The 72,089-nt window shown below is 36.5% G+C and overlaps 1 protein-coding gene, 3 long non-coding RNA genes and 1 other non-coding gene across 5 annotated transcripts; 3 read left to right on the top strand and 2 right to left on the bottom strand.

The window, feature by feature from the left end:
* The first annotated feature begins 12,393 nt into the window (after positions 1 to 12,393).
* LOC121988841 lies at positions 12,394 to 20,092 on the top strand. The gene is made up of 6 exons (XR_006114111.1): positions 12,394 to 12,701; positions 13,106 to 13,200; positions 14,156 to 14,343; positions 14,848 to 15,000; positions 15,849 to 15,931; positions 19,995 to 20,092. It is a non-coding gene; the product is annotated as an uncharacterized LOC121988841 (long non-coding RNA).
* LOC121988842 lies at positions 16,545 to 18,703 on the bottom strand. Its single transcript, XR_006114112.1, has 3 exons — positions 18,140 to 18,703; positions 18,004 to 18,063; positions 16,545 to 16,557 (listed from the first exon to the last, which is right to left on the bottom strand). It is a non-coding gene; the product is annotated as an uncharacterized LOC121988842 (long non-coding RNA).
* Positions 20,093 to 29,934: 9,842 nt separating the features above from the next.
* On the bottom strand, positions 29,935 to 30,666 carry LOC121991357 (ERBB-3 BINDING PROTEIN 1-like). Its single transcript, XM_042545366.1, has 4 exons — positions 30,595 to 30,666; positions 30,427 to 30,515; positions 30,192 to 30,341; positions 29,935 to 30,106 (listed from the first exon to the last, which is right to left on the bottom strand). Exons 1-4 carry the CDS (start codon positions 30,664 to 30,666, stop codon positions 29,935 to 29,937), a joined length of 483 nt encoding a protein of 160 aa, XP_042401300.1.
* A 9,928-nt stretch (positions 30,667 to 40,594) lies between these two features.
* Positions 40,595 to 46,305, top strand: LOC121988843. The gene is made up of 2 exons (XR_006114113.1): positions 40,595 to 44,102; positions 46,048 to 46,305. It is a non-coding gene; the product is annotated as an uncharacterized LOC121988843 (long non-coding RNA).
* Positions 46,306 to 54,773: 8,468 nt separating this feature from the next.
* TRNAQ-UUG lies at positions 54,774 to 54,845 on the top strand. Its single transcript has one exon. It is a non-coding gene; the product is annotated as a tRNA-Gln (tRNA).
* Positions 54,846 to 72,089: the final 17,244 nt, after the last annotated feature.

Consider the following 72,089-nt stretch of genomic DNA (forward strand, 5'->3'; position numbering starts at 1 on the left):
TGAATCAACAAACTCCCTTTCCTATAGTAGAAATATTTATTCCACGAATTTTTGGAATTTGTCATTGTTGTGAGTTTCTATTTATTTTTAACTTCCTTTTTTTAGCATTATTATTGTTCGCGTATATAGCTGTTTCTTCTTTTAGGTTTTGATTACTTAGATGAAATATACAAGGGAGAAAAAGTGAATGGTTCACAAAGATATTCATAAATAGTTGATAAACCTGAGTTTGTAATTTTGTGATTTTTTTTAAAACAATCCTATGTATTCTATATTAGTAAATAGGAACATTAGAATTAAGATCTGCATTCTATTTGCAAGAATTGTCTTGATCAGCCTGATCACTATTACAAACCAAAAAATTCTTAAGCAAGATTAAATCAGTTGATTACAAACTCAAACCCAATTAGGAGGATAAATCCATCATCCATCAGTCGATCATCCAACATGAAACTGACATTGTAGCACCTACTAGACAGTAGCTACTACAACATGAAACCGACGTTATAGCAGCTACTATCGAGCAACTATAGCAACAACATGAAATTGATGTTGTAGTAACTATTATGTAGCATCCACCGTGGATTTCCTTTCATGAAGATCTCTTGCCTAATCTGTATCTGTGTAGCCTTTGAAACTCATATTGAATCTTTGGAAATAGAGATAATCATCTACTGTCCCTTTGAGATATTTGAATATCTTTTCATCGCTTTCTAGTGTCTCAATTCATGGTTTGACTGAAACAGCTGACTAAACCAACAACATAACTTATATCATGACAAGTATATAACATAGTGTACATTAAACTACCAATGCCACTGGTATATGATTTTTTCTTCATTTCAGCTATTTCATCAGGAGTCTTGGAATATATACTTTTGTTCATAATAGTACCTCTCATTGTAGGTGTTTATTTAATGTTGCAATTTGATATGTTAAAATGTTATAGCATCTTAGTGATATAGCCTTCTTGAGACAAAATCAAAAATCTTTTGATTAATCTATAATGATTTTTACTCCTAAGATGTACTCAGCGTCTTCCACATCTATTATATCAAATTGTGATGAAAGCCATGATTTGACTTCTTTCATAAATTTTATATCACTTCCAACTATTAGTATATCATCAACATATAACAATAAGATGACAAACTTTCTTTTTTTTTCTTTCTTAGGTAAACACAATGATCCTCATTGATCATTTAAAATCATAAGATAAAATGACTTTATTAAATCTTATATTTCATTATTTTGACGCTTACTTTAGCCCATATATAGACATTTTAGAGCATTCACATTGTAGGACCGTTGGGCCGGCTAGAAGGGTTGGTAAATAACCTGTCAATTAAAAACAAACAACCCTTCCTCGAACGATTAAGCTAACACTTGTAAAATGAATTAAGCAGATAAATAAAAAGCATAAAAGAAAAGACGAGGCACCAGATGTTTACTTGGTTACAACCGATGTGGTTGTTAATCCAAGGAAGATTAAGCTCAAAAACTCCTTTAGGCGGAGAAGCCTCTTACAGCGTTTAGGCACAGAAAACAGAAGCTTAACTACAACTAAAGCATACAAGTGTTTGGAAATAGAATGATCGTAATTGTTGAAAAGCTTCTAGACCAAGGCTATATTTATAGCCTTGGTCGGGGCGCCTGGAAGGGTTCCGGGCGCCCTGGGGGGATAAAATTTATCCCCCAACGGTTGGATCGAGTCAAAGCTCGATCCTGTGAAAAAGTCACTTCCGGGCGCCCCGGACAGTTCCGGGTGCCCCGGACAGCTCCGGGCGCCCCGGACAGTTCCGGGCGCCCCAGAGCCATGCTCTCTTCTCCGGTTCAACTCGTCTCTGGTCCGGGTCTTTCTGCTCCGGCTACGCTTGCTTGGGTGATCTCTGACATCCGGAATAGGGCTCACCCGAACCCATCTTCCGGTCTTCTCGAGCGTGCTTCCCTCCGGCTTCTCGTCCCTCGGAATTGCCGCGTGTCCCTTCTCGTCCACCAGCGTACTCATCCGCAGACTTCGTCCCTCGGTCGCACCCCATGTCGACCTTCGCGCTAGCTGCGTCTCTTGCTCCCCGAGCAATCTTCCGCTCCGGCTTTCGTACCTCGGAACCACCGCGCGCACTTCCTTCTCGTCCGCCGGTGTACTCTTCCGCAGCACCTCGTCCCTCGGACGCATCGCGTGCCGTCTTTCTCGCTAGCTGCGTCTTCCGCTCGAGTACCTGTGCTCCTAAGCTCCTGCACACTTAGACACAAGGTTAGAAACAACGCAGGACCTAACTTAACTTGTTGATCACACCAAAACAACCTTGGGGTTCCAACAATCTCCCCCTTTTTGGTGTGATCAACCCAAGTTAAGCTAGGGTCAAAAATAGATATGGAATTAAACAATTTATTGCAATAATGTGCAACAAGATAGAAAAAATTAAATTTCAAAAATTTTTTAATTTTCAATTTGTACCTCCCCCTAGACTTATACTTTCCTTCTCCCCCTTTGATCACAATAAAATGGGGTTTAAAATTCTAAGGGTTTAAAGACTTAGGAAATTTTGAAAAGTTATCTGTTGAAATATTTCTAAGTCAACAATAGCTTTTTGAAAAGTTTCTAAGTTAAAAAAACTTTCTAAGCCAAAAAAGACTTTTATGCAAGAAAATTTAAACATTAAAAAAAATTTCTATGCATTTATTTAGTTCTTAATTCTATTTATCAGAAAGTTTTAAATTTCCATTTTAACTTATCATAATTTCATAAATCAATCTTTTTCAGATTTAAAACCGCAAGTATTAAACATGTAAAAATTTGTATTATGTTAATTTCTATTTTTTGAATTTTTTACTTCACAAAAATATTTGAATAACATAAATTTTAACTTGAAATTTTTTTTTGACAATATAAGAAGTTCTTTCGAAAAGGTGCAAAATTCGTTCGAAAGACTATTTTGTGATTTGCAAGAATTTGACGACAAAAATTCTAACTTGCAAAAATCTTTTAACAGTCGATCTCTTAATCCGAAAAATTCTTTCGATAACATATTTGGAAATAAATCTTTTGATAAAGTACTTAATTCGCAAGAATCTAGTTTGCAAGATTTGTTATACAAAAGTTTTTCTGAACCAAAAATCTCTTTTGATGAATCAATTTCTAATTCGAAAAAATCTTTAGGCAGCTTTTCGACTGGTTTAACCAATTGATTAGAAGATGGAGACCATACCTGACTTACCTTTTTGGCTGTAGGTTCTCCCCCTGTTGAATTAATTTCTTCCGAAGATTCTCCCCCTTCATTGATCTCGGGATGTACTTCGGCTGTTGGGGCTGTCTTGGTAATTTCTTCCGTCTCGGATTCTTCTGATGACGGCTCGATGTCTATTGAGGAGACGACTTCAACCGGTTCTTCATAGAGCATTAAGAACTTTTCCCAAAGTTCTTTCGCGCTTTTGTACTCTCCGACTCTGTCGAAATCTTTAGTTGGTATTGCACTTAGAATGTGAATCTCTGCCCGAACATTTGCCATGGACTCTTCACGTTGCTTCTCGTTCCAGAGGCGTATGCCGATTTTCTCTCCGTTCGTGTCTTTCGGTGCTTCATAACCTGTTTTCATTATTAGAGAAATACCAATATCAGAGTTAAGGAATACCTTCATTTGATGCTTCCATGAAGAAAGCTCCCCCTCGAATGCTGGTGGGTAGTCGCTAGCTCCGGCCATTGTTGCTTCAGACGGCGGTTAGTCCTTCTGAGGCGTCTCGGCTCTGATACCACTTGTAGGACCGTTGGGCCGGCTAGAAGGGTTGGTAAATAACCTGTCAATTAAAAACAAACAACCCTTCCTCGAATGATTAAGCTAATACTTGTAAAATGAATTAAGCAGATAAATAAAAAGCATAAAAGAAAAGACGAGGCACCAGATGTTTACTTGGTTACAACCGATGTGGTTGTTAATCCAAGGAAGATTAAGCTCAAAACTCCTTTAGGCGGAGAAGCCTCTTACAGCGTTTAGGCACAGAAAACAGAAGCTTAACTACAACTAAAGCATACAAGTGTTTGAAAATAGAATGATCGTAATTGTTGGAAAGCTTCTGGACCAAGGCTATATTTATAGCCTTGGTCGGGGCACCTGGAAGGGTTCCGGGCGCCCTGGGGGGGGGGGGATAAAATTTATCCCCTAACGGTTGGATCGAGTCAAAGCTCGATCCTGTGAAAAAGTCACTTCCGGGCGCCCCGGACAGTTCCGGGTGCCCAGGACAGCTCCGGGCGCCCCGGACAGCTCCGGGCGCCCCGGACAGTTCCGGGCGCCCCGGAGCCAAAAGTCAACCTAGTTGACTTTTGGTCCGTGCTCTCTTCTCCGGATCAGCTCGCCTCTGGTCCGGGTCTTTCTGCTCCAGCTCTGCTTGCTTGGGTGATCTCTGACATCCGGAATAGGGCTCACCCGAACCCATCTTCCGGTCTTCTCGAGCGTGCTTCCCTCCGGCTTCTCGTCCCTCGGAATTGCCGCGTGTCCCTTCTCGTCCACCAGCGTACTCATCTGCAGACTTTGTCCCTCGGTCGCACCCCATGCCTGTTGGAGTGTATACTAAAAGCCTAAGCTTTTGTAAACATTTGTTTTGAATAAAGAATCACATTTGGTCAAATTGTCTACATTTGTTTGTAGTTGTTCATATAATTTATATTGTAGATAACATAGTATGTGGTGTCACATGCAGAAGATGATGTTATCAGTACCTTATAAATTATAAACAGTAGCTCACGACTAAAATGGAAAGGAACAAACCATTAGAACGTCGTAGTGTAATTAGGTATTAGTTTATCTTGACTATATAATTACACTAGTACACTCAGAGTGTATTGAGTAGGACCATTAGAGGCCGTTTCTTTTATACTGACTTTATAAAGGAACAAAGACCTCAGTTATTATGGAAGTGTGTGCTCTTAATCCTAATATAATAACAAGAACATATGTTTCATATTTATTTCTTTAATTTATCTATGGGTGAGATTTAGTTCGATGAATCAATAAACCCGATAAGTTGGGAAATGATATCACTTATAGTGCGTGTTGTTGATTATAGAAGGAAATTGTGTCCTAGAGATACTAGGTTGATAATGTCCTCAAGAGGAGCTCATAAAGATTATCATGTTAAACCCTGCAGGTGGACTTAGTCCGACATGATAATAAGGTTGAGTGATACTACTCTTGGACTTAGATATTAATTAAATGAGTTGTCATTAACTCACTTAATTAGTGGACATTCGATATCTTAAACACAGGGAGACGAGACTAACACACTCATAATAAGAAGGAGCCCAAAAATGTAATTTGGGATTGGTGCGGTAGTTCAATGATAGTTCTCTAGTGGAATGAATTATCATTGATAAAATTAAATTGTGTGTTCGGGGCGAACACGGGATGCTTAATTTTATCGGGAGACCAAAACCAATTCCTCCTCTCGGTCCCTATCGTAGCCTCTTATTTGTAGAGTTCTATACCCACCTATACCCACCTTCTATACCCACCCAATAGCTTGGGAACAAGCTAGGGCCGGCCTAGGTATGAATTTGGGTGGCCGGCCCTTGCTTGAACCCAAGCTAGTGGGGGCCGGCCAAATTAAATTAAAAAGGAATTTTAATTTTAATTTTTATTATGTGGAAGAAATAATTTATTAAAGAGAATTTAAATTAAAATATCTTTCTTATAAAAGACCTACAAAAGATTAAAAAAAGAGATTAGATCTCTTTCCTTATTTGTAGATTGATGAGATATTTTATTTTCTCTTTAAAATTATTCACATGTTGATAAAATTAAAATTATATAAATTTCCTTTTGTCAACCATGAAGAGATTTTTAAAGAGAAATTTTATTTTTTAAAATTTCCGGAAACAAATTAGGAAGTTTTAATTGTTGATTGAAACTTGTCCAATTTGTTCTCCAATGATGTGGCCGGCCATTAGAGATTAATTGGGGAAATATTATTTTATTTTTCTCAATTAAATCATGTCAAGGGAATTAAGGAAATTTTATTGTAATTAAATTTCCTAATTTGCCTAGGCCAAGGAATATAAAAGAAGGGGTGAGGGTGCCTTCACAAGACACAACATCTATTATTTCTCTCCCTCTTTTGTTCCTTGGTGTGGCCGGCCATCCTCTCCCTCTCTTCCTCTTGTGGTGGCCGAATCTCCTTCTTCCATTGGAGCTCTTGTGGTGGCCGGATACTACTCGGAGAAGAAGAAGAAGAAGGAGAGAAAGCTAGCATCTCTTGGAGCTTGGTTAGTGTTTTGATTTTCTTCCTTGGTGAAGCTTCCTCTTTGTTGGCCGAACCTAGCTAGGAGGAGAAGAAGGTGATTGGTGGTTTCTCGTCTCGGAAGATCGTTGCCCACACAACGTCCGAGGTTAGAAGAGGAATACGGTAGAAGATCAAGAGGTTTTTCTACAAAGTATAACTAGTAATTTTTCTTTCCGCATCATGCTAGTTATTTATGGAAATAATACCAAATACAAGAGGCTTACGTTCTAGAATTTTGAATATGTTTTTCGATGTTGTGTTCTTTTGTTTTTTCTTTTCCTTGTGATTTGATTGTTCTCTTTGGTTAACCTAAAGTTATTTTAGGAAATTAAATATTAGCTTTCTATAAAATGTTTTGTCTAGTCGGTGGTGGTTGCTCCCATATCCAAGAAGGCCATGTGCCTCGCTACGTCAGTACTGGGAACCAATTATGGAAATTAATATTTAATGGAATTAATAACTTAAGGAGGCTTGGGTCGAACGTGTTAAGTTCCGCAGGAGATCCAAGTCAAAACCTAAAAGAACAAATAGATTAAGTTTTGGATCAAACGTGTTAAGTTCCGCAGGCGATCCAAAATTTAATTTAAAAGAACACATGGTAGCTAGGAAAAGGTTCAGACCTTTGTACAAAATTTTTGTACAGTGGAACCTATAGGTTTTCCGAGTAGCAACCAACAATGCCGACCTTCACGCTAGCTGCGTCTCTTGCTCCCCGAGCAATCTTCCGCTCCGGCTTTCGTACCTCGGAACCACCGCGCGCACTTCCTTCTCGTCCGCCGGTGTACTCTTCCGCAGCACCTCGTCCCTCAGACGCATCGCGTGCCGTCCTTCTCGCTAGCTGCGTCTTCCGCTCGAGTACCTGTGCTCCTAAGCTCCTGCACACTTAGACACAAGGTTAGAAACAACGCAGGACCTAACTTAACTTGTTGATCACACCAAAACAACCTTGGGGTTCCAACACACATCAATTACCCTATCCAAAGATTTTACCTTAAATTTTATATAGAATAGCTTTAAAAACCTTTGCATCAACTATCCTATCAATTTCTTGAATTTTGCATTTATGAATAGTACTTCTCTAAATTTAGGGAATGAGTTCCATTCTCTAAACATTATAGAGGAGAGAGAAAAAAATAGGGAAGTTGATATATGGTATAGTGAAAAGTGGATATCTAAATTTAATAAAGTAACTTTTTTACCCTATATTATGTATTTTAGATAGGAAAGTTGATGTGGATGCTAAGTCTATATACTCTATTCTCTTAGCCTTTAGCAATGTAGCCTTCAGCAATGTAATCTTCTACCGTGTCATATAGATTTTCTTATCAAGATTACCATTAAGAAAAATCATTTTTACATCCATCTAATGTAATTCCATGTTATAATGTGCTATTATAGATAGGATAACATGTATTGACACAAACTTCACAATTGGAGAGAATATCTCTTTAAAATCAATACCCTCTATTTGGGTATATCATTTTGCAACTACTCAAACTTTGTATTGATTAATCGATCCATCTGCTTTCCTTTTAATTTTGAGAATCCATTTATTCCCAATAGCCGTTCGGTTTGGAGGAAGATCAACTAAATCTCAAATTTGATTATTTCTCATAGGCTCCATTTCCTCATATGTTGCAACTTTCCAATTTTTTCTAACTAATCATCTCAATACTTTCTCAACCATCTAAGGTTCCTCATCGTCAACTGAGAGAATCATTAATACCTCATTCTTAATGTCAAATCTTCTTTGAGGAATAATCTAATGACTACTTCTTTGTAGGTTATACTGTTGAGAAACTAACTCCATCAACAAATCAGTCCCATTGGTTGACTAGATTTAGGAATCTCTCGTGATAGCTGATTTATTAATAAATGAACATTATCCTCATCTATCTCAAATAACATAATTATCTTATCAACTTCACCTCTTATTGGAAACTTAGTTTCGAGAAAAGTAGCCCTAAATTGACGTCCAAGTCAATTCATAAATGTCATATAGTTACAAAGACCATGTAAGAATACTCAATTCATACTTCAGAGAAAATAGTTCGTATGACAACAAGTACACTGAGCAATTACTGTCAATAAAGTTGTTACACTTAACTTAACCACTCTATCAAATGAATAAGAGACATCAATATCTTACCTTTACTTCGTATTAAATCATTTAGATTAATATAAACATCTTTAATCTCTTATAATGACTATTATATTGAGAGCATGTTCAACATCTCCAATTAATACAATTATTCACAATTACATTAAAGTACTTAACAAAAAAATATAACTAGCCGACCAATGAATAAATGTTAAAAATTTAAATCAATTTTAATCTTTCTTTTTAATTAGAATATATTCATTTTAATCAGTTATTTTCATAATTATACTCCATAAACTAAATTATCCATAGCCAATAGGATACATGTTAAAGCAGACACTGATTAGAATTTTAAATAGACAAATACATAATCACTTAGGATAAAATTGAGATTAACTTATAATCTCAAGGGTATCACATAGTAGAGAAGCAGAGATTCATTCTCCTGTTACCCTTATTGTCGTCATACGACATGTGTTATGAATCATATGATACGATGTTTTTCTCTTAATCAATAAAGAATGCATGTTTTTCTCAAAATTTAACATCGCATAGATTTTGATCTAGGTATACCTAATGTTTAATTCTGAATACAATTTATGAATTCCCATCTAGCCTTTAGTAAATTCAATAAATGTTGGATTAATTTACTTCGATCATTATTAATACATAAATGATCTCATTTTGACACAATTATCAAAGCAACCTCAATTTATGAGTAAGCCTCTATCCACAGCTACATAAGTTACCCATAAGTAATTGTCTTACCTCTATTTATACTTAACAAATAGAGATAATTATTCATGTGAGCGGACCAATCTTAGCCTGCCAACATACTCACCGAGACTTTTATCCAAAATGTAACAATGACATATATATATACACTGAATAGATCATGATATTTTATAATGTGTTACATTTTACGAAGTCCTAAAGACTTCACATATCCTTGAAATAACTCTTTAATCAATGACTTAGTAAAAAGATCTATAAGCATAGCACGTGTAGAGGTATACTCAAGAATTATCTTTTTCTTGTTAATAATATCCTTACAAAATTATACTTAATTTTTATATGCTTATTTTTACTATGATATTTGGGATTCTTAGGAAAAACTATAGTAGCTTGATTGTCATAGAACATTGGAATAAGACTCCCATTGTCCTTAGAAATTTTCAAATAATTTAGGAACCTTCTCAATCAGACAGCTTTTTGCACAGCCACTATACAAGCCGTATACTCAGATTCCATTATCGACAACGCACACTAAAATAAAAATGCTAAAATATAACACCACAAAGACAACGATTTTAGGAGAAACCATTGTGATTTTGATAAAAGACAATAATTTTTGATAAAATTGTTATCTTGGAGCCCCAATATAACACAAAAGACAACAGTTTTACATTTTTCGTTGTCGTTGAGCATATTTTTTTTTTAATCAAGAACATATTTTACAACAGTTTTCCAAAACTATTATCTTTAAACTTTTTTTTTTATCTTAATAGTAGTTGGGATTATGATGCAATGAATTGTTGTCAATGAGAATATTTTCACAATGCTTAGAACAACGATACATAAGTCGTTATCGTTGTAACAATAATACAACCATTATAAACTGTTATTAATGAAATTATAACCGTTATATTTTTTCCGCCTCAAAACTCATGCAAAAAATTGGGACACGTGTGCCACTTTCATTAGCAATCACAAAAAAAAAAATTAAATGAAAAATCTTAACCCTAAGAGTGTGTTTGGTTGGGGTTATCCTTGATAACCTTAAGGGTGCGTTTGGTTCGGGGTTATTCTTGATAACCTTGGTTATCCATCCAAGGTTATTAATAAAAACCTTGTTTGGTTTAGGTATTCGATGATTCCCAAGTAATGTTCCATGCCCGACACGTCAGCAAAAGGGTCATGCAACCCGGAATCGGAAAACCTCAGAAAACTAAGGTTTTTGTTGATTCCGGGGTTAACGAATTTTTTTTACCAAAAATACCCTCCGATAAGAAAAAATATGAAAAAAAGAAAAAAAATGTAAAAAAATATTTAAAAAATGTAAAAAAATAAAAAAAATGTTTTAAAAAATTTGAAAATTTAATTTTTTTTTAAAAATAAATAATTTTAAAAAATAAAAATTTTAAAAATAAAAAATAAAAAAATAAAAAATAAAAAATAAAAAATAAAAAATAAAAAATAAAAATTTTAAAAATGTTGAAAAATTTTAAAAAAAATTTAAAATTTAAAAAAAAATTAAAATGTAAAAAATAAAAAAAATAAATATAAATAATATAAAAATATAAAAAATAAAAAAATACATAAAAAAATAAAAAAATATACAGGAAAAAGAAAAGTAAAAAAACATTAAAAAATAAATAAATAATAATAATAATAATATTATTATTATGTATAGTTGGTTTTGTAACTGAGGGTAATACGGTAAAATATTAAACTAGGGTATTCATTAAAACCTTCAAACAAATAAGTTTTTGTTGCATTACCTAAGTTGAACCAAACAACATTTGGTTATGTTTTATTCCCTATAACCTTGGTTATGTGATTACCTGGTAATCACATAACCAAGGTTATACATGATGACTTGAACCAAACACACCCTAAGGGCGCATTTGGTTCGGAGTTATACTTGATAACTTTGGTTATCCATCCAAGGTTATCAAGGACAACCTTGTTTGGTTTAAGTAATTGATGATTCCTAAGTCATGATGCATGCCTGACACATCAACAACTTAGGCATATAACCCGGAATCACAAAACCTAAGAAAAGTGGGGTTTTCCTTGATTCCGGGGTTAACAAAAATTTTAAGACAAAATTACCCTTCATTATTTATCGTTTGAGACAAAAATAACCCTAAAGATCTATCAAATTTCAATCTACCGTTTGGACAACATCCTCTCCGATTTTCCTATTGCACCGCCTCCGCGCAAGCTAACAGCGCGTGGACGAGCTGGATCCCAGCCTCCTGCATGTCGACTACTACCATCGACAGAGGGGACGCAACCGAGGTCGCCGCATCCGTCGTCGAGGACGACGATGAGGGAGGCGAGCTACAGAACTTGATCCTTTTCGAATCCCTCGGCGACGGCGCGACATCCAATTGGGAATCAGAGCCAAAGGCGAATCACCCTGTTGCACGCTCGGTGGGGGGAGCAGGGACTGACATCGGCTCATAAACTTCCGCCGATGCGCGCCGCATGACAAGGGGAAGCTCGAGGAAGCGATTCTGCCGGTCGAGGGAAGAGGAATCGTCGAAGCGATTCCATCCAAGATTATCAACGAAAATCCTATTTGGTTTAGGTAATCGATGATTCTTGAGTAATGTTCCATGTTCGACACGTCAGTAAAAGGGGCATGCAATCTAGAATCGGAAAACTGAGGTTTTTTTTATTCCGGGATTAACACATTTTTTTTTACCCAAAATACCCTCGAACAAGAGAAAAATGTGATAAAAAAGAAAAATATAAATAAAAAAATATTTTTTTTAAAAAAATAAAAAGTTTAAAAAACATAAAAATTTTAAAAAAGGAAAAAACATAAAAAAATTTAAAATAATTAAAAATGGAAAAAAACATAAAAAATAGAAAAAACGTAAAAAAAATTTAAAAAAATTAAAAATCATAAAAAAATAATAAAATAAAATAGAAAAAATTTAAAAAATAAAAAATAGAAAAAATAAAGAAAGGTAAAAAAATAAAAAAATATAGAAAAAATAAAAAAATAAAAGAAATAAAAAAATAAAAAAATAAAGGAAAACTTGAAAAAGCAAAAAATAAAATAAAAATATAATTTAAATAATAATGATGATGATCATGATTATGATGATGGTAGATTTAGTAACTAAGAATAATATAATAAAATATTAAATTAAATTATTCATTAAAATTTTTGAATAAATAAATTTTAATTATATTATTTAAATTAAATCAAATATATCATTATATTCTATTCCTCATCATTTTGATTATGTGATTATTTGATAATAAAAAATCAATTCCAGCCGGTGCGATCTCAATGCCTCATCTTTATGGTGCAATCCTACTCTGCTCTCGCCTTGCTTGCTCTTTGTAGCTTCGTCTTCGCCATTTTAACCCCCTTCATCCATCGGATCTCGAAGAAAACTTATGTCGCAAGAGATAATCATTGATGAAATCTTGGTGCCCTTTGATGAACTTCGCAGTTAATTGGTACTCATATTGTTGCTTCTGGTTCAAGAACTGGATTTGAAGCATAGCGGTCAAATCGAAAGCTTGTAGATAGAAGGTTGGGAGGAGTTTTCACTAGTCGAACTGTTATAATCTGCAAGAGAAGGTAAACTCTTCTAGTGAGTTCCAAGATTTTGCAATAAACGTTCCATTAGGTATTTCTTATTTCTTTGACCTGTTCTTCTTTCCTAAGTGAGAAATGGTTTCTATTTGGTGATTTTTTGCTTGTTGGCATGCTTCCTGGTTTCTCAGTTTCGGAGCTCAGTTTGTTTATTTCTCTGTCGGGATTGGAGATGAGATGGTTGAATGAAGATGATTTTGGAGTTTTTTTCTTTACTGCTTTAGATGATTTTGAGTTTTATTCTTTACTGATGGGATTTTAGGGTCGAATGAAGATGATTTTGGGGTTTTTCCTAGTGTGGATCATGCTCGAAGCATTGATGTCAGTAAGGAAACGTCCGATATAGGTTTGATTTTAACTGTAAGTGGCATTTTCTTTGATTTGGGCAGAATATGCGTTTAAGGCCATCAAGGCATCCGGGATTACGTCAATTGGAGTACGTGGAAAGGATTGGGTGTGCGTTGTCACCCAGAAGAAGGTTCATGTGAGTATAACTTCTCCATTCTACTTCAATATCATTCTAAGACGCGCTCTAGCTTTTCATTTTTCTATTTTATTTTATTTTTCTTTGGGGGTGTGGAATGCTTTTCATGTTGATTGTGTAACCTAGTATTTCTGGTGGAAATATTGATGCAAGACAGGCTCTTGGACCAGACTAGTGTCACACATCTCTTTCCCATTACAAAGTACCTTGGACTCTTAGCCACGGGGATGACAAGTTCATTTGCAATCCTCCTAGAATTATGGCCTTAATAGTTTTGACTTGTTGATGCTCTCAATCACCTTGGACTCTTAGCCACGGGGATGACAGGTTCATTTGCAATACTCCTAGAATTATGGCCTTAACAGTTTTGACTTGTTGATGCTCTCAATCACTGTGGATAGTAAGGTAATTGATATTTTTAAAATTATGCAAGCTTAACTTCATGGAACATCTTTGTTTGTTGCCTCATCTCAAATTAATAGCACATATAAATGTATTTATTTATCAACCATATTGCCTATGCAATGTACTTGTTCATAATTTTTTGGAAAGAGTTTTTTTTTTTTGGATAATTTTGTGTAGAATTATCTCGGATGTAATATTGCGAATTAGGACAGATGCATCTTACGATTTGTGATAGAATAGAATACCAAAATGTCATAAGAAATGTTAAACCATATTTTTTTTGCTAAATATTAAAATGCATATAAGGAAGGGGAGCCTTGTCGCAACGGTAAAGTTGTTGTTTTGTGACCAAAAAGTCACGGGTTCAAATCCTGAAATAGCTTATTGTAAAAGCAGGATAAGGCTGCGTACAATGGATCCTTCCACGGGACCTCGCATGGTGGGAGTTTCGTGCACTGGGTTGTCCTTGTTTTTTTATTTTTTATTAAAATGCATATATGATATATATATTCAGCAAGATTAACTTTAGTCTTTTACCACTTTTTTATAGCTGATACGAGATCTTTGGTCCAACAAGCAAGGAATGAAGCGACAGAATTTCATTTCAAATGGGGATATGAGATGCCTGTAGATATATTGTCCAAATGGTACAAACATGTGGCAAAAGGCGATTCACTCGCCCCCAGCGCCCCCGCCAACCCGTCCCTAGGCCAACATGCTCTTCCTACTTGTAGACTTGTATAGTGTTAATCATTGTACATTACCGGTTTATGCATGTAAACAAATGCATGCGCTAATTTTTTCAATTAAACTTGCTTAAAGACTATATTAGATTTTTCCATTTCATGTTATCAGGTAGACACCCATTTCCAAAGTCGTATCAATTTGAAGGCTGTAACACCCAGTTTTTGAAATATTGCTATTAGGATATTGTGATTGCCAGCTCTTTTCCTTGCATGTTTGTTTTTTCAATATTTTCTATCATAGGTTAATGGTCAGTTTCTATGGAGAACTAATGCACTAGTTTTATGCAACTTTAAGATTAGGAAAATTGGCTTTCTATTCTTGCCCCATAGTGGAATTTACTATCAAGACATTGATATTGGATCAACCAAAGTATGATATTGGACCTCGCATGATAGGAGCTTCGTGCACCGGGCTGTCTTTTTTTTTATTAAAATGCATATATGATATATATATTCAGCATGATTAACTTTAGTCTTTTACCACTTTTTTTTGTAGCTGATACGAGATCCTTGGTCCAACAAGCAAGGAATGAAGCGGTAGAATTTCATTTCAAATGGGGATATGAGATGCCTGTAGATGTATTGTCCAAATGGTACAAACATTGTGGCATAAGGTGAATACTCTCGCCCCCAGCGCCCCCGCCAAATGGTACAAACATGCTCTTCCTACTTGTAGACTTGTATAGTGTTAATCATTGTACATCACCAGTTTATGCGTGTAAACAAATGCATGCGCTAATTTTTCCAATTAAACTTGCTTAAAGACTATATTAGATTTTTCCATTTCGTGTTATCTGGTAGACACCCATTTCCAAACTCGTATCAATTTGAAGGCTGCAACACCCAGTTTTTGAAATATTGCTATTAGGATATTGTGATTGCTAGCTCTTTTCCTTGCATGTTTGTTGTTTCAATATTTTCTATCATAGGTTAATGGTCAGTTTCTATGGAGAACTAAATGCACTAGTTTTATGCAACTATTAAGATTAGGAAAATTGGCTTTCTATTCTTGCCCCATAGTGGAATTTGCTATCAAGACATTGATATTGGATCAACCAAAGTATGTTATGAAGATCTTCTTTTTTTGCTTAAGCAATGGTCGGTCCATTTTAACTTTTACTGAATCAAGTGACCTTCCATTCCGAATTTGATCTTGTGACTTGAGTTATATTGATCATACTCCAACTCATTAAACTTCTAGTGTGTAGCGAGTCAATAGCATGTTCATTAAGCATTTTATAGAAACGACCTTTCCATAGGCACTTTTTTTTTTCTTTTTTAGTAGTTTAATATTTTATCTGTCATAAATTTCCAAGGAAGTAGATAAATCATAGATATATACACAGCATTCCTATATATGAGACCTCATGGAATAGATTAGATTCTTGTTGATAACTCTAAGATTATGAAATTCCTAGAAGAATGGAAGTCGGTGGAGCCTTCTTCTTGATTTAAATTGTCTTTTTCTGTGTCTCATACTATGATGTGTCATTGAAGTTGCAATGATCTTGGGTATCAATGAGGAGAAGGGACCCCAGCTCTACAAATACAATCCAGCTGGCCATTTCTTTATGCACAAGGTACGCGGAATCTGAAATATATTTGTTTTACTTTGCTTTATGTCTTAGTAATCTATGGTCTTATGCCCTATTGAGTGGATTCTCTCTGAAAAATAATCACAACTATAGTATATGAAACATAATCCGGAAGATAATAAATGACACCATGCTATTGCTGAAGAATCCAATTGAGTTGTATAAGAGTTATTACTAAGATAAATTGTCACGCTCCGGGGGAGTCCTCGACAACATCTCCCTTGTACGGGTGACAATCTGAAACTTGACTACAAAGCCCTCAGGGCTCCTCACAATTCTCGGCCAACACGGCCGGAACATATACAATAATATAAACAAACAATCCACGCAGTTTATAATAAATCAACCTTCGGCTGACTACACAACACATCACAACACGCAGTTTATTATACACCCTACTCCACTATTCGAGGAAAACCCAACCCATAATGGAAAACTATCGCAGCGGAAAACAATTGTAGTAGACCAAAACTCGATATAAGATCCACGAGTACAAGATCTACACATCACAAGTATGTAGATTACAAAATAAGGAAACAAAATATGAAAGTAGAAAACCATATCTACATGAGGTGGGGGACTAGCGACTGGAACCTCTTGACAGCGTCATCCTGAAATAGAAATAAATCAACGGTGTGAGTTCAACAACTTAGCGGGTATCAAGTTGGCATGCATAGTAAAATGTAACTATTAGTAATAATCATGGAGTACAGTCTCCTGATCAATAACAAGAAATGAACAATTGAGCAATAGAAGAAGCTGTGTTCACTAGGGTCTCCTATCCTGACATAAGGATCGTCAGACCAAACACATCATGTCTCCTATATGCATGTAAATCATATGCAACCATAAAAATGCAGCTTCCAAAATGCAGCAATCACAAACAATAGATGCAATCTATGCATATGATGCAAATGACATGGTCACCCCTGACGCCAGTCAACCACCTCACACATGATGGTGAGGTCGAGTGGGTAGGGCTATGACAACTGTGCACTTTGCCATCACTACTCCTGAGTGACCGAGTGGATAGGATGTTTTCAGAGTACACCTATCATCCTACACCAAATCATAGTGGGGGAGCTCAACGATCTCATCTCCCTGTGTCGTAGTCAAGAGGAGGGATCCTTGTCCACTACCACGTTGCAATCACACTACCCATGAGCGGACCAGCAGAGCCCTGACAGAGCAACCTGCTGCAACACACTATGCTTAATATGTCACTAACCCATGAGTGGTTGTGTGTGCAGATCCATGTAACTGGCGATGTGCTCAACAATAATGAAGCCGACAATCGCTCAGCATACAATCATGCAAGATGTGCATGACACTAAGTATGTAAATCCTGAAAAATACCAGCCTCCTCATAATGTGTACCAGAAAGGAAACCAAGTCCAAAACAATGATCTAGGTACACATGCTAGAAAATAAACCTAGGTACACATGCCAAGTAATAAAACTAGGTACACATGCCAAATAATAAACTAGGTACACATGTCAAGTATATCTAGTAGCTAGACCTGTATCCGGTAATGCATTCTATGTCACTACATAAGTACACATGGCAAGAATCAAGAGGATATAAACATAAATGCATAACAGATCAAGTATGACATACGGTATCAAGTAGTGACATACCAAGCAGATTTAAACATAACTATTACTACTAGTTATAACCTACTAAGCATATCAGAATGACAATATTAAAAAGATAAGTCAAGGTACCCGCCTAAAAAATTGGAGATCGTATTAGATAGATCTCACGTCGAGATGCCGTCTCGAATCAAAGTCCTATAATAACATGCATATAATTTTAGCTAATTCCAAATGCAACTAGCTAACTAAATCCTAATCTCATTAGGAATCTCAATTTGGATTGTCCTAAACAATCCAACCAAATTAGCTAACCCAAATTGGATCCATCATACTCATTTATCAATTCCTCCTTAAACAACAACCACTACATTGGTTTTGGATATCCACAAGCATTCACAATCAGATTAAACCAATTCCAATACATTTATTGATCGGATCAATGCTTGACATAAAAAACTAACCTTAACAACCTCCTTCCAAATCCTCAGCTGAAGCAAGATCGCCACAACAATTTCAAAGCCCTAAAGCAAAAATCACACATCCACATCAAGACATCAACCCAAACCTCAATCCACAAACGTTAAACAAGAACCCTACCTTCCACTGATCTCTAGGTTCTATTCGTATCGCCAATACCTGCAAGTATTCCAGCCTGCACAAGGATTCCCTGATCCAGATCAGTGCAGAGGAAGAGATAGGGAGAGCTAGGGCACGGATCAGGGGTGTGAGGCGAGAAGAAACCGAGAGCATCGGGAGAGGAAGGCTCGACACTGGACGGTGGTCGGCTGAGGATGTGACGGTGGAGAGATCTCGATCGGCTGTGACTACTAGCGCGATTGGGATCTCCGCGGTGAGGAGGCAACGACAGAGGACACTCGGCGTTTGGGTTTGACGGAGATCGGGAGAGGAGAGGGCTCAGCGTGAGGGAGAGGAAGGGGATGAGTCGGCGCAAATGAGTGGGGGAAGGGTTTTGTACGCGTCGGGTTGGGGGAAGACGATCGGGTTTGGGGAAGATGAAGAGGGCCGGCATTGGTTGGGGAGGAGACGACGTCAGGGAAGCTTAGGGCACGGGTAAGAAAAGAAGAAAAAGAAAAAGAAAAGAAATATTTAAAGAAATTAAATATTTCCTCGTTCAAATAGGATAACTTAAATAGGCTTTCCCTTAGCCCAATAATTTATCGCCTTTAACATACGTCATACGAGTTTCGATTAAATTCCAGAAAATTCATAAAAATTCCTAAAAATTCTGTTAAAGTTATTCCTCAAATAACTTTATTATTTAATTATTATTTTGTGTACCGTATTTTACATAAATATGGCTAGTTCTAGTTTTCTTTCATGATATTTATTACTATTTTATGGTTTCTTTTAATGAGTAGTTAGAAAAGCTAAGCATATAACTGAACCTCAATTACTAGGGAAGATAAAAAAATAAACTAGTGCACTTGCTAAGTAGGTTATCCATTTAAGTCTATACAATGAGTATGTATTACCTGCATTCCAATTTATGTTCTTATTGATGATTGGTAATACATTTTTTAGTCAACTGTTTAATTTTACAGCTAGTTCTATGTTCTTTTTTTACAGACTCGAGGTACTAACTATTGAGTTGCCATCAACATAATTGTTAATAATAGATGTTATTATTATTATCCCTTTTCAAACTATCCTGATAATGATTCCTTAAATTATAGAGTTGAATAATATGGGAAGTTACAAGTTATGGAGTGTTGAGTGTTGTAACCTTGGGTTAATCACTTTGGGCGGGCTAGTAGTTGGACTTATCAATAATAGGTTAGTTCTTAGAAAAATATTAAATTCTAAGCATAGTAAGGTGTCCGGAAAACATTGCCTTTGTGATGACAGATCATCATCTGGTCTCGGACAATATCAATTATGAACAAATACAAAGTATGTGTTAGAGTGTAGGTTTTGATGTGGGTGGAAGACTTAATTTGGTCATTCCTAATTAGTTTTGGACAAAGAGTTGTGTGCCAATGGAAGAGGTTTATAGGCCTAGATGAGGGAATTATTATCTTTTCTTGAGCTTATGTGCTTTTTAATTGAGCTTGTATTTTGGATCAGTAATTTAGTCTAAAGTTACTTAGTTGATTCTCTCATCTAGGTGGGTCTTGATTCTCCAATATACGACGACTCTATATGTATTATAAGGGGAAGTCTCCTTGTCAAAACATTTACTGGATATGGTATTTCTTGTCCAATGTGAAATAACTCGTATACATTTAACAGAGCTTTTATCTTAAAAGAAAAGTGTATTAAGTTTTTATACCTCTCATATCTTTTAATTCCATCTATTATTGCAACACATTTTTGCTTAATTACAAATTGAGCTTCACTAATCAGTTAGTATAACTGGTTTTGGAGTATGCTTTTGCTTGTAAATGCAGTTGTAGCTACTGATTTTTATACTCTTTCACGATTTTGATTCCAGGCAACAAGTGCTGGCCTGAAAGAACAAGAAGCAATCAACTTTTGGAAAAGAAAATGAAGAATAATCCTGTATTCTCATATGAGGAAACAGTACAGGTATGTCTATAAGATGTATTGTTGTTAGTATCTGTTGGAACCTTGACACCACTAGGGGGGGGGGTGAATAGCGTCTCACCCAAATCGTTACTTCCTACACTTGTTAGTGCGCAGCGGAAAACAAAATACAAATACTAACAATAAAAAGCAAACCTAACACGTTAATTTAACGTGGTTCTGAGATAAAGCTCCTACTCCACGGCTGCCCATAAGGTGGACGATCCCGATCCGTCGGTGGATGATTCCCCGGAGAACTTCCGGCTAGCTCACGTAGCTCATTGTGGGTGGAAAACCCTCGCCACAATCTCGTACAAGCACGCTAGATCACTTGGGCACTTGGAGACTCTAATTAGGGTTAACCACCACTAATTTCGTCAACCTTAACCAAGCTTCCAATGCTTGGTTATATAGGCCACAAGTTAGAAAACTCCGCGTACCAGTCGACTGCCAAAACTAGCAGTCGACTACCCTATGTAGAAATTCGACTGTTACATCCCAACGGCTCGATACCAGTCGACTGATAAAACATGCAGTCGATTGCTCCACACTAACCGAACGAATAGAATCATTCTGTTCGCACCCAGTCGACTGTACCAGTCGACTGCTAAAACATGCAGTCGACTGCTACCGTACTGCTATAGTAACGCTACAGTACTGCTACAGTAAAACTCTAGAGTCTAAGATTTGACCCCCGAGTACATTCGCTCAACACTCATCCTCACCCGACCAACCTAGACCTAGTCTTCTAGCTTCCTCCATTAGCCTTGCGTCCCTCGGATGCCTCCCCATCCTTCACGTCTTGCCTTATGGAGCTTCCATCGGCCTTGTCATTGTTGTCGGGTCTTACTTTGCCAAGAGGTCGCGCCTCCGGGATTTTATCCATTGCCAAGTCACACTTGGACTTACGTTGCCAAGACTACATGCTTGGACTTACACCGCCAAGACTTATGCTTGGACTTTCCTCCTTTGCCAATATCACACTTGGACTTTCCTTGTTGTACCCGTATCCTGCACACTCATAATGCATATCAAATACAACAATAATCCTAACTGAAACCTTTGCTCAAACATCAAAACCTAGGGTCACTAGATTGCTCCAACAATCTCCCCATTTTTGATGTTTGGCAACCCGTTTAAGTTAGGGAAACAATATAGCAATAATAATGCAAATAAACATGCAATCTACATATGCATAAAACATAAAACCTAATCCTAGGCTCCCCCTTCCCGCAAAGGTAAACTTCTCCCCCTTTGCCTGAACAATCGCTCCCCCTTGAGCTAGGATTTCCCGCAAAGGTAAACTTCTCCCCCTTTGCCTGAACAATCGCTCCCCCTTCACCTAAGCTCCCCCTTCACCTAAGCTCCCCCTTAAGCTAGGATTTCTTACTTAAACCTAAACTTCTCCCCGTTTGCCATACATCAAAAAGAGCTCCAACAATATCCCAATTATTGGACTCTTTGACCTCTAATGACCATAAACATCAGGTATTAATCCCCCATAAGATTACATACATGTTTACAACTCTTTTGGTCATTTTCTAATGCTGGAAAACATTCTTAGATTGTATCAGTCAACTGACATCATCAAATCAAGCTTACAGAGACATTATGTGCTCATAAACAGTGCTACCAGTCGACTGGTAAAATCATCAGTCGACTGGCCTCGTCAAAATGAGCTTACAGAGACCTTCTGTGCTTAAAACCATTGTTACTAGTCGACTGGTAACTGTACCAGTCGACTAGTACATTATGTTAGCAAAAATCAGCCTTTTTAATCTAACTTTAGGAATACACCAGAAATTCCACAGACCTCCAAAAATTCTCAAATTTTGTGGAGAGGTCTATTTTAACCTTGTCTACTTAGGAAAAATATATATAAAAGTATATTTATCACAGATCCCAAGATTGATACAAAATTCAAAACTAGCTAAATGATTCAATTAAACCTTGACCTAAAGTCCTAGTTTTGGCTTCCTCTTGATGTATCAGTCCATACTAAACCATAATGCATCCCTAGCATTAGTTTATATGTCATCTATACATCAAAAACTAATTTTCATGCAATATGAACCCAATTCATATTTCCATGCATGAAACTCAACTTAATTGTGCCAATTTCTTGGATTTGAGACTCAAGTCCGTTTCCAAATCACTTGACACATTTAATAATCCATCTACCATGGTCCCAGAGGCTTTCCTAACCTTAGGAATCTGAACCTTAGTCATCTCCCTTGGTGACTCATCCACTATGGTTAGGCCACTTCGGTGCACCTCTGGTGACACTTGGCCTACAAAACTCACCTTCTTAACCTTAAACATCTTGTCTTTGGTTAATTTCTTCTTGTCCTTAACCTTGGACACCTTATCCTTGCCATAATTATATGTCACCCTAGCATATTCCTTTTTATTGGCCTTGGATAACTTTCCCTTGTCCTTGGTCACTCCTCCCTTACCAATATCATGTGTCACCTTAGCACTTGACCTCCTTTTGGTCTTGGAGGGACTCAATTTGACATTTTTTGATCTTTGACCACCCAAATACATGTCAAGTCCTTTAGGTCCAATAATAAACCTCTCTAGGACTTTCTCTATTTCCTTAAGCTTTGCCTTCAAGGCTTGATTTTCCAATTCTAGGGTTCTAACCCTAGAATCAACATGTCCATCATGGACATTCCTAGACTTACCCTTCCTAGGTATGTGTCTCCCCTTCTTGGGATTAATGCCTAGGTTTTCAACTACCTTCTTCTCCATAGGCAAGATAGGTTGTTTCCTTTTAGGTCTATCATTTGAAAATGATTTTCTAGAGTTATCACCTACATTAACCCTATTCCTATCATTATATCTAAATCTATGATTATGCTTGGGTGAACAATCTACATTATTTCTAACAAGCATATAAGAATTAGAGCTTGGATTAAACTTCAAAATAGGGATTACCTTCCCTTTTACCTTTGAAGCTCCCCCTTGACTTGTGCTCCACTTCTTTTCCCATTTCTTCAAGTACGCTAATTTCTGAAGCTCTCCTCTCCTTGGGCACTTTGTGTGGTAGTGGCCCCACTCACCACATGTAAAACACCTAATATGCTTCTTCTCCTTCTTCTTCCTAAAACTCACATTAGTTTCTAAATTAACTTTAGTGAGTTTAGGATTTACCTCATTTACCTTCTTGAGCGAAGGACATCTACTCTTGTAGTGCCCCATCTTACCACACTCAAAGCATTTGATGTGGTCCTTTGTGCTCTTATTGGTAGTTGAGGTGGAGGGTTGAGCTTCCAAGATTTCCTCTTCCTTGAATTGCTCTTCTTCCTCTTCACTTGAAGATGTGGATGATTCCACTTCTTCCTCCCTTGAAGATGTAGATGATACCTCCTCATCTTCCTTCTCCTCCTCAGATGTTGAACTCGTGTCAACATCCAATTGATCCTTCTCTTCTTGGACTAATGAGTCATTCTCCTTGGGCTCCTCCTCTTCTTGGATTTGTGCAGGACTCTCATGAAGCGCAATTACCTTTTTCCAAAGGTCGCTTGCATTCTCGTACTCACCTACATTCAATACTGCATTAGGAGGTAATAAATTAATTAAAATTCTAGTTACCTCTTTGTCCGTCTCCGATTGCTCTCTTTGCTCCTCGGTCCAATATCGTGGTCGGAGACGCTTTCCCTTTTTATTCGTTGGAGCTTTAAATGGTTCCTCCAACACAAGCCATTGGTTCCAATTCATTTGGAACCACATCTCCATGCGCTTCCTCCAATAGTCGAAGTCCTCGTGCTCGTATGGAGGTGGGATTCGGATGTCCCATCCGAGAGGTTCCTCCGACTCCATCTTCTTCCTCTAGCCGCTCTCTTGGCGATTAGTCCAACAAGGGCTCACCTAGCTCTGATACCACTTGTTGGAACCTTGACACCGCTAGAGGGGGGTGGTGAATAACGTCTCACCCAAATCGTTACTTCTTACACTTGTTAGTACGCAGCGGAAAACAAAATACAAATACTAACAATAAAAAGCAAACCTAACACGTTAATTTAACGTGGTTCGGAGATAAAACTCCTATTCCACGACTGTCCGTAAGGTAGACGATCCCGATCCGTCGGTGGATGATTCCCCGGAGAACTTCCGGCTAGCTCACGTAGCTCCTTGTGGGTTGAGAAACTTCGCCACAACCTCATACAAGCACGCTAGATCACTTGGGCACTTGGAGACTCTAATTAGGGTTAACCACCACTAATTTCGTCAACCTTAACCAAGCTTCCAATACTTGGTTATATAGGCCACAAGTTAGAAAACCCCGCGTACTAGTTGACTGCCAAAACTAGCAGTCGACTGCCTTTTGTGGAAATTCGATCGTTACATCCCAACGGCTCGATACCAATCGACTGATAAAACATACAATCGACTGCTCCACACTGACCGAACGAACAGAACCATTCTGTTCGCACCCAGTCAACTGCTACAGTACTGCTATAGTAACTCTACAGTACTGCTACAGTAACGCTATAGTACTGCTATAGTAAAATCCTAGAGTCTAGGATTTGACCCCCCGAGTACATTCGCTCAATACTCATCCTCGCCCGACCAACCTAGACCTAGCCTTCTAGTCTTCTCCATCAGCCTTGCATCCCTCGGATGCCTCCCCATCCTTCACGTCTTGCCTTCTGGAACTTCCATCGGCCTTGTCATTGTTGTTGGGTCTTCCTTTGCCAAGAGGTCGCGCCTCCGGGATTTCATCCATTGCCAAGTCACACTTGGACTTATGCTGCCAAGACTATATGCTTGGACTTACACCGCCAAGACTTATCCTTGGACTTTCCTCCTTTGCCAATATCACACTTGGACTTTCCTTGTTGTACCTGTATCCTGCACACTCATAATGCATATCAAATATAATAATAATCCTAACTTAAATCTTTGCCAAATATCAAAACCTAGGGTCACTAGATTACTCCAATAATATCATATAGCACTTAGTTCAAATAACTCACATTCTCCGTTACGTAGGATTGCATGAACTTTCTCTTGCTTAACAAGTTACTTTCTCACTTGACAAGTTTTAGTACACTGCAATATCCAAATCATGTTTAGTGGCTTAGAACTAGTTAGCAAGTCTATTCTTCCGAAATTGCTGCTTATATATTAAGGATAAAAATAATTTGTTTGTTTTAATAATCCTACCCTGTTCTCTCATAATTTTTGGCAAGCATAGTACTCTAGTTAATTAGTAACCTTATGTTACACCCATTTCTCATGGGAAGAAATAATCTTTGTAGGAAATAGTAAAAGTATGTTTTCTAGTAATTAATAATTTTTGTCAAGCAAAAGCTCATTTGTTCCTTGTTGTATGAATGTTATGCCTTTGCTAAGATTATTCTACATACTTGTTTGATTTCATCTGGAATTTCCACAAGTATAGCAAAGATAAATTTTAGAACAAGTTTACCTTGTGACAGATAATTCTTAATTGGTTTTCAGCCTTGAGTAAGGTTCAGCAAAATTCATATTTTTGACTTCAAGTAGCTGAAGCTAACATGGCATGATAATGATTTCAATGCTTTCAGGGTAACTTTCAATCTCGGAGAAACATCATTGCATGGTCATATCATATTTTCAGAAGATTACATGAGTTATCATGGACTAAGTTACTCTTTAGATTTTTTCTTTATTGCTTACCGTTCAAAATAAGTTTGCAGCATAGTAACACGACTGCACTTTTTTAATTGCAATATTTGATACATGGTTATACTAATATATCACTTTTTTAATTGCCACTGATTTTTTTCAGATCCATACTCACCTAGTGGTCCATGGCTGAAAACCTTACTCAAGGCTGAAAATCATATTGGTCCATGACTTCCTTTCTATGTTTAGTCAATTTCTTCTCACCTGGTGGTTTTATAGCTATAGGCACTTAGGGTATGTTTCCATTAGTAATCACGTATTGGAGTAGTAATGTATTATGGATCAAATTAGCTAGTTCCTGGGTTGTTCTATTGGTTCATCAAATCTTAGGCCAGTATTGCATTTAACCAAGGTTTAAAATCTCGACCCGTGCCGAGATTTCGGTCTCAGACTGGAACGATACGGTTTCGGTATCGTATCGTGCCGTACCGATAAGATTTCGATATATATATATATATATATATTGTTGTATTAATGTTATGTAACCATATATGTAAAAACTTCTAAAATAAAATTAGACATTTATATCAATAAAAATGTGTTTTATAGGTTTAGGAACTAAGAATTTAAAAATAGAGAAGATAAGTATTATAATATTTATTATTTCAAATATCAAATTGATTCTAAGATAAAAAAAATATTATCTATAATAATTATATAAATTAACAAAACTCATAATATATATAATAATTATATAATTATAGTTTATAAATATTCTAAATAATATTATATATATATATACATAAAATCAAATATATTTTAAAACATTTATTTATATTTTATTTTTTTTAACAATTAATTTTTTTAGAATTATTTATAAAATTTTAAAATTATTATAAATTTTCAAAATTATTTTAAATTTATAAAAATAATTTAAAGTTTGTTTTTAAAATTATTTTAAATTATATATTTTTACTTTAATTTTTTTATAATTTAAATAAAATAATAAAAATATAAAATTATATATTTTAATTAGATCAATTAATTAACCATTTTCTTTAATTAATTATTAATTTATATAATATAAAACTATAATTTATATAATAATTAATTAGAAATTAGAAATTATATATAAAATATAATAGTTTTATTTAAAAGTTTTAATAAACCCTAATGTTTTCCTCTCCCATCGCGATTTTGCTCTCGTCGCCGCCGCCTCACAGCAGCCACCGCCGCCGCCGCCTCACTGCAGCCGCCGCTTCGCACCGATGATTCGAGGTAGGTCTTCATCCCCAAATTGATTCGTTTTTTCTTCTTTCTTCCTCCTCCTCCTTCTTCTTCTTCTTCTTCTTCTTTCTTCCTTCTTCTTCTTCCTTTTGTTGCGCCCGTTCTTCTTCCTTCTGTTGCGCCCGTGTGACGCACGCGAAATTGTTGTGCGTGCGATGCCGGTGCCGGTCCCGAGTCGGAACGGTAAAAACCGCCCGTTTCGGACGGCACGGCTCGAGACTTATTTCCATGCATTTAACAACATGCGCATCGCATGCATTCACACTATTGAAGCATAATTGAGTAGGGTTGTAAACGAGCCGAACCGAGCTCGAGCCAGCCTAGGCTTGAGCTCGACTTGATTTATACTAGCACGACTCAAGCTCGAGCTTGCTCGAGTTGAGTTCGAGCTCGAACTCAATTTTTTTAATAAATAAATTAATATATTATATATTATAAAAATATATATTATTACTGACTCGTTTGACTTGATGAGCCACCGAGCCAGTAATAATTAGGCTCGATCTCGGCTTGATTTCTAATCAAGATGGTTCGAGCTCGGTTAACTTCGAACTTGAGTCGAGTTTTGAATGAATCGCTTACGAACGTCTTGACTCATTTGCACTCCTAGAATTGAGCATTCAGCCGAATAGGAACAGTACTATTACTGCATTATAGATCATTGTCCTCTCCAACAAGTTGGACTCTTCAAATTTTATCTAGCATTTAATTAGTTTCAGAGTTGAACAATTGTGTTCTTTCATCAAATCTTAGGTAGTCTGGCTAACTAGTACTACACTTGACAACATGCATGTGCAAGCTGCCACCAGGCTTATGAATCCCTTTACAAGTAAATAATGAGATCTTCTGTGGAAAGGATTCACTACTATTTCTTCAGCAAGAGTTTCCCATTTGAAATTTGAATCTAGAAATTTCTAACAAAGTTTAACACTCATGTAGAGATGGATAAACTTGATAGATGGATTAGCTTATTCACCTTAGTTCATCTTTTTTCATATTAGTTAACAATTTATGAGAGGTGCTCCAACTAGTGTTCTGAAAATAACATACTTTACAATTATTGCTACTTATATTATCCTCTAATCTTAGCATCGGACAAGTTTTCAAGAGTACTATAGCATAACTTAGAGACAACAGGATTACTAGGATTGAAGTTTTGCAGAACGTTTATGATTTTCTTTTGATTGTCAGTGCATAAGCTAATTCATTAGTTGGGTTGCACAAGCTTGACAATTTATTCTTTTCTAACACAGTGCACGATGTTGTTAAAAGTATTCGCAGCGCGCATCGTGGATTGTGGTTAAGAGCATTCACAGCGTGCATCATGCGTTGCGATGAAGAACATTCATAGCGTACAGTGCATGCTACAGTTTTGATGTGATAAATACATAATTATCATCATACAATTATCATTAATATTAATTTAGAATATATAATTCAAATTTAAAATTTAGATATCATCACAATTCATTTATCACATTAAAATAGAAATAAAAATTTTCAAACTACAATTAAAATGTGAATACATAATTTTTATTCATTTAATAAACATTTGAGTGAATTTTACAAATGCAACACTAATGATAAGTCTTTTACATCCAAAGCTAATACAACATTAGATATAATTAAAAAGGAATATACTCTTGTAGTTAACTAAAAAGATTTGCTAGTGCACATGATTTTCTACCCTCCCTATGCTTAAATTCATCATATGCTGAGGAAAATCTGTTAAGAAATTAAATGATTAATTTAGTACAGCAATGTGATACGTGATTTTGATTGCAAAAAATCCTTACAAGTGGTAAAAGGTGATTTGCTCGCCCTCAGTGTCCCCGCCAACCCGATCCTAAGCTAACACGGAAGAGGTAAATCACGGATGACTACTAGCTATTAGTGCAAGTCAAGTGAAGTCAAGCTTTGGGGTAACCAAGGAGAACTTGTTTCTTGTACCTTAGCATCAGCACCTTTGCCATTACTATCTAAATGTACAAGATTGTAACATAGATTACAAAATAAAAGAACTTTTCCATCACTTTCTCATATTTATATACAAATGACAGTTAGATTCTAGATTCAATCCAAAATTCAAACAACTAGAATCTCTTACTCGAGAAATAATACTGTAGTATTGAAATGATTGATGAAATTAGTGTCTACTAGTCAAGAAAAATGAATTATGATCGTTCTACCATATATATATTTAAATAAAATTCACAGTGAACATGAAACAAACTAAAAAACAATACTGAAAATTATGAAAGACACTGGGTTAGATCGAAGAGGTCATTCCATCAAGTATTAAAGTCTAAATTCTCATGTCCTTCAGAAATTCCCAACAAATACATGTGTCTATTATCAATTCAAACAGAAAACACATAAAAATAAAACATGTTCTGTACACTTTCAACTGAATATTTTGCAATGTTCAGTTTGAAAATTGCCACAGTATTATCTATAGTTTGAAGAACTTAAATAAAGAAATCATATAAGAAAATTGAAGAACCATCAAAATGATAAAGATCTTAAAGTAGATGTCGTATGACATTCATCCATGAGACAGAATTTATCACATTCTCCGAACAAAAATTACGATTAGTGTGAGAAAATATAAAACAGAAAGTGTAGGATGATCTAAATGAACATTTCCCAATTTCCTTTGCTATTCCGACTGCCTTCAAAAATTAACACACTGATTGTTTGTAAAAGTTAATTTTCATAAATTGCAAATTGGTTGAACGTCCGTCACCATGAGCAAGACACAACACTAGTTGGTCAAATACGCACCAGATGATGGTAATAGTGAAGTTGGAATTAACATCAACGTGGCTTGAAGTGTTGACTTAAAACATGAGCAATCTTGTAAGGTCTTCGCAATGCATATATTAGAAACTAAATTCAATATCCCTCAACATATTTAGGAAAGATTATTAACAAGTTCATCTTTGTCAAATATAAAGGCACCTTTTTTCCTTGGACTCACAAAGCACAAGGCAACTTCTACTGTAGTAATTGGCAGCAGCAATCACATCTACTACTCTACCAGTCACGGGTCCTTCCTGTATAACATCAGTGCGCGCCACTACAACAATAAACCCATCAATATGACACCCCATGTCACTGCAACACAGAGAACAAATTGCCAAAAAACCTCAGAAGAACTAAATTGCAGAGTCACAAAATAATCAAGATTATCAATATATACATTTTAACGATGTCTTTCTCTTCCAGTATAGTCTTATCATTGCCAAGGGGTGAAAAATGGCACACGGTGTTATTGATAGAAATGCATGTTGGAAAAGCTACGCCCCTTTCAATCTCTCTCTTCACATTCTTGTACACGTTACCAGTTTGCCTACAGGCATCAACAACTGAATACTTTACTGTATTGCTATCACATTAACTGAGTGAAAAACACAGCACTAAACTAGAAAGCATACATACTCTCTGATGGAGTCGCCTTTCTCGCATAGATCGACAACCTAATTAGCTTTGGGTCTGCACTGAGATACCACCAGTTGAAGGGCCTCTGTACATGATAATAGATTGAATCTCTAATGAGTTACGTCTTCACTAAAAGAAGAAAAGGCAAAAAAAAGTTGGAGAACATTGCTATTGACAATCTCTGCCACGGTCTTGTACTTGATAATAACATCTGGGAAAGTGAGATCCAACTCCATACAGTAAGGGGGAAATTAATCCTTTTTGATGAGGAAGAGCTATCTTTGGGAGAGTGAGCAGTGTAGGGATTCGACTCAGATTGTGCCACTTCAACAGAGACGGAGGCGTGCGGCGGCTTCTTGGTTAGATCAATAGGATGAGTATCGGGATTCAACGGATGCAAGATATGGAAATCGTTGGAATTCGGAAGACCCGCCCGCTGCGCTAGGGGAGGTGAAGTGCCTCGTCGATGAAATACCGGGATTCGACAAAGAGGTCTTCTGCGGACAGGGGGTTCGCCGGAGAGGGGTTGAGCGGAGATGTTCAGCGGAGAGGGGTTCGGCGGAGGTTTTTGGCATTCAGTGAGATGACTTTGGCGGAAAGGATTCCACCAAAGGTTTGTAAAGGCCAAAGGGGTTAGAGATTTAAAATCTTTAAAATTTTTAAACATTATTGACCACGTGTATTTTTTTATACCATAAATAATATTTATTGAAGCGTACATTTTTATACGTCAATCAATTATATAAATATAATAATATTAATAGCACGTTTTACTGTTAATAGAAATGAAATTCATTGAAATAGAGAATGAGAATGGAGAGTTTTGAATTCGTAGGATCTACCATTCCTATTCTCCCCATTTTACTTGGTAACGACTCAATCCTATATTTGGGGATTTGAATGTTGGAACTTTCGAACCACAAAAATCACTTTTTGCGTTGCGGAAACCTCGAAGTCTTGCCACAGATCCGTGCGAAGATATATAAAATAAATCATGTACATGTTTCTAACTTAGATCTACCTTAGATCTACATGAATAAGAAGCGTTACCCTTGTTACGAAGCCCTTCGTTTATCCCGCTCGTCCAAAAGGTTGTCGGATCTCGAGAGTGTCAAGCGTACATTCCTCTATACGTATCCACACGGACAATAGGTGGAGAAGAATCACTTAGAGTGTGCTAGCACTCTTGGGTGGCTCGGCAATGGAGGAGAGGGAGAGAGAGCTAGAAGAGAGGAAGAATAATGATGATCCGTTCATAATGAAAAATAAGAATAAAATAACTTAAGTATTTTCATCTAATGAAAATACTTAATACTCATTAACTCCATTAATGAGCCTCATTAATGAATATTCATTCTTCATTAAATGGCCATTTTGAAACTCATCTTTTCTTCATAATTTGAATCGAAATTTGAATCTAATATTCAAATTGAATTCATAATTCACTGAATGTCACCATTTATCATTGAATTTAAAATTTAATGAATATCATCATTAAGCCTCACTTGAGTCTAACTTAAATCTAACCTCACTTGAGTCTAACTTAATCGAGTCTTACTCAATTAATCTAATTTGGATTACACTTAATCCAATTTGGTTCATCATATGAACCTAATCCTTTTGGTTCATCATATGAACCTAATCTCCTCTAATTGCCCTTTGTGTGTGACCCTATAGGTTCTTGTAACGTTGATAATGCTCCTAAACCCATTTAGAAACATAAGTAATGAGCGGTATCTAGCAACACATCATTACTACCCAAGTTACAAGAATGTTTAGATCCAACATCACCATTGTGACTACTAATTGTGACTCTCATAATATGTGACAATGTCCTTCTATCCTTGACATCTAGATTGATCAATTGAGGCATAGACCGTGTCATCCTCTAATCAATCTATGCCTTGAACTCCAAGTAGACTCACTCTAAACAAATGAGCTCAATATCTCATATTGACTCATTTGGGCATGGCCATGCACTTAGTGGTCTTACTCTATCAAGAATCATGATGTCACTCCCGTCATATAGGAGGGATAGATCTCATCTACATCACTCACATCCCTCCGCATAATTTGTTACATACCCAGTAATCGCTTTTATAGTCTACCCAGTTACGGATGACGTTTGACGAAGCCAAAGTATGAAACTCCTTATGTAGGGAACCATGGTGACTTTAGGTCCAAGGACTAATAGTCATACTAATAGTCACATGAGAAAGTATATGACACTCATATAACGATCCATGATACTTTCTCATGGCGGGTCATTCAGTATACATTCTCCAATGCATACCCATGTGTCAACTTGATATCTCTATATCCATGACTTGTGAGATCAAGTCATCGAGTTGACCTACATGCTAGTCTCATCGCATTAACATTGTCCCTGAATATTAATACTTGACTAGGAATGATTAAGAGTAGTATTCTCTATATCATCTCACTATCAATTCAACCAATTGATTGATATAGATAAGAACCTTTTACTCAAGGACGCTATTATACTTAGTTATTTGACACCAATACAAGTTAGTATAATAACCATAAAGAAATGCCTTTATTAATATATAGGAATATGATACATCGAGTCCATACAACAATCATCATATAATTGGCTCTAGGCCTCTAACTAACATTGAATCCGTAGGCCCCACCATCAATACCTCAAACCAAACACTAACTTTCAATCTCATTCTCATTCCTCACTTCAATTCCCTCCAACCAAGCACTCCTTAAGTTTTAACAACATACTTTGCATGTTATAAAAATATTTTTGACAATATATTTTTTTTTCACGTCGTCGTTTATATAAACATAATATTATCTACAGTGAATTTGATTGAGCGCACCGTAAAAATTATTATTAACGGTGCATCTTAATCGTGTATCATTGATGACATATTACGGAAAGTTAAATTTATTATAGTGATTTAGTCTCTTACAATTTTGAATATCTTGTGAAATAAGTTATGTAGATTTTATTTTTTATTTTTTCCTAAACTTCATATTGGGACATTATTCTCATTATGTTTGTGTGATAATCATTTAAGGACTTGTTATGAGCATTGCCCATCTCTATAGCATAGTATAATACCAGCATATGTGGCATGACAGTGGATTTGTATGTAGCTAAAATGAGTGCTCTAAGGACATAACATTCACTACTACTTTGCTTCCATAAATAATTGTAACTTTGCTTCCATAAGTTTAACAAGTAGACAAACAGTCTGTAGGAATACATAATAACATGGAATCTATGGTTTTTTCTAATATTCTAATATCCTACTTATCGTCAAGGCTCTATCATCAATTATGATTCTAATTTAGGAATCTAAAATGACGGATAAATCGAAAATCTACTCTAGAGCCAACTCTCTCTGATTTTGATTTAGGAATCAGCTATTGATGAACTTCTATCTACTAACAACACTGTGACATAGATTGCATAATGAACTTTGATCCATAAACTGCACAATGACATAGATTTCATAATGAACTTTAAATGTATTTCCACTTCATTTGGTAGCCCGAGTTCTTGATAACCTTTCATCTATTCTAATGTCTGCAAATGAATAAAAGGTTTTTTAGGGGACTAAGGCTGTGTCTAGCTCTACTTCTTGATAGAGCTGTCAGACGGGCCAATCTGTGGTGGGGCGGGTCGGCCCGTGGTGGGCTAACCATTTGGCGAGGCGGGGCGGGCCAACCCGCCAACTTGGCGGGTTAGGAAATTTCCAACCCAACCCATTCTAAGACGGGTTGCGAGTTTGGCGGGCCAACCCGCGGGCCCATCAAAAATTTTTAAAAAAATTAAAAAATATTTCATATCTTCAACATTTTACTTCGAAAAAGGTTTCTACAATTAAATGTATACATAAACATGCATTTTAAATATAAATGAACACAAACGAATATTTATGTTGGATGAAAAGTACTATTTTTATTTCAAAATTATAACAAAGAAAGATAATAAATTGGCCTAAAACTTAGCTTACATGTGTTTTTCAACCTGCGGGCCAACCCAAGCCCGAGCGGGCCGACCCGCGCGGGTCGCGGGCCTAGGTGGGTCGGCCCACGGTGGACATGGGTTGATAAATTTCAATCCAACCTGCTTAAATTGTTTGGCGGGACGGGCCAACCCGACGGACCCAACCCAAATTGACGGCTCTACTTCTTGATGAGATTTTGAAGTCATTTGTATCAGTTTGCATCAGAAAACCTATTAATTCCAAGTCATTAATTGCACTACAATCACCCAACTAATCTGGGTTTATACTTGCTATCGCAACTCCTTTATATTCTGCAACATCTTTTAACTAATGCTTTAGCTGAAACTGGGTTTGCATCTGGATTTTGCATGACAGCGTAAAAATTCGAGGAAATAACTAAGTTACTCAATAGATGCTCGGCTTGTTGACATGTGTCCACAAACAACAAAGTTTCATAGAAAGTTAATACAAACATGAAAGTTTCATAGAAAATTTACAACTAGTGCTTTTATGCTTCTAGTAGATCTTTATTCATGTGGTAAAAGGTGATTAGTTCACCCTAACGCTCTAGTCAATTCGTCTCTAATCAACATGGAGGAGGTAAATTATGAGTGACTATTAGCATTAGTGCAGGTGGTAAGATATGGGGGGAGGTATGTTCAAACACGTCGAGTTTTGACCTCATACTTCATATGATAACACCTCATGTCTTAGCCACCCCACCGTCCTGAAGGGATAGAAAACCTTCATTCATGACTGTAGTATTCTCGTCATTTATTTTGTTATTACAATTAAATTATTAACTTACTACTACCATTTTTTGCCACACAGCCTCGCCTTTAACTGGATGGAGCCCAGTGTGGTTATTTCATCTTCTGATATATGAGAGATATAATTAAAGGCACATTATCCATTGACAAGACTTCCCTGTGGTCAATAGTAATATTAGACATATTTTTAAATTTTCTTATTAAAACTTGTTTTTAAAATTAGTTGTACAATTAACATTTTCAATTATTTATTCACATGCAGTTCGTAAAAATTGTGATAGCTGCAAAAGAAATTGATAAAATACATTTGGAATGAGCATAATACATACAAGACCATATATCAAATAAGTAGGAAATTTAGGTATTGCAACTCTTTTGAATAGGTGTTGTAATCTATAAGTGTTTTGGTTATGGACTTTTGGTGTAGTGAGCATAGTTGTTTTACTACAAGTATTGTATATATGTTTATAAAGAGTGATCATTTAAGATGGGATGATACGAGCTTGTACTTCATATTTAGGGGCGTGGCCACTTGGGGATGAGGGAGTGCGACCATCCCCCAGATTAAAAAAAAAAAATCTTGGATTTCCATGCAAATTGAATTACTCCCCTTTACAATAAGGAAGCAGTGATTTGAGGGACAAAGGCTGGTGAATCGAAGCAATATTTGATAGAAGAATCTGAAACGAGCAAGGAAAAATGAGGTGTACATTGACATGAGAGGGATCAAGGAAGGCATCGTAGCTCTCTCCATAGAGAGCAGGAGCTGGTGGTTATAGACTACGCAGCAGAGGGCGCGGACGACCTTGGCGGTTGTCGGCAAGCAGCGGAGGAAAGGGGAGAGGACGACGCGATGGATTAGTAATCCAGAATCACGAATCCGCTTCTTGGCTATTCACGCCCTCGTCTGTCAGCGGTGGGTCCTAAGGACGTTGTGCGTGTGCCACCTAGACCGATTCCATGTGGTCGATCCGGTCACCGTGCCACAAGCTCCCCACTCTATTGACTGGATTAAATTTTCATCGCATTTTTAAATTCTAAAAAATGAAATTTGTTGGACTAATTCAACTTATTCCCCTATACAAGCAGCTCTGTTTCCCCCCCTTTTTTTTTTTCCAAACCATGTCAACAAGAGAAAGAGAAACAAGTTGTTTCTATTTTTTTTTTTTATTAATTGAAGGAGAATTGAAAAATTATGAATTTTATTTTATTAGGTTGTTAGTTAGATAGTTATTTAAACTGAAATGGAAGTAGTATATATAGGAATGTTAAATATTATGAAGAAATGAGATTACAAATGATTCTTTGACTTTAAGTTATAGATAAATTTAGGAGTTTAACGGATTGTTATTTCAAATAGAATCAAGGATTAAGCTTGAAATTTTGATTTTGAATTCATTTTCAACTATTTAAATTTGAAATTTAAACTTTTAGATTGTGAAAACCTAAATTTTCAAAAAAAAAATTATATTTTTAAAATATTTTTGTTTTTAAGAGTTTGATAATTTGATTTTGTGTTGTATTAATTTTTTAAATTTATTGAATTCACTCTCTCTAATTGTAAATCCTAGCTATGCCTCTTTTCATATTGCTACAAGTGCATTTGTATATATATTTTCTATAATTTTTGATGTTGTATGTGTTGGTGCAATTTCTCATTGATAAAGGTTGACTAGGTTGACTAAGCTTGAGTTGGTCCAAGCTTGAGTCGTGATGTTTAGGTTCGATCTTTAACAATATGAGAGGAAGAAGTCAAGTAGGTCAATGATGACCAGATACTTGACTGGGAAGTCCTAAATGGAAGTTAGGCAAGGACAAGTTCAAAGGAAAAGTTAGCAGACGATGGAAATCCAAACGAGTCAGTGTTTACTGGACACTTGGTGTGAAAAGTCATGGTGAGTGAAGTCAGACAGTTGTAAAAAGTCTTGGTGAGTGAAGTCAAGCAGTTGTAAAAGTTTTGGTGAGTGAAGTCAGACAACCTAGTGAGTGAAGCTAAGTGATGAAAAGTCCTAGTAAGTGAAGCCAAGCAGCTTAATGAGTGAAGCTAGGTAGATAAAAATTCTGGAGAGTGAGACCAGGTGAAAGTCCTAGTGAGTGAAGTTAGGTAGATAGAAAACTTGGTGAGCAAAGTCCAGTGAAAAGTCCTATTGAGTAAAACTAGACAGTGAAAAAGTCCTGGTAAGTGAAGCCAAACAAGTGAAAATTTAGGTGGGTCAAGGTTGACCGAAGACCTGGTGTTTCGAAGTCCAAGTGGGGTCATAGAGGACCGGACACTTGGCATGTAGGGAAAAATCCAAGTGGGTCAAAGGATTGACCATACACTTGGTGACGAAGTGCCAGCATGTCAAAGTTGACTAGATGCTGGAATCCTAGACTTGTGTTTGGCGAAATAGAGCTAGACAATCGATCAGTTGATCGATTGGCCCAAACCCAATTGATGGATCGATCGATTAGGAGGCTATCGCAAAACACACAGAGGGTTTTCCGATTGATCAACCGCTCAATTGGGGCACTCCAATCGATCAGCCGATCGATTGGAGAAGATTTTCTCACAAAGGTACGAGGAAGCCGGAATCGATTGGTCAATCGATTCCAGAGAAATCTGCAAGAGCACAGAGACACTATGAAGGTTTGGATGGCCATTGCGCAGGTTGTGAGGTTTGGATGGCTGGGATCACACAGATCTGATGTGGCAATCAATTGAGAGCAAGCCCAATTGATTGGGATCCCTAAAAAGTGTAGATATAAAGGCGGCAGTGAGTTCAAACAAATATAACTCTTCACTCTATCTTCTCTGCTAGTTCTTGGAAGCTTAAGGCTGAGGTGTTGCTTCACTTCCAAGCTCTCAAGAGGCATTCACAAGCAACAAGAGATCAAGCAAGTGTTAGAGTATATACTAAAAGCCTAGCTTTTGGTATAAATATTTATCTAGAAATAAGAATCACATTGGTCAAATGTCTACATTTATGATAAATGTAGTTGCTCAATTAATTTATATTGTAGATAACATGGTGTGTGGTGTCACACACAGAAGATCATGTTATTGGTTCCTTATAAATTATAAACAGTAGCTCACGACCAAGATGGAAAGGAACAAACCATTGGAAGGTCGTAGTGTAATTAGGTATTAGTTTATCTTAACTATATAATTACACTAGTACACTTAGAGTGTATTGAGTAGGACCATTTGAGGTCGTTCCTTTTATATTAACTTTATGAAGAAACAAAGACCTCAGTTATTATGGAAGTATGTGCTCTTAATCCTAATATAATAACAAGCACATATATTTGATATTTATTTCTTTAATTTATCAATGGGTGAGATTTAGTTCGATGAATCAATAAGCCCGATAAGTTGGAAAATGATATCACTTATAGTGTGTGTTGTTGATTATAGAACCGTGTCTTAGTAATCTAGGTTGAGAATGTCCCCAAGAGGAGCTCATAAGGATTGTCGTGTAAACCCTGCAGTGGACTTAGTCCGACGTGATGATGAAGTTGAGTGGTACTACTCTTGGAGCTAGATATTAATTAAGTGAGTTGTCAAGAACTTACTTAATTAGTAGACATTTGTTATTTTAAACACGGGAGACTAACACACTCATAATAGAAGGAGCCCAAATGTAATTTGGGATTGGTGCGGTATTGATAATAGTTCTTTAGTGGAATGAATTATTATTGATGAAATTAAGTTGTGTGTTCGGGCGAACACGGCTTAATTTATTGGAGACTAAAACCAATTCCTCCTCTCCTCTATCGTAGCCTCTAGTATATAGAGATTTATACCCACCGATACCCACCTTCTTACCCGTCATAATGGCCAAGCTAGCTTGGAACCCAAGCTAGGGCCAAGACCAAGTGGATGAAGTTGGTGGTCGGCCAAACTTGGGTCCCAAGCTTAGGTGGCCACTAGAATATTAAAAGGATTTTATTAAAATTATTTCTTATGTGGATATCGTGATTTTAAAGAGAGTTTAAAAATTAAAATTTCCTTTTATAGCTTTCTACAAAAGATTAAGAGAAGAGATTAATCTCTTTCCTTATTTGTAGTTTAAAAGGATGGTTTTAATTTTTGGTAAAAACTTTCCTTATTTGTAAATCATCTACATGTTTAAAAGAGAGTTTAAAATTTGAAATCTTTCCTTATTTGTTGATTAAAGGAGGATTTTAAATTTTAAGAAAACTTTCCTTTTTAACCATGTTCATGATTTAAAAGAAAGTTTAAAAATTAATAATTAGTTTCTACAAAAGATTAAGAAAAGACTTGATATCTTTCCTTATTTGTAGATTAAAAGAGATTTTAATTTTTTAGAGATAACTTTCTTTTTATCCACATGTTTAAAAGAAATATTTTAATTTATTAAATTTCCTTTTTATAAACCAATCATGAAGGGATTAAATTATTGGAGAAATTTTTATAAATTTCCGGAAACAAATTAGGAAGTTTTAATTCTTGTTTTAATTAAAACTTTCCTTGATTTGAGGCTTGAGGTGGCCGGCCATTGTATTTGAAAAAGAAAATTATTTTTAATTAAATAATTTTTCCTTTTCAATGGAAAAAGAATTAAGGAAATTTTTATTAAATTTTCCTTATTTGCCAAGACCAAGGATTATAAAAGAGGGGGTAGAGAAGGCTTCATGGTGAATAATCTCTATTCTTTTCATTCCTCTCCTCTTTGGTTTTGGTGGCCGGCCTTATTTCTCTCCTCTCCTCTTGTTGGCCGAAACTTATCTCTTGGTGGAGCTTTTGTTTGTGGCCGGATCAAGGAAGGAGAAGAAGGAGAGAAAGCAAGCCTCGTTTCTAGCATCCCTTGGAGCATGGTGGTGGTGGCCGAACCTCTTCATCCTAGAAGAAGTTTTGATGGCCGAAACTTGCAAGGAAGAAGAAGGTGCTTGGTGGTTCTCATCTCGGAAGATCGTTGCCCACACAACGTCCGAGGTTAGAAGAGGAATACGGTAGAAGATCAAGAGGTCTTTCTAAAAGGTATAACTAGTAATTTTTTTTTCCGCATCATAGTAGTTATTTTTGGAAATAATACTAAATACAAGAGGCATACGATTCTAGTGTTTCGAATTAGTTTTCGATATAGTGTTCTTTTGTTTTTTTTTTCCTTGTGATTTGATTGTTCTTTTCGGTTAACCTAAAGTTATTTTAGGAAATTAAATATTAGCTTTCCTTAAAAGGTTTTGTCTAGTCGGTGGTGGTTACTCCCATATCCAAGAAGGCCATGTGCCTCGCCACGTTAGTACTGGGAACCAATTTTGGAAATTAATATTTAATGGAATAAATAACTTAGGTGATTTGGATCAAACGTGTTAAGTTCCGCAGGAGATCCAAGTCAAAACCTAAAAGAACAAATAGATTAAGTTTTGGATCAAACGTGTTAAGTTCCGCAGGCGATCCAAAATTTAATTTAAAAGAACACATGGTAGCTAGGAAAAGGTTCAGACCTTTGTACAAAATTTTTGTACAGTGGAACCTCTAGGTTTTCCGAGTAGCAACCAACAGCAAGAAGGTTTTTCATTTGTATTTATGTATTTACTTCTTATTTTGAGTTGTATTGCTTGTGTGAGTTGTAAGAGATTTCTCCACCTCTGGATTATTTTTGGGAATGAGTGTTTTTGACAGTGAAGAGTGTACTTGGTGTGGATCCTTGGATTAATCATCTCTTCTTGAGGTGGATACCAAGTAAATCCTAGTGTTAGCATTGGGAAGTTTGTCGCTTCAAGTTTATCCATTGCAATAACATCTACAAAGCGAGCGAGCGAGACGAGCTATTCACCCTCGGTCTAGCTTCAGAGTATCCAACAAGTGGTATCAGAGCGAGAATGCTCTTCACTGAACTCATCGTCGGAAGGGCAACGAGCTAGAGGTAGTAGAAGTTGAAGCCCCAATTTCATAAGTCAAAGACTTCATCAACAAACTCAACTTCAAGATGAACTTCCGAAATGGACTCGGATATGACTCAAGGGCACCTCCATCATACACATCTTGAAGCTTCAATCTTTGGAAATTAAGAATAGAAAATTTCTTGATGGTAGAGATAGAGCAATAGTTTGTTCTAATGGAGGGATTTTCAAGCTCCAACAGATAGCAAAGGCAAAGTCATCAAGAAGAACAAATGGAGCAAAGAGCAAATTCAAAGAAGTGAGATAAATGATAAAAAAAAGGGCAGCCCGGTGCACGAAGCTCCCGCCATGCGGGGTCCCAGGGAAGGATCCATTGTACGCAGCCTTACCCTGCTTTTTGCAAGAGCCTGTTTCCAGGATTCGAACGACCTTTTGTTCACATGGCAACAACTTTACCATTGCGCTAAGGTTCCCCTTCAAGTGAGACAAATGATAGAGTAACCAAATTATTGGTTAGCTTATTGCCTAGCACTATTATGAGCAAAGTTGGACAATTCCAAGATGTTAAGGAGCTTTGGAGCAAGTTGACAAGAATCCATGAAGTCCCCTCCACTACACCAAATCAAGAAAGATCCAAAGAAGGAGACTCATTGGACCAAGAAGAAGAGGACTCCGAGGTTGAGAGGCGCTCAACATCAGAAAAAGAAGAAAGTGAAGAAGGTTCATCTTCTAGAGAGCACGAAGACAAAGGCAAAGGAGTATACTCCTTATTTCATGTGCATAAGGATTCGGACATTTAGAGATGCTTAACATCTGAGGATGAAGAGGAAGAGGCATCCATTTCAAAGATTGAGGGGGAGCGTGGATCAGCATTGTTGGATTAAGTAGAAGCCTCTACATCCGAATCAAAATAAGAAGATGTCATCTCTACAAGTGAAGGTATAAAAAACTCAATTTGTAAAAATAAATATAATATCATTTGTTTTGAGTATAGGGAGAAAGGACACTATAAGAGCAAGTGCCCAAAATTGACTAAGAAGAAGGGTTAAGTAGCACCCAAGGTTAAGAAGAAGCCTAAGGAGGTCAGCCCCATGGTACAAAAAGGCAAGGAACACATTGTGTATTTCTTATGCAACCAAAAGGATATTATCGGAGTCAATGTCTTAAGGGGAGGAAACCAGCTAAGGTTAAAGGATGAAGCACAAGTCAAGGGGCACATTTAAGAGCAAACCCAAGGTATCTTTTATTAATGCAATTCCTCTTAATTATGAAAAAAATCATGCTAGTTCAAATTTATATCATTTTAATACTATTTATCATGAAAATAGGAAGCGTGATAGAATTATGGAAAAATATGCATGTTAGGACTACCTTACCTAAGGATAGGAAGGTAGAGAATAATTTAGGCAAGAATTCTAAGGATCTTAGATATAGATCTAGAAATACAAATGCTCAAGGATTTAAAGAAAAATTCAAATCTAAGGATCTAAGGATTGAAAATCAAGTCTTGAAGTCAAGCCTTGAAAAATTAGAAGACACCCTTAGAAGAATGGAAAAATATCTTTAAGATGAGTAAATCCTAGTTTTAGGAAAGCAAAAGTCATCCAATGGTCATAGAGGTTTGGGATACAAACCAAAAGATAAGAAGGATGTGACTTCGTACCATAGAGTTCCATTTAGCCATGGAACTAACCATAGATCTAGGTGTCCAGCCAAGGTTACAAGGGAGGTTATCCCTAAAACTATCCTTGCAAAGACCAATGTGATTAAGGTTTTAAAGAAGTCTAAGGAAGTCACCGAGAAGGTGGAAGCTATCCTTAGAGTTGACCTAGAAGAGATGAGCGTGACCAAAGCTTCCAAGAAGCCTAGGAAGGCCATTAGGAAGGTAACTAGGGAAATTATCCCTAGTGAGTACTTCGAATACCCAAGGAGCACCAATCAGTTTTAGATTCCTAGGAGTATGTTCTCTACACTCTAGATGAGTTTAGAGAGTGTCAATTCTAATTGGAAGGGTAGTTAGCCCGACCTTGGTGAAGTTGACACTTGGAGGTATTTTCAAAATTTTGTTAACCTTTGAAAATGAAGGTTTAAATTGTTACTCTTTTGGAAGAGTAAAATGTGCTAAAATTTGAAGATTTGGACTTAACTTAAATTGCCTAAATTGGTTAATTCAAAGAAATACCAAATTTGGAGTTTGACATTTTTTTGGGAGAAAAACGAGCAACTTAGGTTATTTTTAGTTTAGTAAATAGTTTAAGGATAGAAACACTTAAATATATAATCTAGGCATTTCATTTATGCTAACTTGCTATAATTGCTTGCCCATCATATGTCATGACATCATATTTACATTCATACATGTTATGAAAAATAAAAAATACCATGTCATGTCAAATATACATCATGTAGCTAAATACACTACAAAAAATTTAGGATTTAACAACACCCAATAGACAACGGTTTTTCTAAAAATCATTGTCTTTGTTCCATTTAACGACGGTTTTAATAAAAACGGTTGTTGTTGGTCAATTTTTTTTTTGAAAAAAATGACAAATATTTTTAAAAAATCATTGTCTTATGTATGTTAAAAGATAACGGTTTTTAAAACCGTTGTCTATGAGCTTACTTTTTGGGCCTACGATAGTGATTTTAATCAATCGTTGTTTATTAACATTGCTTACGTGATAATAGACAATAGTTTTATTAAACTGTTGTCTACGTGGGTGTTTTAAGATCTAAAGACATCCTCCGCGAAAAACCTCTAAAAATCATCTCCACTAAAACTCATATTCACCAAAAACCTAGCCTCCAACACTCCACGAGAAACCCATCTCCCCCAAAACCCCCCTCCACGTGATCGCCACTCCAAGCTTTGGCTCGATGAGAGAGAGCACCTCGAATCCTTGATCGAAACCACTCACCTTCTCTGCCTCCCAGCATGCCGTCGCCGCCGAGCTCGCTGTCTCCCAGCACATGAATCAGAGCCCTATCGGAGGAAAGAAGCTCACCGGAGAGAAACTTAAAGGGACCTCGTTGTGTCTCGTCGATCTTGTTTGAGTGAATGAGGTATTGTCAGTCCAATTGTGCTATTTTGTTACCCTTCCTTTTCTTTTTCTTATGTTTTTTTGTTGAATCGGGTTTGCTTTTTGGATCTATTTTGATATTGAAACTTGATTATGCACTTCGATTCCTGGTAATCCTCGCTGAATGGTTCATCCTTTGTGTTTCTTCCTTTTCTTAGAAGAACATAATCATGGATTTAAGAGAGCGTAAGGTTTCAGGAAGTAAAGATGTTGGTACAGGAAAGGGCACTACATATGTAGCATGTTTTGATTGAATCCCGTAGGCCATTTGAAACTATTTGTTTCTTGTATCTTTCTCCTGGCCCTGCATAACAAAAATGGTTGAAACGTTCTTTGTGGTGAGTGTGAATGGAAAAGATAGTATAATGGAATAATTTTTTTTTTTCCCAAACATATGATGTTAAAGTTTCATATGTTTGATTTCTGTCTTTTGTGAGAGCAAACTATGCCCTTGTGCTACTATTTTTATGTTTATTTCGTCAATGATGATAGATTTATTATGAATGTGATGTCTGCACAAGCTGGAGCCTAGTGGTTAATTAGCAACTTTTTACTGTAGTGACAATGACTTATAATTTAAAACATTGACTGAATCCATGTTCACATTCATCATAGTAGGTAGATTTCATTTCACTTCCTGACTTTGCTCTGTTACCTTAACTTTTCAAGAATGAGGTACTTATAGTTGTTAAGGATACATTTACCTAGAAGGATGGCTAATCTTATACCTCTTAAAGGTTGCAATATCTTGGATGAGCTGGACATGTCGCATTTGGTACTATTTGAAAATAATCTTCATCAAAATTAAGTGGAGGACAACACGCTCTTCTTGCACTTTCTCTGATTTTACTATTGCTTCTTTTTGAACCTGCAACTATCTATATACTTGATGAGGTACTAATAATTTCTTTCAGTTATTATATCCATAAACTTGTATTATATATAGAGTATTTTTTACATGTGATTTTTCTATTTGTTGATAAAATCTAGTTTAAATGTTAATTAATCTCAGTTATTATATCCATAAATTTAATTACTTTCTACATGATATATGATTCATTTGGCTTATAATTTAAAACATTGACTTCAAAGATAAATAAATGAGCAGGTGGATTACCTTTTTACTTAAATAGTTGTTCTTGAGTTGTGTATCACTTCATTGCTTCTAAGTGTAGGGGCATTCATGATGTGACATTATGCTTAAAATCATAATGACTCATTTAATTTATTTCTTTTTAACTAATGCTCATGTATACAGATTATTCTGATTCTTACCTCGGTGAAATTTTCTTATTGTTAATTTTTTGGTTAAGAGAAGGAGATGTTCATACACGTAATTATTCTGGTTCCAAATTTAAACGAGTATGACTAATCAACCTAATAACAGAAAAAATAACAAATAAAAATAGTTTGTAGTTGTGTCCTGTGATTTATGCTTGGCTAAGCAAAGTTATTTTCAGATACGTGTAAGTGTTTTTATTTTACCTTTTATGGTATTTGGTGCACCTTGTATGTTAATCCCATAGTAGTGGCTTGTTATAATAGTCATTTAACTTACTCCAAGTGAAAGGGTTTTTTCGCAACCCCATAGTAGTGGCTTGTATAAGCAAAATGGTCTCACTTATTTCTCCTAGAACGTTCTTATTAATTGTTTGCTCATTCAATTTTCTTTTTTAGAAAAGAAAAAAATTGGCAGGCTTGACTTCTTATTTGCTACTTTGATTTAACTAATACTTGCTTTTTCTTGCTACATGAATCCGATTGGCAGCATCCACATTAAAGCATATTTTTTTACCCTCTGCTTAGAGCACTTCTTGTTTACATTTGAACTTTCTTAGATGTGCTTGCTTATTCCCTTTTTTTATGCTATTGTTGTTATTGAATTGTCGTTGAATTTTATTAAAATCATATGATTTTTGTTTTCACAGGTAGAAAATGATATCTTAGAAGATGCACATGAGTGGAAATTTGATCCAACAATGCGAGATATTTTAGAATTCGTATACGTGATTCTCTATCTGTTGTGGTACTATTTAATTTTGTAAATTTAGAAGTTTGTGAAATATGACTACATACTTTTTGGTTTAATTGTTGTTAGATTACAGGTCTTGATGACACGTCTATTGTAATTCATGCATGTAAGTCTTGATCAATATTACTTTAATTATGTTTGAATTGGTTTTATATAGGGTTTGATTGATATATAATTCCAAGTGTGTTAGTCCAATATTTTTAATTATTTAAATAATTTATCTTTTAAATATAAAACAATGATTTTACAAACGTATTATTTAAATAAGATAACAATTTTAAAATGATGCAAAACATAACCAAAGATAATGGTTTTAAATTGTTATTAAACTGTTGTCTACTACATCCAAAGACATCAGTTTAAATACATTGTGAAACTATTGTCTAAAACACTCAAAGATAACAATTTAATATCATTGTTAAACTATTATTGATTACGCTAAAAGATAATGGTAAAAAATCATTATCGTTGATCAAAAGATAATGATTTTTAACCATTGTCTTTGAGAATCACTTTTAATAACATTTCTTTTATCAACGTTTTTTTTTTTTTGCCTATAACAACGGTGAAAAATCATTGCTAATTAGAGTTTTTCTTGTAGTGATAGTTTCTCTTTTGAAAAATATTCATTTTGATGTATGTCATAAATCATCATGTATTACTTTAATTCCTTGTAATTAAGGACAATGTCAATGGTCATCAAATGATATTTTATGTGGATGATTACATTTTAAATGTCTAGATAGATATGCATGAACCCTTAGTTTAGGGCAAAAAAAATCTACATCTCACAAAAATTATAACTTGACTTGTATGTGTTTTAATACACATTAGATATAAGTGAGATGTTAGAAGGATGAACATAACTCAAGATGTTGATTTAGTGCATTTTTTTAGTTTTGATTTCATCAAAACACATAGATTATGTGTTATCCAATCATTGGGAAAGCTAGTGTACAAGACATATGTATTTAGCCCATAGAACATGATTGAAAATTAGTTTTAAAAATTATTTTAAAATACTTTTAGAAAACCTTAGTGAAGGTTATCGTTCGATAGGAATCACCATTGCATAGTTAGACACAAACTAGAGCAAAATATTAGAGTTTTCAATGGTTTTATGATTTGTGTCAATCTTTAAAAATAGAGTGTATTTTCCTAAAAAAAACTTTTTTTTCCTGATAGAATATGATATAAATAACGTCTACATGAATTTTTAAGATTTTTGGAATTGTGTAGAATTATTTAAGAATTTTTTAATTTTAGCTAAAATTTGATTTCAAGAAATCAGAAACTCAATCGATCAACCGATCGATTGGGGATGTTCAATCGATCAACCAATCGACTAAACTAGGTTTTCCATGAATAGAAGCTCGCGGAATCGATCAGTTAATCGATTGACCCTATTTGGATCGATCGGTTAATCGATTCAAGTGCATTTCCCGGGAATAGAAGCTCGCGGATGATTGATTGATTAGCTTTGATCGATTGAGTCCCAACTTCAATTGATTGTCAAAGTTAATTTTTGGCTGAAATGGTATGATTTTAGTCTATTAAGCTGCATTTAGTCATGTTAACCATTCTTAATCCTATAAAACTCATTTATGAACATTTAAAGGTCATTTTCTTAACGAAACAAGAATGAAATGGTTAAGGAAACTAATTTGAAGTTTAGGATGAGGTTTGCATTCAATATTAATTCTTGAATCTCAAAACTTCAAATTTTTGGATTTCCTAAAGTTTTAGGAACTCTAAGTCATTGTTGGTGCAATGACGGAAGATTGAAACATGTTTTGAGGGGAAGTTATTCCTTAAAGACATGGTTTAAATTTATTTCCAAACAATGATGAGTGTATGCTCTAGGATGCGCATTTGGACACGATGAAGGATATGAATAACTCTTCAGGGGGAGAATTTTTTATGTGTGCCAAAAGGAGAGAATGCAGGGTTTAAGTTAGGCCTTCATCACTCAAAGAGGGGGGGGGGGGGGTTTGCCCTCTTGGAAAGGGAGATAATGAAGGAAACCCTCATTCATGATTTATCATGAAGAAGAAGTTGAGACTATAGAATTAGCCAAACTTAAATGTATTGTCAAACATCAAAAAGGGGGAGATTGTTGGTGTAATTTTCCCTTGGTCAAGGTTGACTAAGCTTGAGTTAGCTCAAGCTTGAGTCGTCATGTTTAGGTTTCGATGTTTGACAATATGAGAGGAAGAAGTCAAGTATGTCAAGGTTGACCAGATACATGACTAGAAAGTCATAACTAGAGGTTAGGCAAGGGCATGTCCAACGGGAAGATTGGTAGAAGATAAAAATTCAAGTGGGTCAGTGTTGACTGGACACTTGGTATAAAAAGTCCTAATGAGTGAAGTCAGACAGTTGTGAAAAGTTATAGTGAGTGAAGCCAGGCCGATGTGAAAGTTCTGGTGAGTGAAGTCAGGCAGTTGTAAAAGTCCTGGTAAATGAAGCCAAGCAGCCTAGTGAGTGAAGCTAGGTTATGAAAAGTCCTGATGAGTGAAGCTAAGCAGTCTAGTGAGTGAAACTAGGCAGATGGAAATCCTGGTGAGTGAAGTCAAGTGAAAGCCCTAGTGAGTGAAACTAGGCAGATGGAAATCCTGGTGAGTGAAGCCAAGTGAAAAGTCCAAGTGAGTGAAGCTAGGCAGTGAGGGAGTCCTGGTGAGTAAAACCAGGTATGCGGAAATCCAGGTAGGTCAAGGTTGACCGAACACCTGGTGTTTGGAAGTCCAAGTGGGTCATGGAGGATCAGACACTTGGCACGTAGGGAAAAGTCTAAGTGGGTCTAAGGATTAATCGGATACTTGGTGACGAAGCCCCAGCAGGTCAAGGTTGACTAGATGTTAGGCAATGAAGAGTTTTAACAGGTCATAATTGACTGGATGTTGGAAGTGAAATCCTAGACTTACGTTTGGCGAAATAGGGCTGGATAATCGATCAGTTGATTGATTGGCCCAAGCCCAATCAATTAGTCGATCAATTTACAGACTATCGCAAAACGCACAGAGGGTTTCTCAATAGATCAGTCGATTGATTGGGACACTCCAATCAATTAGCCGATCGATTGGGGAAGATTTTCTCGCAAAGGTGCGAGGTAGCCGGAATCGATTGGTCAATCGATTTCGAGAAAATCTGCGAGACCACAAAGGTGCTCTAAATCGATTAGTCGATCAATCAAAGCCTCCCTATTCGATTGGTCAATTAATTGGGATATGACTGTTGTGCATGTTGCAAGGTTTGGACAGCTGGGATCACTCGAATCTGACTTGGCAATTGATTAGGAGCAAACCTAATTGATTAGGAGCAAACTTAATTGATTAGGAGCCCTAAAAAGCGTAGATATAAAGGTGACGGAGAGTTTAAACAAATACAACTCTTCACTCTATCTTCTCCGCCAATTCTTGGAAGCTTAGGACTAAGGTGTTGCTGCACTTTCAAGCTTGCAAGAGGCATTCACAAGCAACAAGAGATCAAGCAAGAAGGTTTTTCATTTGCATTTGTGTATTTACTTCTTGTTTTGAGTTGTATTGCTTGTGTGAGTTGTAAGAGGTTTTTCCACCTTCGGATTATTTCCGAGGAGTGTTTTTGATAGTGAAGAGTGTGCTTGGTGTGGATCCTTAGATGTTATACATCCGCCTCTCTAGCTTAGGAGTGATCCAACAGTATGATATATATTAAAAACACAACACTGATAAATTATTGTATAAACAATGGTCTATATTCTCTAGTGTGTGTTGAGAAACGACAATGGTTAAAAATACAACGGTTAAAATGATAATGATTTTGTTTATTTCAAGTGCAAAGATAATAGTTTTTAACCGTTGTCTAAGACCCCAAAAAACTGTAGTAAATTTACATGTTGAGAAAGATAGGGTGCTTGAAGACAACGGTTAAAAAGAAGGTATAGCTAGATGTGGATTTCCTTTCATCAAAGCCTCTCCCCAATCTGTATCTATGTAGCCCTTCATGTCCATATTTGATCCTTATAAATAGAGACAATAATTTATTATCCCTTTGAGATATCTGAATATCTCTTTCACTGCTTTCCAATATCTTGATTCTGGGTTTGACTGAAACAGCTAATTAAGCCAACAATATAGCTTATATCAAGACGAGTACACAACATAGTGTATATTAAACTATCAATGACACTGGTATATGATTTTTTCTTCAGGAGTTTTGAGATACATACTTTTACTTATAACAATATCTCTCACTATATGTATTTGTTCAATGTTGCAATCTGACATGTCGAAGTGTTATAGCATTTTAGTGATATAAACCTCTTTAGACAAATCCAAAAGTCTTTTTGATTGATCTCTAATAATTTTTACTCCTGAGATATATTCAACTTCTATCATATCTATTATGTCAAATTGTGATGAAAACCATGATTTGACTTCTATCACAAACTTTATATCACTTCTAGTTATTAGCATATCATCAGCATATAATGATAAGATGACAAACTTTCTTTTTTCCCTTTTTAGGTAAACACAATGATCCTCATTGTACATTTTTGATGCGGTGGTAAAGGAAGCCCACCAAGTATGAGTCAAAGGCAAAACAACAGCCGACATGGAGGTCAAAGTCAAGTTGATCAGAGGCCAAAAAATGCCAGGTCAGCAAAGTTGGCCGAGCGGGGTGGGAACGAGCCGAGAGGGCCTGAAGGGTTAGATCGGCTAAAAGGGGCTCATCTAAGCAGATTGCTCGTCTGGATGGGACAACTATGCAAAGAGGATATCAGATATTCGTAATTGTAACGACCCTATAAGGGCTAGTCTGACCAGATCGCATGTTTGGTCGCGCGAGGAATAACCTATCGAGGCGAGTGAAAGGAACAGCTGAGATCGACTGGGCGGGGAATCCCGACTGAGCGGCCCCCTCGCTCGGGCAAACAGTGGGATCCCTTGCTTAGCTCATTGTATTCTTCTGGGAGTTGGTGTCACTGACAGCAGGGCGTGGTCAATAGGCAAATCGTACGACGGAAACTTCCACTGTCATGTTAGGAATTTGCACGCCTGGTTAAGAAATGGTGTCAGAGGCACTTTTCTTACGCATCTTTTCATAAGACAGTTGGAAAAACGTACGCACACCTTGAGAAGCGTGCACATTTGCTACTGGAGCACTATATAAAAGGGGAGGTCCATGCATCGACGGAGATATGCGTTATTTGTTCTTAAACTCTTGTTGTTGCTATAGTTCTTTACCGTCTTTCTATTATTCCGGTGACTGACTTAAGTGTCAGAGGATCAATGCTGGAGACCCCTTCCCTGGCGCAGCATTGACGTTCTTAGTTTTGTAGATCGGAGCGAAGTCTTCACAAGGTTAACCGCTGAGCCACATCCCCAGCCAACTGTCTTCACCGTTTTCGGACAGGATCAATTTCAAAATCATAAGATAAAATGACTTCATTAAATCTTATATTTCATTATCTTAATGTTTGTTTTGGCCCATATATAGACCTTTTAAGTCTACATCTTCTATTCTCTTAACATTCAACAATGTAACATTTTGATGTACCATATAGATTTTCTCGTCAAGATTACCATTAAGAAAAGCCATTTTTACATTCATCTAATGCAATTCCATGTCATAATATGCTATTATAACTAGGATGACATATATTGACACAAACTTCATACTTGGGGAGAATGTCTCTTCAAAATCAATACTCTCTATTTGAGTATATCTTTTTACACTAGTCAAGTTTTGTATGGATTAATCGATCTATCTACTTTTCTCTTAATTTTGAGAAAATATTTATTCCCAATAAACCTTTTGCCCATATGAAGATCGATTAAATATCAATCTTGATTCTTTTTCATAGGCTCCATTTCCTCATCCATTGTAACTTTTTAATTTTTTTCTAACTAAGCATCTCAATACTTCCTCAATCGTCTGAGGTTCTTCATCGTCTACTGAGAGAATCATTAATACCTCATTCTCAATGTTAAACATTCTCTGAAGAATAATTTAACGACTACTTCTATGTAGGTTAAACTGTTAAAAAACTAACACATTCATCAGCAAATCACTCCCAATAGGTTGATTAGATTCTGGCATCTCTCATAATACCTGATTTATTGATAAATGAACATTATCCTCCTCCTCTATCATAAATAAAGGAATTGTCTTATAAACAATGGAAGCTAAGTATATAGCATAATGTAAGAAGCTATTTGGTTGAAAATGTTCCTAAAATATCTGAAAATTACTAAGAATAGTGGGAGTCCTGTTACAGTGTTCTGTGACAATCAAGCTGTTATAGCTTTGTTTAAGGATCTCAAATATCACAACAAAGACAAACATATAGAAATTAAGTATAATTTTGTAAGGGATATTGTTGATAAGAAAAGATAACTCTTGACTATATTCCTACACGTGTTATGCTCATAGATTCTTTTACTAAGCCGTTGACTAAAAAGTCATTTCAAAGATATGTGAAATCTTTAGGACTTCATAAAATGTAACACTTTGTAAAATATCATGATCTATTTAGTGTATATGTTATTGTTACATTTTAGATATAAGTCTCGGTGAGTATGTTGCTAGAGTAAGATTGGTCCATTCACATGAACAATCATCTCTATTTGTTAAGTATAAATAGAAATAAGACCATTACTTATGGGACAACTTATGTAGCTATGAATAAAGACATACCCATAAGTTGGGGCAACTTTGATAATTATGTCAAGATGAGATCATTTATGCATTAATAATGATCGGAATAAATAAACCCACCATTTACTGAATCTGTTAAAGACCATATTGGAATTCAGAAGTTGAATTCAGGATTAGACATTATGTATGTCTAGATCAAGATCTGTATGATGTTAAATTTTAAGAAAAACATGCATTTTTTTGTTAGTAAAGAGAAAAACATCGTAATATATGATTCATACCACATGTACTATAGTGTTGAGTAGTAGAAGAATGGATTCTTGCTTCTTTGCTATGTGAGATTCTTGAAATTATAAGCATTTCTCAATTTTGTCCTAAGTGACTATTTTGCCCTAAGTCTACTTAATGTTTTAATCAATGTCTGGTACTTTCGCATGCATCCTATTGGCTATGGATGAGTCGGTCTATGGAGCATAATTAGAAAGGTGACCGATTAGAATGATTATATTCTAGCTAAAAAGGAAAATTAAGATTGATTTATCTTTGATATTTATTCACTGGTCGACTAGTTATATTTTTTGTTAAGTACTTAGAATGTGGTTGTGAATAATTGTATTTATTAAAAATGTTAAATATGCTCTCTACATAATAATCATTATAAGAGATTAGAGATGTTCATATTGATGTAAATGATTAATCTGGAGTACAGACAAATTATTGATGTCTCTAATTTGTTTGATAGAGCAGCTAAGTTAAGTGCACCATCTTTCTTAGCAGTAATTACTCAGTGTGTTTGTTGTCGTACGAACCATTTTTCCTGAAGTATAGATTGAATGTTCTTACATGGTCTTTGTAATTAGATAGCCTTTATGGATTGACTTAGACAAATAAAAGATATTGGATAGAGTGGGCATTACTTGACCACTCATCTTCCTCCATCAATAAGGTAGGGGAATAGACCTTCTTCTCATCTTCCATCATTAAGAAGGTAGGAGATGAGTCCATCTCCTCCTATAAATTCGTCCAAGAAATCTTAATAAAGAGTGAGAGGAGAGAACATCAAATAGCCGAAGAGAGATTTGGTTTGTGAACTATTAAGAGTTGTTCGTTCATTTGTAATCGCTCTTCCAACGACAAGCACCAAGAACACAGGATCGTCTGTAAATTCTGTCGTCGATATACTATAAATGTTTACAGTTTAGAGTTTTGTGAATCATGCTTTAGAATCAACAGCACGCATCCACTACACAAACTGTGCTGTTCTATTTGGTTTTTCCTAATCTGCTGTCCTTTCTTGATATATGATTTAGGTATGAAACACTAGTTGACAAAGATAAGACGATGAATAATCCAAATAAAAAAAATGGTGATAAACAAAGATATGATTTAGGTAGACAAGGGCTGTCGTGATAAAAAAAATGCAAAGTTATGGTGATAAACAAGGTATTCGAGTGTCCAATGAAGAGAAATCAGACTAAGCAATGGCTTATTTTATTGTGCTCTCTAAAGAATGGACAAAGCCTAAAAACCAGAGATGTGGAGCAGCACCAGTGAAGCCACAAACAAGGAAAAGGAGTCCGAGCATAAGAGTGAAAAATCAAGTCTATGACTATGATACAATGTATCTCTTTTTTTTAGGCAATTTTCGACTGTCGGAACACAAGTATATTGCTCATCAAGTATTATTGAAGAAAGGAAAAGGCATGAGTACTATTGGTAAGTTATTTTATTGTTGAAATCTGAACTCTAATATCCACATATATTTCCAGTATATTGTTGTAATCTTTATCTGATATTCAGTAGAAAAGCAGCTTGATGTAGTGCTAAATTGCTATTGAAATAATTGTTAGGATCACTTAGGGATTTTTAGTAATTGTCAACATGAAATTAGTGTTTTTGTTATCGGGTTGACTTTTTAGTTTGCTGGATGCTATGCAAAATGTTATATTTAATTAATTTTATCAGAGTAGCAACATCACTAAAGGTTCCATGGTCTAGTGGTTAGGACATTGGACTTTGAATCCAATAGCCCGAGTTCAAATCTCGGTGGAACCTTTTATTATTTTTATTAATTATATATATATATAATTTTTTGTCCTACACCAAAAGATTATTATAATTTATTTTCTATACTTAAAAAAAAACTCGGCGTTTTAATTGTATTTTCATCAATTTTTATATATATATAAAAAAATTTTCCTACCTCAAAAAAATTATTATAATTCATTAATTCTATACTTAAAAAAAACACTAGGTGTTTCTTGAAAGTTTCAGATAAGTATGCACGCCTATTGTGAACTTAAGTAATATATTAAAATACTTGTCGCTCTTAAATCAATTCAATAATTTTTTTTATATAATTTTTTTTACTATCTCAAACATTTTTGTACTTCTATACTTAAAAAACTAAATATTTCTTGAAAGTTCTAGATAAGTATACAGCCGTGACTGTTCTGTAATCAATATATTAAATATTTATCACTTAACATTTGAATCAATTCAATAAGACTTAACATTTGAATCAATTCAATAAGACTTAATTTGCAAAGTTGGCCATCTGAATTGTAGTGGATACTCATTCACTACAAGTATTAATTGGATTCCAATTGAATGATATTTCATTAAAAAATTAGTGGATTGACTCTTTAGATATTAAGATTCACATTTATCCTGTTTGACACTGTCGATGAATAAGCCATCAATGAGTTGACATCAATGTTGATTTTGTCATCAATCACCTATGAATAACAAGAACTTGTAGAAAAATCCGTTGAAGCCTGAAGAGAAGTAAACATGAAAGAAAGAGTTAGAATAATAACTAGGGGTTCTCCAGCACATCCACTACGACGTTCTAGTAAGTTTTCGATAGGGGAGGATGAAGAAAAAATAGATGAGTGGTCTAGGGTTTCTTGAAGTTTAGGTGTATGTGCGACCTACACCCACAAGAGCAAGCGATCTTTTATATAATTGTGACTATGCCCTCATGTTCTTCACGTGTTCCGAGATTCCCGCTTATATTACTCATGTTTCCTGGAACAAATGGTTGTGTTTTTCCACGTTCTCCGAAGAAAATGACCACGTTATTCATATCTTCCGCGAGCAACGACACAGATACAAAGCTTGTTTAGAATTGAGAGCGGTGTGGAATAAGTGATAGTCAAGGAGTAGGGAGTGGCGCATAGCCGGGGTTGATGCGGAGTTGGGAATAACATGAAGTTAGGGATGGTTATATAGTCGAGAGTGGTGCGGAGTTGGGGCCAACGTGGAGTCAAGGACGATCTAGAGCCGAGGTGGCTTGAACCTTCTGTTGACTTTGATAACCACCTCAACAAGACTATGGAATGAGATCCTCTGGACCACCTTTCCTGGTTTACTCCTGGACCAGGAAAGGTGGATTGGTGGGAGGCAATGACCCTCACATGTTAAACAGGTGGAGGCAATTGCCTCCCACCAATGCAAATACTAGACCAGGGGACGATTCAACATTTGCGGACCAGAGGATCCCTTCCCCAAGACTATTGGCTTCGCCTTAACATGTGGCATCCTCTGATTACTTCCTGTATCACCAATCTTCTCTTCAAATCTAGTCGAAGAAGGTGAAAGCCCGACTGACTAGACTATTGTATGAGTCGAACATGTTGTCTCTTTCTACCACGTGGTGAATCCCATGCATGTTTCAAATGGCATCATGCAGTAAAAAAGTGGCCACACTTATTAAATGTGCACCATACGCAATTTGTCTCGATCCTCGAGTTTGGAGTGCACTAGTATTCCTCCAAGGTTGCGTCTCATTAAGTTGGTGTGATCATCTATAGAGAAGATGAAGCGTCATCCGAGTTGCAATGATTATTGAGATTTGGTTTGATCCATGTGCTCGATCGAGCGATTGAAAGTCCATCCCGCCTTTATGATTGTAGAAATCCAATGGTCATAGTCGAGTGAGCGGAGGTATATTAGGTCAAAGAGAGATGTTGTTGCCTTTATCGCATAATCCTTGCTTTTGTATCAGCTGTTTTCGTCTTCTTCATCTCTGAGTACTCCGCGTGCCACCTTTTAGTAAGTTGCCTTGTTCTTCATCTACACCCTTTACTTCGATCAACTATCAATCGTCTAGTCTCAAGTTGTAGCTTATGTTGCCTTGTATTGTGTCTCTCGATGGATGTAGAGTCATCTTCTGCTTCTTGGTACAGGTTCATTGAATCGGATTTTAACCACAGTGAGTTGGAACAAATAAGGATAACTTATAGGATTTCTGCTGATCATCGCATAGTAGTCCCGAACGGTAACAATTGCCTAGATTGCCCTACTCCTGGCTTTGTGATTTTTTTCAAAGTCACTTATTGAACGGGCTCTGTTCCATCACAACTTTCTCCTTTGATGTGTCACAGTATTTCCGTAGTCCCTTGTTCCAACTTAGTCCAAATTCTTTCCGAATCCTTACCGGTGTAGTATTCATCATTTTTTGACTGTACTGAATTCCCCTATCTTTTCAAATCCTCCATTATTTCTTTCACCCAAAGAAAATGAAAGACGGGGTATTCTTTTTTTCCTCCAAAGCCAGGTTGCATTTCTTGAAGAACTTCTCATCTTTTCATAAGGGGTGGAAGCCCCACTTTTTCTTTGTAAAACCTCTAAGTCCAGTGTCATAGTCTACTCGGTGTCAATTTTAGTTACATGCAACCCCAACTTTAAAATTTATTATCTAAAATGGGGTTATTTTGTTGTATCCCAGAAGCTGTAGGATATGAAGTTCAATAGCAACCTTCTATTTGAGGAAAGGTTGCTTCACAAATTCAAATAAAGTTTCGTCTCGACTTCTCTCATAGCTTTCTTGGTAAAGGTTTGCATATATTTTGAAATCTAACTGAATGCTTATTGACTTGTACAACTAACACCATGTTGAATGCTTCTATGAATAAAGTGGTGAAACTGACTGAGGCTAAATTGAATGTGAGAGGTGCAAAGATTGTGGACTTGACCTCGGATGAGGCTATGCCCGAGGGGAGAATACCACCCACTCCTACCGTGGCTTTGAGTGGGGATGCCCCCAATTGTCCTCTATAGAACCAACTCTACTAAGGGAGTCGAGGACGTCCCTAACCCCCCAGTGGGTGACTATTAAACCAACTCCATCGACGGAATTGAGGACATCCTTGAGAACAACGAGGAAGAGGCGTCGTTCGCCAAGGACCCCGATTGGCCCATCTCCACCACTACAAGTTCAAATGCAGATTTCGTCAATAGAGTCAAGGAATCATCAAGTAGATGCCAACTCTTCACATCTATGCGACCCAACCTCGCCACTCAAGGCCAAGACTCTCACTTCTTCTGTTGAATTGGGAGAGGGGAGGGGCTCCATATCAGGGCCAACTTATCACATACTCATCCAAGCCTCTATTTTTTTTTTTTTTGTATTCAAGATGATGCCCCTTCGGAGCCCCCTCTCCTTGAAGTGGGTGAAGACCCCGTTTAGGTTGCCTTAGAAACACCCCTGGAGCAAGAAGTTTATGGAGAGTACAGGCTGAATCTCACTTTCTACAGTTTAGTGGCGGCGAGGTGGATGGATGCCCAGGAGGCAGCTAAGAGTCTATTCTTCAAGGCATTAACTTATGAGATTTTGCTGGATGAAGCCAGACACCTGAATAAGTTGGTGACATTTGGCCAATGATTTTCTAGAATTTTGGTAAAGTCATCGAGTAATGTGGGCTCGAATAGTTGAGTTGGAGCTCAACTAGCCCAAGCCCCCTCTGACCAGGTCCTTGTCGTAGTTCAGGTAGAGATACTTTCAACACAAGTGAAGATCGATCAATTGAAGAAGTTAATAGCTTACCTTGCCTCAGCTTAGGTAGAGATCGACTGATTGAAGAGGGTAATAGTTGAATAGATGGCATAGAAATTCTAAGTGAGGTTCAAGCTAGACATCATGAAGAGGGAGGTAGAATCCCTAGAAGCTCAGGTTAAGAAATTGAAGTAGAAGAAGAAGAAGCAGCGGAAAAAAATAGGAAAGCTGAAGGCTGCTTTGGACATGCAAAAAAATGAGCCAGAGGTGGCCAAGGTGGAGATAGAAGCAACCAAGGCTAAATTAGAAGCTAACAAAATCGAGTCCAGGTCTTTGAAGGTTGAGCTAAGAGCCACCAGACACAAGGTTGAAGAAACCAATTACATGGAAGAGACTCGATGTACTAAGTTGGAAGCCGCCCAAGCTGAAGTGGAGGCATCCAAAATTGAAGTGGAGGCCTTGGAAGCTTTCAAGTCGGAGCTGCATGTAGTGTTAAAGGCCCAAAGAGGACAACTAGAGAGTAAAATATCTGAACTCTAGGAGTATCATGATGGGGAGGGCAAGGTCAGACCACCAAAAAGAAAGAATTCCTACACTCTGAGGAATTCTATGATCTAATCGGCACCTGTCTTGTTCGAACGGTATGATATGGAATGGACAACGCAATTAAGCAATTTTTGGATAATGAGAGTCTCCTTGCCAACGCGCCACCCCCCACCATTAGCTTATCAAAAATTATTGACGGTATCCTAGAAGAAGATGTGGTTGATTTAACTTGATGTTTCCTTGTCTCCTTCTTAATGGCTCTTCATCACTTGTAATTAATATCCTGAATGAAATGAAACAACCCTTTGGGATTTTTATCAACTGACTTCCTACTCTATCTTAGCATCTTGATGGATCCATTCATCGCAGATTGGGTCGAAGGAACCTCTCCATCTGGACATACCGACAGAGTTGAGAGATATAAATCTCATCGATTGGAGAGGGAGTCAAGAGATAGACCCTTGAGCAGGGTCTTAATCCTGACTATGTCTGAGTTGGGAGGATGTCAGCCCTCAAAATGATAGAAAATATGATATATAGCTCGACCCTTGTACGAAGAGAAGGTTAATATCATCGAGTCTTAGATCTCGACCTTGACTATGTCTGAGTCAAGAGGGGGTGCCGCCCTAAAAATGACAAGAGATATAGTATACTTGACTCTTGTATGAAGGGAAGGTTGATATTCATCGAGCCTTGGTTCTCGACCCCAACGATGTTTGAGTCTGAGGAGTTTAGATCCTAAAAAGAATATTGTCAATAGAGATATGATATGCGATCAACCCTTGTATGAAGGAGAGGTTGATATCGTCAAGTCTTAGATCTTGATCCCAACTATGTTTGAGTCAGGAGAGTTTGAGTCCTGAAAAAAGCATTGTCAATGGAGATATGATACACATTCAACCATTGTATGAAGAGGGAGGTTGATATCATTGAGTCTTAATTCTTGATCACGACTATGTCTCAGTTGAGAGAGTTTAGACTTTGAAAAAGACATCATTGATGGAAATATGATATATGCTTACCCCTTGTACTAAGGAGAGATTGAAATTGTCAAGCTTTGGATTTCGACCTTAACTATGTCTATGGCTATTTGGACCCCGAAAAAGACATTGTCGATGTAGATATAATATGCACTCAACCTTTGTATAAATAAAAGGTTGATATCGTCAAGCCTTGGATATCGACCCTAATAATGTACGAATCAGGGGAGTTTAAGTCTTTAAAAAATATATTAGAGTTTGATCCAAACTATGTCCAAGTTGGGAGATTTTGGAGAAAGGAACAAGAATCTAATATAAGTTCGTTTTCATTGATAAAAAAGAAGGTACAAAACTTTGATAGTATATGAAAGATAAACAAAGAATACTGGAACTGCTTAGAAATAATAGGGCTTTAAATGATTGGCGCTCTATGGGCGATCAATGTTAGGACTCGTGCGACTGGCAAGAGGGGGTGAATGTTAGGGTCGAAATATGCTAGAGAGGGGGGGGGGGGGGGGAATAGCTCGTCGCGCTTGTTGATGTGCTTCTTCAATGATGTGCAGTGGAATAAACAACAAGAAACACACTCACAATACTGACACTATAGATTTACTTGATATCCACCTTAAGAAGAGATGACTAATCCAAGGATCCGACTCTCACACACTCATCCACTATGAAAATAGTCATTTTCGGTAACTACCAAAGGCGGAGAAGCCTTGTACAAACTCACACACAAAGATACACAAGAAGAACAAAATACAAGCTAATACAATATCACATCTTACAAGATTTACACGGCAGAAACCCTAGCTTGCCTTTCTTCTTGCTTGAACACGTCTCTTGACTTGTTTGGAAGTGCAACAACACTCCTTTCTAAGCCTCTAAGATCTGGTGTGTGTCGGTGAGCTCAGTGGAGAAAGCCGCGTGAGGAATCTGGAGTGTTGGAGAAGAAGATCAATAAAGAAGACGCTCACCCGAAGCTTTATCCTGTGCCAACGGTCGGATCCCAATCGATTGAATGACTCTCAATTGATTGGGGAGACTTTGAATTGATCGACTGATCGATTCATCGATTCAGAGCGCCTTTGTGCTCTCTGAAAAATGCCTAAATCGATCGCCTGATCGATTCAGCCTCTATCACGCGATTTCCATCTCCCCAATCGATCGACCGATCGATTGGAGGTGCCTAATCGATCGGCTGATCATTGGGGAAGGTTTTGTGCTCACGACAGAGGCTCCCAATCGATCGATTGATTGATCGGACCGCTGCTTATTGCAGCACAGTACCAATCAATCGGCTGATCGATTGAATCACTGTTCAATCGATCGGTTGATCGATTGGTCTCCCCTTGACTTGCTTAAACCAAGTCTAGGGTCCCCAAATCTAACATCCAGTTAACCGTGGTCTGTTGGAACCTCATTTCTAGCATTCGATCAACCTTGACCTGCTAAGACTTCTTCACCAAGTGTCTGGTTAATCCCTTTGACCCACTTGGACTTTTCTCCTCGTGCCAAGTGTCCGGTCGACCTTGACCCACTTAGACTTATTGTCTCGTGCCAAGTGTCCGGTCCTCCATGACCCACTTGGACTTCCACTAGATGTCTGATCACCCTTGACCCATCTAGATTTCCTCGTGCTAAGTATCCGGTTAATCCTTTGACCTACTTGGACATTCCAACACCAGGTGTCCGATCAACCTTAACCCACCTAGATTTCCACGTGCCTGGCTTCACTCACCAGGACTTACCATCTACTTGGCTTCACTCACCGGGATTTTTCAACTGTCTGGCTTCACTCATCAGAGCTTTCACCTATCTTCACTCACTAGGATTTTCACATGGCTTCACTCACCAGGATTTTCTTCTGCCTAGTTTCACTCACTAGAGCTTTCCATCTGCCTGACTTCACTCACCAGGGCTTTCACCTAACTTCACTCATTAGAGCTTTCCAATGCCTAATATCCAGTTAGTACTTTTCTAGTCAAGTATCCGGTCGACCTTGACTATACTTGACTATTCTTCACACAAATCTGGTCAAACCCTGACCAGAGGAGAATTGCACCAACAATCTCCCCAGACAGACTATTACACTTGCAATCTCTACGTATTGTCAAACATCGAAACCCAAACATAAAGACTCAAGCTTGAGCCAACTCAAGCTTAGTCAACCTGGTCAACCTTGACCCAAGGGATATTGCACTAACAATCTTCTCCTTTTTGATGTTTGAGAATACCTTTAAGTTGGGTTAATCCATAGCCTCAACTTCTTCTTCATGCCAAAGCATGAATGAGGGTTTTCTTCATCCTCTCCCTTTCCTAGATGACAAACTCCCTCTTAAGGTAATGAAGGCATAGTATAGACCCTGCATTCTCCCCCTAACTTTCCTAAAGGGGTAAAGGCCTAACTTAAATCCTATATTCTCCCCCTATTGTCACACATCAAAAACTCTCCCCCTGAAGACTTAATATTGATCACAACTTCACTCGTTGTTTACAACATCATAATGAAGGTGTCATACTCTTCATCATATCCAATACTCAACCTTGAGCATTAACCAACTAAACAACGAAGATATCCACTCTCCATTATGTTCAAATGCTCAACCTTGAGCATTTACACTAAGGAAGGTTAACCACCTTCCAAGGTTTATGAAAAATTAATTTTCATGTCCTTAAATAGTAACTTCTCCTAAAGACATGCTCGTAACTTCTGTCATTGCACCAACAATGACTTAGAATCCCTAAATCTTTAGGAAACCCAAATTTAGAAGTTTTGAGGTTCAAAAATCAATATTTCAATCTAAACCTCAACCTAAACTTTTACTTAGTCTTTTTTTAACTAATTCATCCATGTTTTCATCATGAAAAGCTCCCCCTAAATGTGTACAAATGTATTTCAAGGGACTAGGAATAGTTATCTAGACTAAAAATGGTTTAAAATGCTAAAATCAGGTTTTCCCACCCAAAATCAACACTCCCAATCGATTGAAGTTGAGTCTCAATTGATTGAAATCACTTCAATCGATCCACTGATCGATTTCGCTAGCTTCTGTTCACGAAAATTCCATTTGAATCGATCGACTGATCGATCTACTGATCGATCTAGCCTGGGTCAATCGATCGATTGATCGATTCTGCAACATTCTGCTCGTGGAAAATGCATTCTCAATCAATCGCCCGATCGATTGAGACACTCCAATCGAGGGACGAGCTGCTGCGGAAGAGTACACTGGCGGACGAGAATGAGGCACGCGATATTTCTGAGGGACGAGAAGTCGGAGCGAAAGCTTGCTCAAGGAGAAGGCTGGAAGTTGGGTATGGGTGAGCCTTATTCCGAATGATCGTAATCACCCAAGCGAGTGGAGCCGGAGCAGAAGGGCCAGACTAAAAAAAAGTCACTTGGTTGACTTTCCTGGTCTGGGCACCCGGAATGAGATTTTATCTGGATCACATTTGACAGTGATCCGTTATGAAGGGGATAAAGTTTTATCCCCTTCCAGGCAACCAAAGCAGGGTTATATAAGCAGTCTGCTCCCAAAGCTAAATAACAACGAGAAATACAAAGAAACAACACTTGTGCGTTTAGTTTTCTGTTTAGCTTTCTTTTCTGTGTGTTCCATTACTATAAAAGGTTTCTCCGCCTGAAGGAGAATTTTAGTGCATTTTTTCATCTTGGATTAACAACTTTTCCGGTTGTAACCAAGTAAATCTGTTAGCCTAATATTTTTAGTTTATCTCTGATTTTGTTTATGTAAGTGTTCTTTTATCTTAAGTTATAAGTCTGAGAAAAGTTGTTTTATTTTTTGTGCAGGGGCTATCCACCCCCCCCCTCTAGCCAATCGCCGAGGGTTCTAACACTTTGAACCTATGTCAAATATCAAAACACAAGTTTGATTAGCTAGCGCTTCCAACGCCAACAATTTCTTCTATTGAAGCCCAATCAAGAAAGGATCGACAATATTCATACCCCATTAGTTAAAGGGATATGAGATAGTGGAGGTATGTAGGAACTCCGTCAAGTGGTGAGAGAGATTCTGATGGTTTTAGCAATGAAAACAAGCAGCAACGAATCAAGCAGTGTCCACCTACAAAGTTAGCCAAAAATATCTAACCAACATTGCCCTCCGAGTGAGTGTTCTTCCACCAATGTAGTTTCCACCCTCATGAATTTTTGTCATGACATAGTTTGCATCATCGAGACCAAGGAATTTGAGGAGGGGCATGAGAAAACTCATTGATATATATAGTTGATCATCGATGAGAGTGAATTAGGGAGCTCTTCTTTTGAGTAGTCGGGTCTGCTTTGGATCGATGAGTAGAGTCTCGTGTTGGAGGAAAGAAGTGAGGGATGTCCTCTAATCGGCGGGCTGATCCAAGCTTGGTACTTGATCGATTTATAAAACCAATTGAATTTGAGACACTGAGTCCTCTAGGTTAAAAGTTGCAAGTGTGCTCGCTAGTTTGGCCATTTTTTTGCCTTTTGATTATTCACTTGGGGATCTTTTGATAAGTGAGCTCTCAGAAGTCGACTTTCAACTTCTTAAAAATTTCTATGTAGCATTGCAATAGATCATTCTTGATCTCAAAGCCTCCTTCAAGCTGCTAGGCAACCAATTGAGAGTCCAAGTGGATGATAACTCAGGAAGCCCCAACTAGCTTGGTTGCCTGAAGTCTTGTAAGTAAGGCTTCATACTCAACTTCATTGTTAGACAACATTCAAAAATTGAGCCAGACGAAGAGTTGGATCATGTCTTCTCGACACGGTTGCAATGCCGAGTGGATGAGTCATCCATAAAAATTTTTCACTTTCCTTTTGCTTCATGGTCAAGAACTTTAGTCAGGAAATCCACTAGGGTTTGAGTTTTGATGGTCATTTTTGGCTGATATTGAATATCATACTCGCTCAACTCGATGGTTGATTTGAGCAATCTCCTGAAAGCTTCTGGATTTGTGAGTACTCGACCTAGGGTATTGTTGGTAAATATCGTGATTGAGTGAGCTAGAAAATACGGCCTTAGTCGACGAGCGACTAGTGCCAATCTAAGGGTCAACTTATCCAGATTGGTATACTTTCTCTCAACATCTTTTAATAGGTGACTCAAAAAATAGATGAGATGTTATGTATCATCCTCTTGGCAGAGCAAGACCACGATGACTACTCCCTCTAATACTGACAACTATACCCATAGCATTTCTCTTGCTATCAGCTTGGAGAAGAGCGATAAGTGAGATAGATATTCCTTCAACTCAGTAAAGGACTCATCGTGTTTCGCATCCCACTCAAACTTGGAAGGTTTTTTCAGCACCTTAAAAGAAGGCCAGACTATGGTCGGCGAAGCGGGAGATGAATTGGGAAAGCATCATAATGAAACCAACTAGTCGTTGTGTTTCTCTAAGATTGCGGGGAAGAGACATTCTGGAGAGCTTGAATCTTCTTAGGGTTAGCTTTGATCCCCTCCTTGATCACAATATATCCAAGGAATTTTTTGCCCTTGACTCTAAATAGGCATATATCTGGGTTGAATTTGAGCCTCTACCGCCTCAAGGTGCTACACATTTCTTCTACATTTGAGATTAGATTCTCAAATTGAACATTCTTGATTAAGATATCATCCACATATACTTTTATGTTCCTCCTGATTTGATGCTTGAAGACTCAATCCATAAGCCATTGATAGGTTGTCCCTATAGTCTTTAAGCCCAATGACATTATAGGATAGCAAAAGGTCCTGTTAGAGATGATAAAAATAATATTTTCTTGATCTTCGGAAGCCAAGGGGTTTTGATGATAGTCCTAGTAAGCATCCAACATACATATGAGTTCACAGTCGAAAGTTGAATCTACCAGATGATCAATGTGGGGCAGGGGATACCAATCCTTTAGGTAGGCATTGTTGAGATCCTGAAACTCAGAACAAACTCTCCACTTTCCGCCCAGTGTGGACACTAATACCACATTGGCAAGCCAAGTCGAGAATTGAACCTCTTGAATGTGATCACGACTTCCATTAACTTGCTGATTTATGTTTGGATCACTTGATTATGCTTGGCCAAGATAGATTTGTACGTCTTCATGGTGGCCCCCTATCGATTGGGGCACTAGTATTTCTTGGATAGCTTGCATCGAGATATCTTGAGTTCAATAAGCTTTGCGTGAGTCAATCCTGATTATGTTGACATGGAATTTTCTGGCCACCGACTGGTTTCCTTTCACCTCCCCAACTTAGTCTTCCACAATAAACTTGATTTTTGGGTAGAAGATAGAGACTGTTGCTTGCAAAACACTCAAAGTCAGTCTTCCTAATATGACATTATAGGCGGATGCTGTGTTTACGATAATCAATCTAGCAGAGTGGCTACACTTCATGCATTATAACCCGTACGGGGAAGTATGTATAGGTCGAAGCTCCTCCTAGTCAAGCTGCATTTGGTCAAAGGTCTCCTTGAAGATGATGTTAACCGAGTTGCTTGTATCTATAAACACCCGCTTCACCTTGTAGTTGGTGATGAAAGCTTCGATCACCAGGATATCATCATGATGTGTCTCTACTTATCTTGGAACCCAAAGATGATTGAAGGGTCGTGTCCTCTCCCCTGGCTGGTCCTAACACCATAATTTTTTAGTCTTAGGCCATGAACCTTTCTGACCCGAGTAGAGTCTCTATCTATTGGACCTCTCGAAATCATGTGGACTATCCTTCTTGAATCAATCTTGCCTTTGCCTTTTTTTTATCTTGGTCTTTCTCCTAATCTACCTCCCATCGAGTTTGGGATGAGTCTTGGGACTCCCCAGAAGGTGAGCTAGTTCATTGATCTAAGCAAATATCAGCAGCAACCTCATGAGCAAGATGGCGAGAGCACTGGTAAGGCTCTAGAGTCCTTCTTCTGCTAGGCCGGCTCTGAATGCCCTTTTGTTGGTTGGTTACCCAGCGTAACTCCCTCACATACTATTGGTAATCTTGAGTCGAGTGGGTATTCGATTGATGATAGACGTAATAATGATCAGCCTTAGGAGTCTGTCAACTAGACTCAAACCATGGAGATTGAGTAATTTCTATCGTCTACATCACTTTTTCACCTTTCTAGTTAACAAATTCTCGATTCTACAAAGGAAGAGAGGGAGCTTTATGATCCGGTTGAGTACTTTCCTTCTCTTTATGGACTGGGCTTCTTCCACCTAAATATATTTTAATGCTCAAACCTATAAACTATCAAAATTGACTGAGAGTTTCTTTACCAAAGATTTAAAGAAATCCACATTTGTTAGGCCTTGTGAGAAGACAATAACATGTGTAGGATCATTGCGCTAGGGGGGGGGGGAGTGAATAACGCTCGTGGCTAATTCATTTATTTGAAAAACACGATGGGAGATAATGCAGCGAAAAGAAAGACAGAAGGAAAAACAAACAATGCTAACACGACCAAGATTTACTTGGTTTGGAGCCTGTGGCAACTTCTACTCCAAGGTCCACACGTGAGAGTGCTTTCGATGGACAATCACTAATCAATTCATAAAGATTACAAGTGCAGTTTGAAATAATTACAAGTAATTCGAAAACTAAGAATACCGACGACTTTGTAGAATGAAAGCTTCAGCAGAGTCATCATTGGAGCTTTTGGACATCATAGAGGCTTTATCGGAGCAGTGCACACATGTAGAAGTCGTTCTGAATGTTGTTGTCAAGCTCCCAGTCGAATGCTGCTTATATAAGCTATTCGGGGCACCTGGACCACATATCCTGACCAATCGACGCGCTCCATGTCATCTTGTGGATGACTTTTTGGGTCCGGGCGCCCTAAGCCCGTTCAGGGTGAGCCTGGTCCAAGCGCCCGGACCAAACTTTTTCAGTACTTAATTTTCTGCAAAAAAAAGTTAGTCCAGACAGTATAATATATATATATATATATATATATATATATATATATATATATATATATATATATATATTTATATATATATATAATATGAATTTGACAGCTTCTGACTGTCTAGTTCTGACTTCGAGTTTTGCTGAAACTCTAGGTCGAACTGACGCTTACTGTTCCCTCTTTGTGGGAACGCGCCCTCACCTACTCCTCTTAGGAGAGTTTACCTTTTGCCAGACCGGTCCTCTAGACCGTCTGGAATTTTGCTCAGCGTCCGAGACTTCAGGTCTTCATACTGAACGTCCACTCCATGCCCCATCCAGACTTCCACCTAGTCCGCGGCCATCAGGATTTTCACCTAGAGTTCCCGACTCTAAGATTTTTTCCAAAGTGCTCGACCCGCTAAGACTTCACATTGCCTAACCGCAGTTAGGATTTTCCACCACCTAGGGTTATCTCCCCTAGGACCTAAGATTACCTCCCTCTAGGGTTTTCCGCCTACCTAGAATCCACTAGGACTTTTGCCTAAGAACACTTAGGATTTTCCTGCAAGCTCATTCAACCTTGTTAAACAACAAGTAATCTTAACTTTGGACCCTTTTCCATAATCAAAACTTAGGTTCGATCGTATGGTGCTCCCTACACCAACAATCTCCCCCTTTTTGATTATGACAATCTGTTTCAAAGTTAAGTAAAGCATAACAATAAAGTATATAACTTAAGCATCAAAAGAACTTATGCATAAGTAAAATAATTTGACAAAAAAAATTCCATTATCCTAGCTCCCCCTTAATTAAAGGTTATATGTTTAACTTAACTCTAACCTTTCTCTCCTCCTTTGACATACATAAAAAAGATACTAAGTTAGAGAAAGAAAATTGATTTGTAAAGATAGTAAAAAAACTTCTAATCGCTGTCATAATTATATCACTAAGCTCCCCCTAAATAAATAATTTTAGTTTTGAGAGGAATTTATAACACTTAGTTAAGTTTTTAGTGAAGAAAACTTTTAAGATCTTTAAGGCTTAAGCAGTTTAATTACCTTTTGGAAAGAATTTGATAAAAGCCTTTAGTTAACTTTTGAAAGATTTTCTTAAAAAATTGAATACTTAGCTTCTAAAAAATTTAAATACTTAGCTTTTGAAAGATGCCTTAAGAAAATTTAAATACTTAAAATTTAAAAGATTTCTTAAGAAATTTAAATACTTAGCTTTAGAAAAATTTCTTAAGAAAATTTAACTAAAGATTTTCTTAAAAAATTTTACTAAATACTTAACTTTAGAAAAACTTACTTAACTTTTGAAAGATTCTCAAAATAAAATTTAACTAAACAATTAGCTTTTATAAAAAAAATTAACTAAACAATTAGCTTTTATAAAAAAAATTAACTAAATACTTAGCTTTTGCAAGATTTTTTTTATAAAAAATTAACTAAACACTTAACTTTTGCAAGATTTTTTTTAAAAAAATTAACTAAACACTTAACTTTTGCAAGATTTTTTTTAAAAATATTTAACTAAACACTTAGCTTTTGTAAGATTTTTTTTTAAAAAAAATTAAAGGATATTTGAGATTTTTGAAAAAAGCTTTTAACTTTGAGAAAATATTTAACTTCATGCCTTAACTCTTGTCACTCCCCCTTGATTAATGCCAATTAAGTGTTTTAAGTTTAGGGTCCTAGAGTCCAAGGATGAGTGTTTAAAGTGACAAAATCTTCAAAAACAAACATCCACTTTTCTTAAACAAATGTCTAACCTTTAGCTACTAGCTGTTTATCATGAGGTAGTAGCTTTCACTTGGTTAGTCAAGTTAAGTAAGTGTTTCAGTTAGTTTTATTAAAATGGGTAACTTAACTTGATCAATTTAACTTGATATTTATTGCCCAGACTTATATTGATACACAAACATAAACATTCTAAAGTCCAGACAGTACCCTATGCATCTCATACCATTCTAAGTATTTTCATACACAAGTAAGGTATTCCTAGTGTGTTTGTGAAATGCTCTGGCTGAAATCTATGGGTACTGCTTTCTAGGGGTAGATACCTAGGCTAAGTCTAATTTTTGAAAATACTAGTAAAATTGAGAATTTTGAAAAATAATTTTTCTTAGAATTTTAATGTCAAAAAAATCATAAACAACATGATTTTGAAAATTTTCAAATCTATTCTATTAAGCACATATCTAATTATCTTCTAAGAGTACTAAACTCAAGTTTAGGTAAGGATTTTATAAAAATGTCAGCTAAATTTGACTTAGACTCAACATAGTCAAGTACAATATCACCCTTAGCTAATGACCTCTTATAGAGTGATGTTTGACTTCTATGTGATTAGTCCTTGAGTGATGTATTAGATTTTTAGTTAAGTTTATTGAGCTTAAATTATCAATTAAAATTTTTATATTTTTATATTTTAATTGATAATCTTTTAAGGTGTGCATCATCCATAGTAATTGAGAAGCACATTCTTCCATTGCTATATACTTTGCTTCAGTAGTGGATAAAGCAACACAGTGTTGGTTTCTACTTAACCAGCTTACTAGGCACTGACCTAGAAATTGGTAGCTTCCATTTGTATTTTTTCAATCTAGTTTGCACCCAGCATAGTCTGAGTCAGAGTATCCAACTAAGTCAAATGCTCTAGTCCTAGGGTACCAAAGTCCTACACCTAGGGTTCCCTTAATGTATCTAAGTATTCTTTTTTACATTAGTTAAATGTGATTCTTTTATACAAGATTGATACCTAGCATACATACCTACTACAAATAAAATATCAAGTCGACTTGTAGTTAGGTATAGTGGACTTTCTATTACACTTCTATAATATTTTAAATCTACTGGTTTTCCTTCTAGGTCATAATCAATTTTGACATTAGTTGCCATAGGAGTATTTATGTTTTTAGAATTTTCCATTCCAAACTTTTTAATTAATTCCTTAGCATATTTAATTTGAAAAATATAAATTCTTTCTTTTGTTTTTTTTTTTATTTGTAAACTTAAGAAAAAATTAACTTCTCCTACTAGGCTTATTTCAAACTCATTTTCCATTAATTTAGTAAATTATTTTAAAAATTTAATATTGGTTGAGCCAAAAATTATGTCATCTACGTAAATTTGAGCTATAAAAATATCTTTTTCTAAGGTTTTAACAAATAATATTTGATCTATTTGACCTTGGTTAAACCCTTTGGATATTAGGTAGGTTGACAGTCATTCATACCAGGCCCTAGGTGCTTATCTTAGTCCATATAAAGCCTTTTTTAACCTAAAGACATGGTTTGGGTGATCTAAATCTTCAAAACCTGGGGTTGATTTACATAAACTTCTTCTTTGATGAACCCATTTAGAAATGCAGATTTTACATCCATTTGGTATAGCTTGAATCCTTTATGTGCTGCATATGCTAGAAGCATCCTGATATATTCAAGTATAGCCACAAGTGCATACGTTTCATCATAATATAACCCTTCAATTTGGCTGAATCCCTTTGCTACTAGTCTAACTTTGTTTCTTACTATTTCGCCTTTTATCATCTAGTTTGTTTCTAAATACCCACTAAGTGTCAATTATGGATTTACTTGTGGGTTTAGGTAGAAGTTCCCAGATTTGGTTTCTTTCAAATTGAGCTAGTTTCTCTTGCATTGTAATTATCTAGTCTGGGTGAGGTAGGACTTCTTCTATAGTCTTGCGTTCAATTTTGAAAGTTAGAGCTATTTGACTTAGGTTTCTATATTATGATCGGGTTCAAACTCCTAGGATTGGATCACCTAAAATTTGGTCAAATGGGTGATTGAAACTTATTCTAAAAGGTCTTAAGTTAGAGTCAATAATTGATTCTTGTGACTCTCTAGGTTTAGGTTTAATTTGAATATCTTCATCATCTTATATGTTTCTAGTATTTTGATTAATATTTTTATTTATTAAATTAGGTAAATTATTTTCTTCATCAAAAATCGCATTGTTTGTTTCTTCAACTTTTAGGGTATTTTTTATTATAGACTCTATAAACCCTATTGATTGTGGAGTACCCTAAAAAGATTCCTGTTGTTGATTTTGATATAAATTTTCCTAAATAGTCCTTAGTGTTTAGTATATGGACTTTACACCTAGATACCTTTAAATAA

The sequence above is a fragment of the Zingiber officinale genome, chromosome 6B, assembly GCF_018446385.1.
Source record: "Zingiber officinale cultivar Zhangliang chromosome 6B, Zo_v1.1, whole genome shotgun sequence".
In the NCBI taxonomy this organism is placed as follows: Eukaryota; Viridiplantae; Streptophyta; class Magnoliopsida; order Zingiberales; family Zingiberaceae; genus Zingiber; species Zingiber officinale.

Coding starts and splice junctions, on each gene's coding strand:
- LOC121991357 (XM_042545366.1), bottom strand. CDS start 30,666: ATGGAGTTGGATCTCACTTTCCCAGATGTTATTATCAAGTACAAGACC. Junction 30,342..30,426: donor GCGACTCCATCAGAGAGTAT/GTATGCTTTCTA, acceptor TGATGCCTGTAG/GCAAACTGGTAACGTGTACA. Junction 30,107..30,191: donor GAGAAAGACATCGTTAAAAT/GTATATATTGAT, acceptor TCTGTGTTGCAG/TGACATGGGGTGTCATATTG.